Below are 60,948 nucleotides of genomic sequence, written 5' to 3' on the forward strand. Positions count from 1 at the left end.
TCTCCAGGGTGGTATCACAGTCAAACAGGAACAGATGAGGCGAAGCTACTATTAGAAAAAGCAGAGAGAGCATCACGTTGGAGCTTAAACTATCAGATTCTGCAGAGTGGAAGAATAGAGATAGAATGAAGCAAAATGGTGAAATAGGGGTCCCTATGTCCTCCAGAAGTCTAAGCCTATAGCAGCATAACTACAGAGATGGATCAGGAAATAGGACCTCTTAAGCCTAATTGCCTGTTTTCATGCTAACTTATTAATCAGAATAGAATTTGTAAGTATAAACATATTTACCTGAATCTAAACATACATCTACAAGTTATGTATCTAGCTAACTAAATTAACATAGAATTCTTGTTGAAATACAAGCTATTTATAAATTATGTCTTACTGCAATATAATGTTTTATTGTCTAATGTCTGTAAAAAATAATAAATCCACAAAGTCCTATAAGAATTCAACTTGAAAGTAGTTTGACATTTCTGTGCTTCATAGATGTTAGTACTTGCTATGCATTCCAGTACCAGAACAAGTACTTCCTGAAAATGTACTGAGAGGGAAGAGGAGTAATATTAACATCCGTTTCACAGCAGTCATTGCTTTTTTTTTTGTTTCTATCAAAAAGCCAAAGTAAATAAACTAACAAAAATCTTTTTGCATTACAACGAAGGGTGAATTAAAGTTAAGAAAATATATTTATTCTTTTAGATTTCATGTTGATTTTGTGAAAACACATTACTGTGTAATACTTAGGGAGAATTTAATTGACCTTTTACCATCTGTTAAATACTTAAGTTTTTTTTTTTTTTTTGTGCAACTGGATACGATCCATCAAAGTCTGACAAGGAATGTTGAACTCATTGGGGGGAAAATGTTCAACAGTATTTTATTTCTTTATTAGGCCATTGCGGGATGCTGATAAGGACATTGGTGTATCAGATAACGATAATGACACACCTTTAGTGTTGTTGTAAAATTATTACATTAATAGGGAATCTAGTAAGACAAAAACCTAATAGACACAATTCCTAAATGTTAAAGGTATTGTGGAGGATTTCTAAACGATATACCCCCTCCACTTTAGAAAAAAATTCAGATGCACAACCCTGTACCCGCTCCTGAGAGAGAACGCCTGTTAAACGCGTGTGAGAGCATGCACAAGCTCATTTCTCCTCATGAACGCTCTGTTTAAAAGTTGCTGTTTGCATCGCTCATACAAGCTTACTTTCTAAAAGAAGGTTTGCAATTTTTCCACTCTGTCAAACTCGCCACCGGTAAGTGAAAATGGGGACGAGCACGTAGGACGGCCTTACGTAAACATATCACTAGAGTGATTGATAATCAGGAGGAACACTTATTTAGATGATCCACCTGGAAATATAACACCCTCCACTATACCTTTAACCACAACTTGAATAGAATATTCATACACTGTTAAACCTGATCTTTTAAGTTGGAAGAAAAACCTGAGAACATAAAAAAAAACAAAAAAAAAAACAGAATGTAACATTAGAACACTACATTGTTAGGAACCTGTGGAAGATGAATGGCTCTAAAACAACACAATGTAAAGCTTTATCATTTTACTTTGTACTGATTACTGTGTACTGAGGGGGGGAGTCCATGGCAACATGTGTCAAATGTTCAGTTAGTAGTCATGTAGCTGTGACATCACGCACTGTAGAGCTGTGCTGTTTACCCATATGTGTGAAATATGTGGACATTTGGCCGTTTTTGACTCATTTGTAAGATGGCCTTTGGCTGAACAGTGACTCAACGTTTATTTTACCTCCAAATATAATACAAAATAACTTGAAAAATATTTTACATTTTTGATATAATAGATATTTCCTCCTTAAATTACCTTTTAAATAATAACATAACACTAATGTGGTGGACAACATGTCAGCCTTAAAATTATATAACTTCAGAGTCTTTGGGGTATTATATGCAGAAATACAGGTGCTGGTCATAAAATTAGAATATCATGAAAAAGTAGATTGATTTCAGTAATTCCATTTAAAAAGTGAAACTTGTATATTATATTCATACATTACATACAAACTCATATATTTCAGATGTTTATTTTGTTTAATTTTGATGATTACAAATGACAACAAATGAAAATCTCAAATTCATCATATCAGAAAATTAGAATATTGTGAAAAGGTTCAAAATTGATGGCCCCTGGTACCGTACTCTAATCAGCTAATTAACTCAAACCACCTGCAAAAGCCTTTAAATGGTCTTTCAGTCTAGTTCTATAGGCTACACAATCATGGGGAAGACTGCTGACTTGACAGTTGTCCAAAAGACGACCATCGACACCTTGCACAAGGAGGGCAAGACACAAAAGGTCATCGCTAAAGAGGCTGGCTGTTCACAGAGCTCAGTGTCCAAGCACATTAATAGAGAGGCGAAGGGAAGGAAAAGATGTGGTCGAAAAAAGTGTACAAGCAAGAGAGATAACCGCACCCTGGAGAGGATTGTGAAACAAAACCCCTTCAAAAATGTGGGGGAGATTCACAAAGAGTGGACTGCAGCTGGAGTGAGTGCTTCAAGAACCACCACACACAGACGTATGAAAGACATGGGTTTCTGCTGTCGCATTCCTTGTGTCAAGCCACTCTTGAACCACAGACAGCGTCAGAAGCGTCTAAAGAGAAACAGGACTGGACTGCTGGTGAGTGGTCCAAAGTCATGTTCTCTGATGAAAGTAAATTTTGCATTTCCTTTGGAAATCAAGGTCCCAGAGTCTGGGGGAAAAGAAGAGAGGCACTTCATCCACGTTGCTTGAAGTCCAGTGTAAAGTTTCCACAGTCAGTGATGGTTTGGGGTGCCATGTCATCTGCTGGTGTTGGTCCATTGTGTTTTCTGAGGTCCAGGGTCAACGCAGCCACATACCAGGAAGTTTTAGAGCACTTCATGCTTCCTGCAGCTGACCAACTTTTTGGAGATGCAGATTTCATTTTCCAACAGGACTTGGCACCTGCACACAGTGCCAAAGCTACCAGTACCTGGTTGAAGGACCATGGTATCCCTGTTCTTAATTGGCCAGCAAACTCTCCTGACCTTAACCCCATAGAAAATCTATGGGGTATTGTGAAGAAGAAGATGCAATACACCAGACCCAACAATTCAGAAGAGCTAAAAGCCACTATTAGAGCAACCTGGGCTATCATAACACCTGAGCAGTGCCACAGACTGATCGACTCCATGCCACGCCGCATTGCTGCAGTAATACAGGCCAAAGGAGGCCCAACTAAATACTGAGTGCTGTACATGCTCATACTTTTCATGTTCATACTTTTCAGTTGGCCAACATTTCTATAAATCCTTTGTTTTTATTGGTCTTCAGTAATATTCTAATTTTCTGATATGATGAATTTGAGATTTTCATTTGTTGTCATTTGTAATCATCAAAATTAAACAAAATAAACATCTGAAATATATGAGTTTGTATGTAATGTATGAATATAATATACAAGTTTCACTTTTTAAATGGAATTACTGAAATCAATCTACTTTTTCATGATATTCTAATTTTATGACCAGCACCTGTATGTTGAACTCTTTTAGTCTTTTAATCGTTTTGCTCCCCAGGTATTGCAGCACAAACTGCAGCAGTTGTGTTCACTTCCTACACCAGCTAATTGCAGCAATACGCATACTCTACATTCAATGGTGGAGCTTTGGTTGGCATGGTAACCTGTGCATGCAGGATTCATGTGTGCACAAAAACTGGATCAGAGGTTAGGTGCTGAAACTAACCCCTTGATCTGATCGAGGACAGAATGTGTGATAGAACCGTGTAAATGCAAAGAAAACCAAAGGACATGCAAAAGCTGCTGATTCAATTGGAGATATTTGACCCACAATAACAACAGCAGAGAATAAGAAAAAAATTGTTTCAATATTTTTTATTAAAAAAACAAATCAGAAGCATGTTGGTACTTTAGCGTTAGTTTGGATACTGTCGGGGAGCATTTTGAAATGAGTTCACAGAGTCAGTAGAGCTGAGAAAGCAGACAAATTAAAGGGGATTAATGAATAATTTCTAGAGACAGACTGAGGTCAAAGTGGATGAAATGAGATACTATCAGGGTTAACTGGAGTACTTAGCCTCTTTCACCCCTATAATTTTCTCATATTACAAAGTTTGAAACAAGAGGTGTTCTTGGACATAAACCACTCAGAGGAATAAAAATTTCATGAAATTTTCATATATAAACAGTACATGACATAAATAAGGCACACTCTTCCAAGTAGCAGATATAAAATGAATGTTTGAAAATATGGTGGTTTAATTTATTAATATAAAAATGTAATTCAACCCATCCTGGGCTTCTCCAGCTCTCTTACTTTTTTCATTACAATCAAATTTTTTATGATAACTCTCTTTAAATCACTGTGAAATCATTTGGACAGACTCTGCAGCATAGCTCTAGAACAGCCATAGTAGAGCTTTTCCAGCATGACTGTCCTGCTTAAAGTCATTCAGCACCCTCTCAGTCACATTTTATTCTGGACTTTGACTAGACCACTCTAAAAAACTACATTATTTTATATTTTTATTGATATTCAGACGTGAACCTGAATTTTCTAATAAAATGTGTGCTGGAGATCTAAAACTATCGGGCCTAGAGAACAGAACTCCTCTTCCCTTCAGTTGTAGAAAGTCAGCGTCTATATGCAGCCACACTACTACCATGTTTTCTATCTAAAAATGCTGTTAGTTTATGCTAGATTTAAGGCAACACACTTTTGTCCCATCAGTTCATGGATCATTTAATTGTTCATATTTGATATTCAGGTTTGATGTAATCTTTTCATTTACCAACATGATTCTTCTGAGTTGAGGTTCATGTTTTGGGGCGACCCCAGCGAGGGCAGTGACCTGAATCTGATCGGGATGATGTGGAGGTAGCTAAACAAATTAGAATAATGAGCCTAATGTTGCAAGGAGGCCCTACGTCTTTGCAGACTCAAAGTTCATCAGAACAAAAAGTAATCAAAATACCAGTTGGGGCATGGAAAAAAGCTGTTAGCTATAATGATCTTTACAGTTTTTCTTTCTTTTTTCCTAAGCAATTGTTATTACATGTAATTACAAACAGATTTCAAACATGTATTAATTTATTTACCGTTTTAAAATAAATGTTTTGTGAGAGAGCAAACATGATCCACATAGAAACTGAAAATGGGACACTAGTGCGGAATTTTCTGGTCTATAAATTCACGTTTTTAGCTGTGTATGTTGTTTTTTAAACCCGTTTAGTTTTATTGGACATTTTGAGCATCAAATATAAATTCTGATAGAAAAAAAAATATTTACCTAACTTTCCCTTTAGTATTTTCTGCACGTTTTATTTTAACCAGCCCAATTCTTTTTTTTTATATTTGTATTTTTATGTGGTTTGCTTATCAATAATAAAAAGGTAAAAAAAAAAAAAAAGGTATGTATATTTGAGCTTGAATTTTACCCATGTTTAGAAGATGTATGCAGCAGAGGAGTTCTGGTGATGCCCTGCTTGAAAGCTTGAGTTGAGCCTCAGTTTGGTAAGAGAGGAATGAAAATGAACAATGAATTAAAGCTTACCTGGCTGCCTCACAGACAAGTTGGCCTTTTTTTTTTTTTTTGGCAGAAATGCATCAGAAGCCTGTCTGCTTCTTTGACAAACTCACAGCACTGCATTGTGCTCTTTATTTTTTCCCATTAACACCTCCGTCCCCCCACATACCTGCCCGCGTTCTCTTTCATAGCCTCTGGCTGCCTTCGCCCATCTTCCCACACAGAGCTGTAATTTATGGCCACAATGCATTCACATGTAGACTGATAACTGACTGGGAGCTGAGACCAACCATCCCTAATGTCAAATTAAAGATACATTTGCTCAGAAACAACAGTGATTTTGATCATTTAATGTCAGAATGAGGTTAATTAAAATATTTTAGTTGTAAAAGCTGAGAAAATTTGAGCTTTTCTTAAAAATTCATTAGAGCAGAAGCAAGTCTAACTATTATGTCACTGGATTTTTATGATATCTAATCATAAAAGGATCCTGTTATTATGAATAATATTTTATCCCTCTGCTTATAAACCTCCTTGTGCAACTCCTCTTCATCTGCAGTACATCTAAACACATAGTGTGAACAAAGCAGCCTTAAAATATCTTCTTTAGTCCAGCATGAAGCTCTCATTGATGCAGTGGATGTTTGTGCTCTGCAGATGCCTCATAGACTGCTAGATGACCAGTGGGTGGACTTAACACCGGCATAACAGGGAGGCACATGACTCAGGCTCCACAGTCGCATGAGGGATGTTAAGAAAAAAACAAAAAGAAATGTGGCATGCTTGTGTTATGATTGCACCAACTGGGTGTAAGGGCCATGATTTTGTGTGTAGGTTGAAGTATCTGTTTTGTATTGTTTGTGAGAATTCATTGTGGATGCGGTGTTGCATGACAATCTTTGCAGATGCAAAATATGACCCTCTACACTTGTGATTGATTTTGATTGAAGTTGCAAAATTCGCATTTGAGTTGTCAAAATTTCAAAGGACGCAATTCTGTTTTTGAAAAAGGGTGAAGGAAAGAAGCAGTGCTGCGGATCTGCATCAGAATTTTGAATGAATTCAGTTTCAATTCAATTCAGGTTATTTATACAGCACCAATTCATAACATATGTCACCTCAAAACACTTTACAGAGACAATTTAATCAAATCATTAATCAGATTTATTCAGTCAGATTGGATAAAGGTTTCTATCCAGGAAAACCAGCTGATTGCATTAAGTCATTGACTTGCAGGACATGCTCCACTTGGATGAGTTTGCCGAGACGATTTTTGCTTTCATTTGGTCATTGACTCTTCTGCAACCCCTCACACCAAGCATGCATGTAGTGACAGTGGATAGGAAAACTCCCTTTTAACAGGAAGAAAACCTCCAACACGGACGACTGGAGATTCAAGGAGACAGAAGCAGACATACAAAAGGTAATGTAAACTAGTTCCACAGATGGCGCTTTCTAGGAGAGAACCAGTTAGGCAGAAGAGCTCAGAGCCAATTTTATGTCAAAGAATAAAAGAGCACACATGCAGTTAGAGTAAAAGCGAAGCCTATAGCTATGTCGAGGAAAGAAACAGCCATGCACTTATCTTCACAGCACAGAATCTCTTCTGATACAAAGAGAATGGTGTTCTGAAAAATACTGTCAGAATAAGAATATTGCACAGCTGTTGTACAAATTTCCATAAATCTAAATGGGATTTAGATCATATGATTTGTAGCCTAAAATACAATAAATTAGACAGAAACACATGTCGCAACCAGTGATCTTTTCTTATAACCCCCTTTTTCCATACATCTGCGAGAATGTTACACAATCAATTACAGGAAGCTTCTTATCAGCCACATATGATGGCATAACTATTTACAACTGTACATTACAGAGCTTTGGAAGTGACAGACATGCATTGATTTCCCAGTAAACCTTCCTGAAATGTAACATGGTGTGGTGACATGCTGTTAAGATGCCTTTAAACCACAGAAGCAAAGACAGACAATGAGAAAATGAATGGAGCTGTTGGAAGCTGCAAGATTTGAGGCATAGGTGGAGGTTGAACCCCCAGCATGATATCAACCATCAACATACACCTTGAGTATCAAAATATGTTTTGGAGAATGAGATAAAACTTGAAAATGAATTATGAAAGCTTTCAATCCAGTCCAGCTGAGCTTGAGGAATCTGTAATGAAGAGAGGGAAATATTTCAGGCTTCAGATACAAAAAGCTGCAATCTTGCAGCTCTAATTGCTATTTTCTGCTTTTGAAATTACATACATTGACCACAAGAGGGCAACCAAACCTTTTATGTTTTACCTTTTATGTCCCTGATTGCAACCATCCACTAAATAACTCAAATGAACAATATGCATGATAGTAGTGGTGTATCTATGCTGTAGACATAAGCATTAAATAATAACTGACTGATGATGATTATAGCATAAATTGTTTAAATAAAACCTGAAAGCATATTACCAAACAAGTACAATGTACAATCTACATTTTGTCCTTAGAGAACAGAACACTTAAAGGTGATCTGGTTCATAAATGATCATGCCCGGTCTGCTTTGCTGCACCTGAGTGCAGTTTGTTCTAATGGTTTCCCCCAGATAGACAATGGCCCTGAAAGTTTGCATTGCATTACGGGAAGTTGCTGGAGCAGTCACCCCCCGCATGGTTTCACTCAGGTGTGGTATCGCTCATATGCTATTAGGCTCATTAACAGGGTCATTCTGAAGATTAGAAAGGTGGACCTCAGCAAGGAGGAATTTCATTGTAGCTGCAGGCGTAAAAATGCAGACATTAAGTTAGTCAGAGTGGCTATAAGCCCAGCAGAGTTCAATAAAGCATCACTTCCCTGGACAAAAGCACTTGGATCATTTTAAGACATAATATACACACACACACACACACATATATATATATATATATATATATATATATATATATATATGTAATTTGGCAGTCATCCTAACAGACTGAGGTGCAGGTCAAAGGTTGAATTGGTGCCTTTCATGGGCCGCAACACTTTTATGACCTTGTCTATATTGTCACAATAGCAAACACCATAAGAAGTTTGGCCCTGATTAAACCCTACTTTATTACTAACACTTGCATGAAGAACTGTGAATACATGCTGAGAGGTTCTGGAGTTGGCCTCCTACGTGTCCGGGGGGATGGGGCTTTGACCCAGAAGACCATATTTTTCCCTGACCTGCAGTTGCCATTCCTCACAAAAACCATCTTATCTAAGCCAAACCCTTTATGGACCATCACCTCGTAATCCGCTCCTTTACTGCCTTCGCTTTGAGCTGCTGTCAAGGGTAAGGTAATCAGCTTATCATGAAAATATGATTTATAAAACCTGCATATATAAGGGCATCTTGATGATTCAGAATGACTTGAGATCTTAAAAATAAAAATAAAAAATGCATTGGATGTCTGCAAAAAGGCATTGGAATCAATGACAAGCTTATGCATGATTATTTTGACGGAGTAGGGCTTTTTCTTTCCTTTACATTATATTCAGCATAATCCGGTCTTTCAGTTGGACAGGTAGAGGAATGGTCAGAAAGTCAGAAGGAGAATGTTTTTGCTTCAGTACTTTCTTGCCTTATCTCAAAATCATATCCCAGTACTCAAAGCATGTGACATTGGGCAATGGGGCAATAAAGCAAAGCGGTTCTTTATGAGACCAACTGTGAAACCTGAGCTCCTCCAACTGTGGCTGCAGAGGCATTCTGCACTCCTAAATGAAACCATTATAATCTTCAAATCAAGAATAATTGGATCATAAAAATAATAAATACAAATAGAGATTTTATTTCATTTAATTTTATCAGCCAATGCTTATTAGCTTTAAGTTATCTTTTCACTGTTTAATTGATCTAAATAAAAGAAAAAAGGCAAATAAAATAAATATGAAAACATTTTATTTTAGCAGGTGGGTCATGTATGTGTCAGAATATCTTAACGGTTTAGAAAGTTCAATTAGCTCCTCTTTAGGTTTTGTTCACCTTGATTCATATTATAATTTTTTTTTTTATAATTAAGCTTTTGTCAGAGTTCTTAAATTGGACTTTGACCATATATTCTTATTTTCACATTAAGTCAGCTGTAAAACAATCTGATCTTTACTAACTTAGCTTGATCTATTCAGTTGTGTATTAATGAGCAAATATGAGACATTGTTGTACTTAAGTTTAAATTACCTCAGTTTAGTTTATGGTTTAGATTGACTGTTTTTTCTCCATGTGGTTTAGCTAATTTGTTTTTATAAAAATATATAATACAAAATCACATCCTGACCAACGTTGTGCAAAAAAAATAAATAAAATAGGTTTAGAGACAGAGGAGATTTTAAGTTGTAATGAAATACATAAAAAGTGTTTCCCTCTGCTGCTGATAAGGCTGCAATACTTGAAGGGTAACTGGAGCAAATTCTGTCTTGCAACAAAGAGGCACAGGTCAGCGAGTTAAGTGATGGGGTTTAGATTGCTCTGACAGAGTTTTAAAGCCGTTATAAAAAGGACTTTTATGTGATTGCAGTTGGGTTTTGTTGGCCCTGACTCAAGGTTTGTGGAGAGCTTGGCTGATGAAGATCAGGGAGGTTGAGGGGATGAGGAAGTCACACAGGTAGGGGACACTGATCCAGGTGGTGGGACTGCTCAGTCACCATGTCTCAATCTCCAAACTAACCCTGCTTGACTGGCCGTGGGTAACAGCTAATGGCCCTCAATTACAGTTCCTCTGTCCTCCAGAAAGCAGCCAGTGTGGCGTGAACCATTAGAAAAAGTCTTCATCACAACTGGATAGCAACAGCTTTAATGTTTATGGTGGGATACATCTAAATTAGATGTACAGCAATAACTTTTGCAAGAATTTTTTTTTTGGGTGGGTTAACATTTAGAGAGATTAATTTCAATCTTGGGAACTTGAATGGAGGGATGAGAAGGAAAAAAGCAAAAGGAGAGATTCACGGGTGGAAAGGTCAACCTGATGTTTCAGTGGGATGCCAGAGAGGAACATTTTTTCCATCAGGATGCCTCGTGTGGTCAGGGTTAATGTGGTGTTCTTTGGACAGAGATGTGCGGATGAATTAATTTTAGGGATGAGCAGAGGAGCGTGGCGACGGCAGGCCAGAGTCCACAGGAGGTCTGGTGGTGGTTAGGAGGCCGTGGTGGAGGGGGGGACTTTAAACACTTATTTTGTGCCAGTCTTCTTAGTTTTACTCAACTATCATAGGAATCCTGATGAAAATAAGGAAACTGATTTATTTTTATTCTGTTACTTTAAATACATCTCTATCTGTCTCATAATGATCATAAACAACACATGAATCCCTCAATAAATTAACCGCTGTTTAGTCCCATTTAATAAAAAAAATATGGAATCTATTCTATAAACGCCTCAGAGAAAAAAAATTATTTGCGTTTTGAAATATAATTTTAATTGTGTATTTTTAATTAGCTGTAATTCTCCATTTTGAGTTATTGATTACTTTTTTGTTTTTACAAACTTAAAAAGTTTGCCCTCATATCAATAAGGCATGAGGAATAGGTACAACATAACTGAAATTAATACATCAGTTATAGATTATGCAACAATTGACATTTCTTTCTGATTATATCAATAACTCTTTAATCATATAATTTAAAGAGCCAACTTTATCTTCCTTCTTATATTTTAAATATATTCTGAAAATGCTACTGAGTAATTTTTTCATGTATCAGGAAACCAAGTATTTAAGTAATTTAAAATATAAGAGTTGTTGTTTTTATTATTAATATTATTATTGTTGTTGTTGCTGTTGTTTTTATTATTATAATTGTGTTTGTTGTAATTTTTAGTGTCTTATCAATTAAAAATAGTGCAGCATTGAATGAGCAATCTAGCCCCAAGATTGCTCATTCATTTTGAGACTTAATTTATTTAGATAACAATTAGTTATTTAATCACTTCTTAATAAAATTATTAGGAAAATATGCAGCACTAAGAAGACACGTTTACTGGAGCAAAAACAAAGTGTTATTTTCCTCAGTCAGATCTGGTCCTGCAGCTCAAAGCTTTTCACCTCCTTATATACAGAGACGACAAAAGTACTCTTTCCGTACTTGAGTAAAAGTACAGATACTTGTGTTAAAAAATACTCTGGTAAAAGTGGAAGTACTGATTAAACTTCTTTACTCAAGTAAAAGTAACAAAGTACAGGCTTGTAAATTTACTTAAAGTATAAAAGTAAAAGTAGAAACCACTTTTTTCATGCCGTTGCCTACATTTTAAATGGATGTCTGCCAATAGGACTAGATCTCCGTTGTGTTCATTTCAATCATCTCGTCGTCCATGCTACTATGCTAACGCCACCGCCACCAAGCTGCAATGATTTGCCGCCAATGAATACCGCCAAATCTGTCGATTCATCTTGTAGTGGTGCGTCAAATGCAACGTAGATTCCCATCCAATTAGACTGAATTTGGTATTGATGACGTGAAAAATAATAACGGTAACTCCACTGAAATGATTCAAAACTAAAGTAACGAGCCAATTTTTTAAAATGTAAGGAGTAGAAAGTACAGATAATTGTGTAAAAATGTAAGGAGTAGAAGTAAAAAGTTGCCAGAAAAATAAGTAGTAAAGTAAAGTAAAAATATCAGAAAAATCTACTTGAGTACAGTAACGAAGTATTTGTACTTCGTTACTTCCCATCTCTGCTTATATATCTGTACATATGAAAGATGCACAGCCGGAAATGACTCCTGCAAGCTTTATTTGAAACCAAATTAAAGCCAGAGATGTATTTCATTTAGTTTTTTGCTGATTTGTTAATACTATCATGGGGTTAAGTTATAACGTTGGTGAACAGAATAATTTACCTCTCTAAATTCAACTCAATAGTCACACTGCTCTGCATATTTTGACTCTAAATTGTGTCTTTACAAACAGCATTTATTTGTCCAGATTGAGTAAACAGAATTTTAATCTGATGCCTGTTTCAAAATGCAGGTTTAACAAAGTCAGACTCAAATCCTCCACTCTGAAACGGTTTAGCCTAATGTTGGAAACTGAGTTTTCTGTTTCATAAAAGCTGCTGTGAGTTAGTTTAATAAACTCTAAGTAGGGCTTCTCACAATTGAGCACATGCATAACAAGTATGAAAAGCCATTATCAGTGGAGCACCAATTTGACGAGTCACCCCTGACAACAGGCAACAGGAAGTGCCTATTTCACATCACTGGAATTACAGATTATAATGCAGAAATAATAAAAAAAAAAAGCTTGATACAATGTCTGCAGAATTATTTGTTGTCCTCTCTGACTCTGCCTCGTGTTTTAATATGCTCTATTAATATAATAATAATATAATTATTCTCTTATCAGTTCTTCAGTTTGCTGACACTGTTTTGTCTTGTTTTTTTTTTTGTTTTTGTTGTACTTGTTTACTGTTTTGCTGTATTTTTTTCCTCTTTTTTTGTCTTGTCCGTTTAACTCTGAAAATGCATAAATAAAAGAAAAAAAAAGAAAACAAAAAAAAAAAACAAATGGGAAAAAGAGTTATAGGATAGAGCATCTGCTGCAAAGCAGATGAAGATGATGTAGGAGACGATTGTTGCTTGAGTTAATGCATTGGTGTATATGAGTTTCTCTATGGCAAAATGTCACTATAGTAACAGAAATAGAGGTTGAGTAAACTCTCTTCACGAAAAGGAAAAGGGACTGAAATGTAAAAGAGTTTCCCTGATTTCAGTTTTTTAGGGAACCTACTACGTGATCCTGATGCTGGAAAGTGGTGGCCTGGTGTTTAGAGAGCAGAATTTGCTGCTGAGGCTGAAAGTTCCCTGGTTCACACTGGGATCCTGAACAAGACCCTTAGCCTGAAGAATGCATTGACAAATAAAGGGGATTATTCTAGTCTTCTCCTGCTTCCCATGTTTTTGCATTCTGGTCAGAAATCAAGATGATGACCCATCATAACCTGCTTCTGCAGTTATTGGTTAGAATAATAATAAAATATATATATATATATTTCCTATAAAAATCAAAAACCTACTTAACAAAAAATAACCAATGCTGAACGCGAATAGAGCAAAATGCAGGTGCAATGATGCAGATTTTCTGTAGAGACGAACAGAGAAATCTGCTGTTTCTCTGACGCCAGAGGTTTTTCAGCTTTAAAAGTACTAAGTAGTGACAGCATGGTTCTAAGCTCAAGAAATCAATCTAGTTAACAATAATAATTGGTTGACAACATGCATGCTGACTGCCCACCATCTTTGGTGTGGACACTGTGGTAGAGGGAAGCAAGGTTGCATTAAAGTATTTTTACTAGTAGTTTGGTGTTTAAAATGAAGTCAGGGCAATCACAGAAATACAAAAAGTTATGAAATAAACTGGATCTCTAAACCACAAATCTAGATTATAAATATATTTTTAATGGAGGCTGTGGGATAGTAAGCAAGAGTTTCAAGATAACAAGAAAGTTTTTCTCCATTATTATTTTAATCCCTCTGCCTTTTTAGGATCAAAAGTAGGATATAGCCTTTATGGAATATACCAGACATACTGTTAGTAAATGTTGACAGAAAATAAAGGATCTTTATTAATAAAAAGAAAATGTAAACAATAAAGGCCTGTTTAACAGTTCTTCTCCAACTGTGATCTCCAGATATCAAAATTCAGGCAGTAGCATAATGTGTGCAGTGCTACTGACAGATTTTGTGGACCTTTTCTAAAATTTATAGCAGTTATTATGAGTTGAATTGACCGTGAACCTTTCATTCCAAAAAAAATCTTTCCTCAATATGTTGTCACAAATTTAGTTAATTGACATTTTCATTCTAAAACTGTATTTTTCCTTTCTTTAATTTACTAAAATATTTTCTTCTCTTGTAAATACTGCATTAGGACTTTCCTCGTAATTTTTTTCCTGACATGTAGTTATTTTCTCAGCAACTGGACCTTTTTTGCTCATCATTTCACATATTACTAAAGCCAGCAAAACCATACAATTATAAATTTTACACCGGTTTATATGTTTGAATCCTTGGACCTTAACATTTACATTTTGCATCTTTTCTTTAGTAATCAACCAGATTAAAAATACTTCTCATGACATTAAATCTGCTAGAAAGGAGTCATATCCTCTGTCTTAGCAAAGAAGGAAACTGTTAAAGCTTTGAGTAATCACAGGGTAACAAGACCGAGAGCTATGGTTGACTGACTGTGAAGTTTATTCTCTTTACTCATGAAATAATAGATAACTTGGGTTTCACATAATGTGGCACGGATCCAGAGTCTTAATTGTTCAAAAGCTAACTTAAACAAGCAGAGTGGATTCAGAGGAGCTCCTGAGAAGCCGGCTGATGTCAAAGTTTATGTTTACAGTAAAAACAGGTTATTCACTCATGGAAACAGCAGAGTTTATCATTAAAATGTGACAGCTGTGGCTGCAGAGGATAGGGTGACTGTGGGACGATAGATGTTTCATAATTCTCAGGCTTAATCGAATTATACAAAAGGTAAAAAAAAAAGAAGACTTTGATGCAGAGTTACTGCATCAGTAGTTTTAGCTCTTCGATTCTGCTTCACTTTGCATGAGATGCGCCGCTCTCCTGACAAAGATCCCATTTAGCTCCCTCAGAGCGCAGCCACGCCAACATCGATCTATATATGAGGTAAAAGGAAATGTGCTGATTCCCCTCTCGCTTTGGTTACACATTAACTGTTAACAAAAAAGAAATAAAAAGAGCTTATAGACTTGGACAGATAACCTGCTACTGCGTGTGACAGACAAGGCAAATAAATTGCTGACAGAAAAAATAATCTTGACACTAAAGGTCATCGTTGCTACTGTCACATTTTTGTCGCTGTAGCGTTTATGGCAGATCTATGAGTGACCCACTGTAGAACAGAGAAAAGGTTTCCGTAAAGGTTTTATTATCCATCATAAGGAGGTGAAGATACGGGCATAATAGCCTTATAACTGCACACTTTCAACTGATGCAGACTTTGATTGAGCCTTTAGTCAAGCGTATGAGAATATAATAAAAAGATGTAACATATAATCAAGATATGTTACCAAGAAAAAACTCTATGTTACACAGAGACAATACTTGTTATACTTTATCAGGTGTAATGGATACAATGCTTTACACTTTGCTTTGCACTTAATTAGTGGAATAAAATTTTGTCTACTTTTATTTAGAGGTTTTCTTTTATCAAACCGTACAGATCAAGATGCAGTAATGTTCAAATTCATGCTCCATCCATTCATTCATTTTTCGTCACACTTTATCCCAGATGGAGTCGCAAGGGGTGCTGGTTCCTATCTCCAGCTGTCTACGGGCGAGAGGCGGGGTCCACCCTGGACAGGTCGTTCAGTCAATCACAGAGCAACACAGAGACAAACAGGACAAACAACCATTCACACACACACTCACATATAAGGAGAGTTTAGAGAAGCCAATCAACCTAACAGTCCTGTTAATTTGGACTCCGGGAGGAAGCCAGAGTACCCAGAGAGAACCCAACACATGTACAGAAAGAACATGCAAGCTCATGCAGTATTACCCCCGGCCAGGAATCGAACCCAGAACCTTCTTGTGGCAAGGCAGCAGTGCCCACTGCGTCACCGAGCAGCCCATATTCATACTTATTAAAATTCAACTGTACCAACTCAGTAATAGCTCTACTCGCTACTTTTAGCATCTGACTGGTTACAATTCCAACGGTACATTGTTGTGCTGAAAACACAAAATCTAAGCACTGACACACTATTGAGGGGAATCTTTGGTTGCTCATATTGCACAGCATAAATATAATAACTAATTTCCTCAGCTATTAACTTGTTGTACCCTTACTTTTTTGTATATAGCCATCTAGAGTCTACTAAATGTAACAATAAATAAAAAAAAACAATTAAAAATTATGAATAAATAATGAAATGTGATTTAAAAGTATATATATTTAAAAATAGATTGAAAACTTCATAATTGAATGTGTATTTTAACGGGGTCCCACTTGGCGAAGGTCTGCAACAAAACCTCAAACATGGAAATTAAAGTTTTCTGCATTTTGAGAGATTTTAAGAGATCCTAAATACACAAAAAATATAAAGAAAAAAACCTTTTGGGTTGAAATCAGAGGTGGGTAGAAAACCCAAAAATTGTACTCAAGTAAGAGTATAACTACTTTGACATTATTTTACTCAAGTAAAAAAGTAATCATCCTAGAAATGACTCAAGTAAAAGTAAAAAAAATATTCAATAGAAAGGCTACTTGAGTACTGAATAACCTTTGGATAAAAACATCAGATTTAATGCTTATTATTCTGACACAGACTTTACGTGCAAGTTCTTGCATTTTAAAGACTTAGATGCCTAAATACAAATAAATTTCCATGAATATAGAGGAACAAATTTGTGCTGAAGAAATATTTTCATCCTTTTTTTTTTTTTTTTTTTACATAAAACCTATAAAAACCAACCCTTGCAAAGAGAATTGTATATATGTTAGGACACGGCAATGAACCTCCACTGGTAATATCTACTGTTTACTGTTTGTTTATCTGATTTTGGAACAGTTGAAATTAATCACAGAGGACAGAGTACAAGAGATTTTACTTGAGTAGTAATAGCGATACTTTACAAGAATGTTACTCAAGTAAAAGTAAGAAGTAGGGCACAGTAAACGTACTACTAAAAGTACTTTTTTTTTAAATCGTTACTCAAGCAAATGTAACTCAGTAAATGTAACAAATTGCCACCCACCTCTGATTGAGTGCATGCTGACATAGCAACACTGAGCCACGTTCACTTGTTTCATTTTTACTTTCACCTAATTGGAATGTCTTATTACACCAGATATATATTAACTGCACTGCATAAGATGATATATTACCTTTTCTTCTTACTGTCAGACATTCATTCGAAATAAATAGTTAATGTTTTGAGTTGGATAGGACAACTAAAATGGTTTATATTGGTAAATACCAGAAAATAAAGAGATATATTTTTTCAATTTGTATGTTTTACTTCTAACTCAGATTGTTCAGTCAGAACATCCATTTGCACCCAAGCTTTAATTCCTGGCTGATATTCAGAGGTCTTTCTTCAGTATGTTCAAATAATGTACTCATGTACTAATAAACTCAATGTTCCTCATGACATAATCTGTTCTGTTTAGACGTCAAGCTGCCGCACCTGTAAAGTTTCAATGGGTTTTCACGGTTGAAAGCTTCCTCCTTGTCCCTCCAAATGTATAATGAAAACTGTCCCTCAGAACAACTGTCAGTATCGGTGATCACTTAATTTTCATTTCCATCAAACAACAGAACATAAGTCTAAAAATTAAGATCTTTCCTTCTTTTTTCCCCCCAAACTATTTAATAGTCTTTTGTGTTGTTCTTGTCAAAGAGAAAAGGTCTGTTTCCCTCCTGAATATTATATTGACTGGACATTCCAATGGTGTTTATAGTATAGAACAGTATATTATGTATGAGCATTAAACCTTCAGGCCTGCTGAGGTACGGCTCAAGTCTGTACCAGACGTACAGACGGGCTGCTTGATATACATCCACAGGTGTGTCCTGATCTCATTCTAATGTTGTTATGTAACTTATAAGAACATTAAACAGTCATGATTTTATAATGTTTGAAGTATTTTAATGTAAACATAAAACTTTACAGAAAAGTTAAAAAAAATGTTTTTTTAAGTGTTCTGGTATTTAGAAAATACGTAGTTGATAATTTAGTTCAGCTTTCTGACTAACCTTAAAATAGGGTCATAATTTGATTAATTGCCCACTACGAGAAAAAAAGTTATGTGGCCTTTTACAGAATTACTGATTAAGTATGTGTATTTGTATATTGTGATAAATATATATGTATATATGTGTGTGTTTTTTAAGTTTTTGTTACACCGGCTCCAACAGAGGAGAGCTTGTTCTGACGGGTTTCAGTCAGAATATTCCACCCCTCATGGCCACTAATGGCAGCTGTGCATGCTCTTGCATTAATTAGGTAACTGTGAACCAGCCGTTTAATTGCAGTGGAAGCCGAGCAGGTAATTACCTTTAAATCTCTTGAATGAACGCACAAGAAAAGAAAACAAACAAAAGAAAAAAGAAGCATGCATCCATGTCGGAAGTTTTTATATTTTTTGTGTTCCTGCAAAATAGATCTATACATTACATCTAAATATGCCTAAGGAAAAACATCAATAAACATTTGTTGCTTTAAGTTGTTAGTAATATAGAAATATATAGTCCTTTGCAAAGACATTCACTCCTTTTAAACATTTGGAGATTTCTATGTGATGTCCAACTCCAAAATAGTTTAAAAAATGTCTTTTAATAAGCATAGGAAAAGTTTGACATGCATTTGTTATACTCCTAAATACAAGCCAGTGTAATTAGAAGCCTCCAAAAGTCTCCTAACCACTCTAATAAACCTAACAGAGTATAGTAGCTTACATGGTATTGTAGATCCAGCTTTAGGGGCTGGCTGGAGAAAATGTTTAAACACAGCATCATTAAGACCAAGGAACACAGCAGATAGATTGAGGAGGTTTGATAGGTTTAGATTCGGGTTAGGTTCTAAAATCTAATCTCACAGAGCCATGCTCAATCCATCATCTGAGAGAGTATGGTGCGACTGAAAACTTAGAAAGAAATCTGTCATTGAGAGAAAACCACAAACAGTTTAGACACAGCAAACATGGATAAAAGTTATCAGCTGGACATCGACTTGATGTAAAGAAGAAAATCTGATGAATGAACAACATAACACTGGAGCAGAGGCTCAACCTTCCAGGACAGCAAAACTAGACACACAGGCAGAGCCACAGTAGACTGAGTAGTCTAAAGTATATTCATGCGTTCAAAATGCTGAGTCTAAAGATCCAATCCTGTCAATGCTACCTCTATTTACGGGTTTTGTAATTTTTTAATTTCTAGAAATATGAAGCTGGTGGAGACCAAAATTGCTGCTGTGTGTGCTGTAAAATGGAGGTTACTTCTTTGACATACTTTGTTAAAGGTAAAATATGCCATTTTTTGTATTACATTAAAACCTGATAATGAATAATTATTTAATTGCTGAGAATTGAGAATACTAAAGCTGTTTTTGAGTTTTTTTTCTGGTTTACCTCACTTTGCTCTATGAATGTTAACAGATTGCTATAAAATAAAGTAATCTGTTTTATTTATTGTCTGACAAACCGGACCCAACAGTTTGCATAGCTCTGATTTAGTTTAGGTGCATAAATTACACCAGATGAACCAAGACTTTCCTTCCAAAGCTCGGCACAATGCTGTCATGCGGATGTTAACGACGGCAGATTAAATAACTGATAACAGCATTCCTGCCTCATTTCAAATGCTCTGCAGAATAAAGAGATGTCTTATCACACCATTGTTGGCCACAAACTCTTCCTTGTAGGCGTGTGTTTGACTTCTCGCTGACTGAGTGCAGAGCAGCTAACGGCTTGGATCTGATTTCTTCATGTTCTTTTCCTTGGAGATTTATAGCACCCTGACACACCTTAGATGGAGCTGGCTCAGTTTGTCTGATCTAAAAAAAAAAAAAGGTTAGAGGTGAGGCTGTGCCAGGATGTGTTCTGCTGTATTTTTTATTATTTGTTGTAGTAACAGACAGTCAATAAATTGTAATAAAATCTTGTTTTATACATATTTAAAACAATTTAAGCTGATCAATAGAAAGTATGAAGAAGTTTTTGCAGCAGGTATGCATTAGAAAGAGTTTACCAAGTACCGACGTCCTACCTGAGGGACGTATTTGGAGCTGTTTGCTAAGTCGTTCACTAGGTGACAGCAGTGGGTACAATCAGAAGATTAAATTCTGCACCTGAGCTTTTGCTCCAAAAACAAAAGCAGTCCTATGTGTCTAAACCCACAGCTCAGAACTATGCAAAATGAACCACTGGTAGAGAACTGGACCGGCGTTGAAACTCACAGGCTGTTCTCAGAGTCATGCAAATCTGCCCTAAGTTAATGGATCTAACAGTCATAATGGCTAACTTACCAACACATACGTTTTCTCTGTGGAGGTCTGATAGAAGGAACATCTTCATGTTTTGCACAAATTATTTGGCTACAGCTGGAACCATCTGTTTGAAATCATCCATTTCTTTGTTTGTCTTCTGGAGCGCTTGAGCAGCTCTTCTTTCACCGGTTGTCTGGATGAAGTCTAATTGACTAAATATGGTTTTCCAGCTACAGTAATATGAGGGTTTTAATGTCTTTGACATAATAATAACTCAAACACAACCTCAACTTAATTGTAATTTATTGTTTTTTAATGTGATAAAGCAACATTAGGTAGATTATAGTATAAAAGGGATGCCAGTGTTTCCAACATTTTGTACAACAGAAAATCTCAAGTAATAATAATAACTGAACTTTACTGACCTCACAGAAATTTTCCTCTGCATTTTATCCCATCCCCTTGGGGAGCAGTGCGCTGCTGTTGTCCGGTCCCTGGGGAGCAATCAGGGTTAAGGGCCTTGCTCAGGAATTCAGAGTGGAGGCTGTGGCGATCGAACCAGTTACTTGCAACCTTCTCAGAGCACAATACTCTGCTCTAACCCACTAGGTCAACACTAGCTCCAGTGTGATGAGCATTCAAAATTCTTTTATCTTGACTCTTGGCTGTGTCTGAATGTCCACCCTAATAACTATTTAGGGCACTATATGGTGGTTACACCATTCTATACGAGTGTCCAAGTGTCTAGAGGATCTCACTCTCTCTCATTTCGGTATATATCTGCTCATCTATTTACCATGGATGGCTGTGTTCAAATGTACGGGATAATCACTATATAGGGCACTTTGTAGTGGTTACGCTATTTTAAATGAGTATCTGAACATCTAGTGAATAAAAGAGCAGTGGACTCGAAATTTCCCACAACGCACCTTGAAAAGTAGTGATCATAGGCTGTGTCTGAACATCTGCCCCTAACCCCTAGATCCCTCGATCCCTGTATAGAGCGGGGACTATATAGTGGACTTTATACTGAACTCAGTTAACTGACTGTTCTGTCAGAACACAGAACTTTTTACACAGAATTCAGGCAGACTGAAGTCATTTATAATGGCTTGTATTGATAGTTTGTCAAATCTGCAATAAAGCAGCTAGGACAAAAACGTCTGGAATCCAGCCGGATGATTTTCCACAGCACAGAGAGTTCCAGGAACCGAAGCCAAGAAAGCTGCAGAACTGGCTGACAAGCAGATGCCAGCAGAAGAGGGAGAGCACAAGGTTCCAGAAGGGGAAGCCAAAGCCAGTATCGATGAGGTAAACAGAAGTCCAGGTCAGAAGATCAGAGATCCGAGACCGGTGAAGAGCCAGGGGTTGTAAGCAGGCATAATCCAGCAGGAGTCTGAAGACAGGCAAACAGATCAGAACAGGGGGAGGCAGACTCAGAGGTCCCAGGGCAGAAACTAGAGAATTCTCACCTATGAATAATCTGGCACTGATGACTCGGGGCAAGCAGCTTAGAAAGAGGCAGGAGCAGGTGGATGAGATGAACAGTAATGAGAAAACTGGGCGGAGCTAGGCATGTTAATGGAATGAACCATCAACCCAGTCATCAGTTCTAAGATCATGTTCGGACAGATGATCACTAATTTTCACTCCCCCTTGATCACGTAACCCACCATAACGGTGCAGTGCCTGTGCCATCTTTGTTATTAGTCGCCACTGACGGGTAGTGACAACGGGCCGCTGTGACAGCATATCCCATAATGCTTTGCGAGGAGAACTCTCTGTGCAAAGCATTTCGGGATGATGGTTGATCGCTATTTTTCAAGGTGCATTGTGGGAAATTTCGAGTCCACTGCTCTTTTATTCACTAGATGTTCAGATACTCATTTAAAATAGCGTGACAAATACATAGTGCCCTATACACTCACCGGCCACTTTATTAGGTACACCCGTCCAACTGCTCGTTAACACTTAATTTCTAAGCAGCCAATCACATGGCGGCAACTCAGTGCATTTAGGCATGTAGACATGGTCAAGACAATCTCCTGCAGTTCAAACCGAGCATCAGTATGGGGAAGAAAGGTGATTTGAGTGACTTTGAACGTGGCATGATTGTTGGTGCCAGAAGGGCTGGTCTGAGTATTTCAGAAACTGCTGATCTACTGGGATTTTCACGCACAACCATCTCTAGGGTTTACAGAGAATGGTCCGAAAAAGAAAAAACATCCAGTGAGCGGCAGTTCTGTGGGCGGAAATGCCTTGTTGATGCCAGAGGTCAGAGGAAAATGGCCAGACTGGTTGGAGCTGATAGAAGGGCAACAGTGACTCAAATAACCACCCGTTGCAACCAAGGTGGGCAGAAGAGCATCTCTTAACGCACAGTACGTCGAACTTTGAGGCAGATGGGCTACAGCAGCAGAAGATCACACTGGGTGCCACTCCTTTCAGCTAAGAACAGGAAACTACAATTTGCACAAGCTCATCGAAATTGGACAACAGAAGATTGGAAAAACGTTGCCTGGTCTGATGAGTCTCGATTTCTGCTGCGACATTCGGATGGTAGGGTCAGAATTTAGCGTCTACAACATGAAAACATGGATCCATCCTGCCTTGTATCAACGGTTCAGGCTGGTGGTGGTGGTGTCATGGTGTGGGGAATATTTTCTTGGCATTCTTTGGGCCCCTTGGTGCCAATTGAGCATCGTTGCAACGCCACAGCCTACCTGAGTATTGTTGCTGACCATGTCCATCCCTTTATGACCACAATGTACCTAACTTCTGATGGCTACTTTCAGCAGGATAATGCGCCATGTCATAAAGCTGGAATCATCTCAGACTGGTTTCTTGAACATGACAATGAGTTCACTGTACTCAAATGGCCTCCACAGTCACCAGATCTCAATCCAATAGAGCATCTTTGGGATGTGGTGGAACGGGAGATTCGCATCATGGATGTGCAGCCGACAAATCTGCAGCAACTGTGTGATGCCATCATGTCAATATGGACCAAGCTCCCTGAGGAATGCTTCCAGCACCTTGTTGAATCTATGCCACGAAGAATTGAGGCAGTTCTGAAAGCTAAAGGGGGTCCAACCCGTTACTAGCATGGGGTACCTAATAAAGTGGCCGGTGAGTGTATAGTGATTATTGCGGACATTCGGACACAGCCATCCATGGTCAATAGATGAGCAGATATATCCCAGAATGAGAGAGAGTGAGAGCGCTCCTCACAAAGCATTATTAGATTTGCTGTCACAGCAACAAATAAATAAGATGTCCCAGGCACCATGCAAGGAGGTAGAGTCACGTCACCAACGGGAAGTGAGAAGTATTGATCATCTGTCCGACAGTCAGTTAACTGAGTTCACTATAAAGTTCACTATATAGTCCCTGCTCTATAAAGTGATTGAGTGGTTTAGGGGTTAGGCTGAATGTTTGGACACAGCCTATTTTTAAGGTTATTTTAAGTAAGGTAGGTGTCTCATTAATTTATTCCGCAGTGAAAAATAATTGGGTGTTAAGAATTCAGAGTTAGCTATTTCATTCTATAATGAGTGTAAATCTGTTCAAGTGTTTGAGTTAATAATCAGTGTAAACTTTGACAGCCATGGAGTGTAACTTTTACTCTATATGGCGTCAATTACCTGGCAGTCTCTGAGAGGTCTTCTTGATTTTGACACCAATATGAGCAAAATTAACTTTAAAAAATTGACACTGACTGTAAAGTAAATTTAACACTAATTTGGAATGGGACCTAATGTTACCTGAAACAGAGTTATATTCAACTCTGTAGGTGTTAAAGTAACATTTGGTTTTACAGGATTGGTCTAAAAATTTTGCTCCATTCATCTTTCCATTAACTACAACTCACTTAAACATGCATGCTGAGAAAAAAACATCCCCACAGTATGATGACAACTCCACCATGTTTGACCATGTTGGGCTGTTTTAATTTCACTGCGTCCATTGCATCACACATGTAGGCCAAAAAAATAAAAAATAAAGTTTTCATCTTTTCTTACTGATGTTTGCAATTACCTCTAGATGGCACAGACAGCAGCTCCTCCAAAGCTGCCATGACCCAATTGGTGGGCTCTCTTTCATTATTTTCTCTTAGCTCATTGGTTTAGGTGGGTTGATATGTCTTAATATTCAAAGAAACCTTCTCCCGGACCTCACAGCAGTGTTTGGTCTCCAGGACCCTGTTTGTTTACTGATGTTATCTAATAAGCCACCTAGGCCTTCACAGAACAGCTGCATTTACACTAAAGCAAGACTTTTGGTGGGACTGGATTTGTATTTAGGGGTTTAAGGTGCAAGGGCTTAGAAAAAAAGACACTTCACTCATATACATTTTTATTTCTTATAAACTAGGACAAACCACTGACTTCTACCCCACTTAAAATGTTACCCAAATTTCTGTTGGTCTACCACATAGAAAGCCAGTGAAATTCTTTTTTTTGGCTTTCATATGATTCATGTTTCCACGTGAGTCTTGTCCAAAGCAATGCATCTCAAGCAGCCGGCTGTCTTTTTCTTTTAGAGTTGTCTATAGTTAAGTTCTGTCCCAATGATGACCAGTCTTGTTGTGTTTTCACCCGACTCTATGGAGATAGCCTTCTGCCCGCATGTGTACATGACAAAGTGGCTGTTGCTTCAATTCCTGAGTCAATATTGACCTCCAGGCAAGAGGGGAGAAGTAGGAGCAGCAGCTGGCTGGACGACAGCATCAGCAGCAACACAAGCACAGGTAGGCGTCATCATCAGGAATACTGGGAACAGCCAATAGAATGACAGTCATTTATCGTTTGGACAAGACTTGAAGGTTTAAAAACATTTTGAAGTAGATGAAATTCAGGGCAGATATCAGAACTTTAAATTATCAATCATTTAAATAATCGATATGAGCACATGGTGGACCCCATCAATGACAGAGTACCTGATTTTGTTACTATCCTTCTAGGCCAAAATGGGTCCACTTCAGGTAAACTTAGGGTAGATTGATGGATTGATATAATGTCTGCCTGGCCTTCAAACTGGCTTTCTATAAAAGATGGTTTTAATAAACTGACCAATGAATAAAAATGCATTTCCAACAAATGAAAACAAAAAAAAGGAAAAATATGTAACATGAACAATTTTAATATTTTACATAGCTTCACCATAGTTTGTCATCACATAACTCATAGAGTTATGTGATGACAAACTATGTTATTATTTGAGCTATTTGGAATTTAACCAAATCCATGACGTTGACCAAAGTATTTTTACAATTGTGGTAATGAGCAAAAATTCCACACACCAATACGCGGATATGTTGGTATATTTTGATTAAATGGGGTCCCTAAGGTAGCGTAGTTCTGTGGTGTGAAAGAAGAAGCTGAGATCAAACCAACAATCTAATGATCAAAAGGCAACCCTTCCAGTGAACCACAGCAACCTCTAACATTCAATATATAAACCAAGAACCATTTTAGCTATTTTTCAGCTCATTACCTACTCATACTGGGTGTAGATGTTGGCTTGGTGGTATACTCCTATTACTATGTTTTTGTTCAGCTCACTTTATGTTTCTTTATCAGAGGTCACAGATGTTATCCTTTGAGAAGCCTATGAATTCTTTCATTTGGGAACCTTGGCCTTCCCCTCACATATGGATTTTCCTAGGGTGAGTGTAGATTGTTTTTTAATTCTGTCTATCTGGTAATCAGCAGTAAATTAATGGATCTGCATTTTTTCAGAACCCATCTAATTTCACAATTTTCCTTTAGGATAACAGATTAGCTACAAAACAGAAAATGTGTCTATAATTAACATGAACACTGAAAACATCACATCACATCACAGTCTGTCTTAATGCATTTATCATAGAGTGATGTGAAATGTTAGCCGCATATTGAACAGAGCACCCAGTGCAAAAGCCAGAGAATAAAACCCTAAATCACATTTGTGACATGAAAAAAATCCTGACTTGGTATGACTTATCAGCTGTTTTTTTCACTGCAACACCATACTTAAAAAGTGCCGCAGATAAGAGACCTTAAGACGTAACCAAACAGCAGTGAGCCTGAGACGAGTTTGCTGAGTCGTGACTAACTGCAAAAACCTCAAAGGTGCTCTGATCCGATTCAACAGAAGAAAAGAAAAGAGAAAAGCTCAATCCCTGACTACACACACGCCTTCTGGAGCCTTTCCAACAAACACAACACAGAGACTTTCTATTCTAACAAGGAAAGACACACATAAATTCAATTCAGTTTATAAAGTGCCAATTCACAACACGTCATCTCAAGGCACTTTACAGTGCCAATACTATAAGATTGGTTGGGAAAACCAGTTGATTGTATCCAGTCGTTGACTTGCAAGACATGCTCCCCCTGGTTGAGCTTGGGGCGACCATTTTCACTTGTATTTTGTTGTTGACTCTTCAGCAATCCCTGACACTGTGCATGCTTGTAATGACAGTGGAGAGGGATATCTCCCTTCTGACAGAAAGAAACTTCAAGCAGAACCAGGTATGAGCGCTGATCTGCCAAGGCCAACTGGGACTAAAGGAGATAGAAGCAGACATACAAAAAGAAGCAGATATACAAAAGGAAACTGTTAACTATCTACGCATGTGGCCCCATCCACACAGCCAGGCTGACGAGCTCCAAGCCAATTCTTCTAGCCATAGTAAAAAAAATGTGCCTACTCTGGAAAAAGACCAAGCTCCAACAGCTACAAACAGAGATGTTGATGGGAGCAGCGCAGCTAAAATTTCAAACCAGGATGGAGTCACAGCTGTATAGGAACAGACCAGAGCTACAACGATGAGAGAAAGCAGGGAGAACTTAAAGTTATGAGTGGAAAATGACAAACACTGCAGAATGGGAGAATAGATATAGAATTAAGCAAGATGAGGAAAAGTGGTCCCTATGTGATCCAGCACCCTAAACGTATAGTAGCACAAATACAAAAAATAGCTCATGACAATTACCTGTTTGGATGAGGTATGAGAAAGATAGAACCACAGAAGGGCCAAAGTCTGTCAGGTTATGTGGAGGTTTGTGATGACCCAAATGCAGAGGTTAGGAGGCAGAGGTGAGTACTGTAGATTTGATTACACGTCCAAGGCAATAGAGGCAAAAATACAAAATACTGAGAACCAAAAAATCTAGTAACATCAGGGTGAACACTCATGGGGAGCAAGGAGATGATGGAGCAACAAAACAATAACAACAAGGAACCAACAAACAGTGACTGAACATGAGGTGTTTAAATGGGAGACTGAACAAGACCAGGCTTATCAGCAGGTGGGAGCAGGTGTGGACAGATGGATCTAGAAGGGAGCTACGGAAAAAGACTGACACAAGAGGGCAGCAGAGGGCAAATGATAACAAGAAAACTTAAACAGAACCAAAAACCAAAAGGATTTGGCTGTTAACGCTCTACCTCCGCCTTCTCTACTCACCTGGTGACTAAGCAAATATCAATCTGTTTTTAACCATAAGCTTTATCAAAAAGCAAAGTTTTAAGCCTAGTCTGAAAAGGAATTATAGTATTAAAAAGAAATATAGGATAGAATATAGGATATTAATAAGGGGAAATATGCTGCTGTTGCTTTATGAAGGGTAATTTTATACAGCAGTAAACTGTTTTTCCAGACTTGATATGATTCCTGTAGGCATGTAGAGTGCCATTTTCATTCCAGTTTCCTAGCATTTTATTTACCCAGGGGGGCAGCTTTCTATTTGTAAAGTTTTTCTTTTTCAAAGATGCTATATTGTCAAAGGCAATACACAGGGAACTAGTAACCCCATCAACAAAATTGTAAATTTGTGAAGGGAATAAATTAAATGGCTGCCATCTGCAGTATTGTTCAGTGATACAAAGGAGAGAGAAAGTGGAACAGATTCTTAAAATGTATAATTGCATTATCTGATAATGCCTAAACTGAAATTTTCTTGTTGGGGAGGAGAACTCTGTTAAAGTAATCCTGAAGGTTATCAAAAAGTGGTCAGAGGTGACAGAGTTTTGAGGAAATGCTGTAATTTCTTCACATTCAATGCCATATGTCAGCACAAGGTCTAAAGTATGAAGATGAGAATGTGCGGGACTATACACATTTTGAACAAAGCCAATAGCATCTAAGATAGCATTAAATGCTGCACTTTAACTCAATTATCACCTTTAATGTAAGCATTGATGTTAAAATCAGCCACTATAATGACCTTGTTCAAATTGTTCAAAATAATTGTAACTGGCTTTGGACTAATCAGTTAGTCAAACTGAAAGATTGGTGCTACTCCCGCTCCTTGCACAGAATTTCTGGGTCTGTGAAAATTTAAATAACTACAGGAAGTTGCCTCATTTATTCTCAAATAGTCATTTTCCCTTAGCCAAGTTTCTGTAAGGCAACTTAAATCAACTTGATCATCACAAATCAAGGGATTTTTTTTTAAGCTGAGATCGTATGTTAAATAAACCACATTCACGTTTTTTCACTTTTTCCCCAATTTTGACCTCTATTAATTCTAATTAGATTATCATGACTTACACCTTTAGGATTCGATTCTAATCAATTAAATTTTTTGTCATGCGCAAGACACTTTCAGTAATGAAGTGGTAACAGTGCAGAAGCTGCAGAGAGGTGTATTAAACTATGACTCTGCTTCCTGGTCTGCACCCTGGGCTGTCAGGGTTTTGGAGGACTAATAGATTTGGCCAGATTCCTAGAAAGAAGAGGTGCACAATCCAAAGTGTGATGGATGCCATCTCTCCAAATCAGACCAGTCTTTCCCCCAAAAATGCCATTTATCAATGAAGCCCCCATCGTTTTCAGGACACCACCTATACAATTAGTGTTTGAATAATGAAATGTGGCTAAACATGTCACCATTGGTCAGATCAGGGTGGGGACCAGAGAAAATGACAGAGTTCGACATTGTTTTGGTAAACTTAAACACCGAAGCAACACTAATGATAGTGACCTCTGATTGCCTTAACCGGATGTCATACCACCAGCGTGAATAACAATCTTACCATATTTAAATATGCCGTCTTTATCACAGGTAATGATGACTCAGTCAATGTGTCAAACCTCCGTATGCAAGCTAACAGACTACAGGTCATGTTTATGAACTGGGAGGAGTGGAAGGATGCCAGCGTCTTTGACACTTTCCTCTTCCTTATCTACAGATTAAACCGTGTGTGTTTCTCCTACATGTCAACCGTCTCTCTCTCTGGATTGTGGGTGTGGTGATGAAATCTTACTGCACTGATACAGATCAAAGCTGCTGCTTCTCCCGATGAAGAGAAACTGTGATGTAATCAGCCTGACCTCTGATGGAGTTATATGGTATATACTGTACAGGGATAATGAGGTGTCATTAGCATGAGAAAGGTAGAATTTGCTCAATGGATGGTTGATGAGCTGGGATGCAGTCTATTGAATAAAGGATGAGCCATCTTGTGGATTATGCCTTGTGTTTTGTCTTTAGATTTTATTTGCTTTGGACATGTAGCACAGAAAGGAAAAGCTTTAAATATTTTTTAAGAAAGATTTGCAATAAGAACAATGTTCTTTTAGCAGCAGCTATAGCCATTCATTTAAAGATCTGAGAAATATTAATATAAGTTTTGATATTAGAGTAAAGGCTTTAATTATTCTCAAAATGTACATATATTTTTCCCATGTCTGACATGTTTTCATTCAAAATGTGGCATGTCCTTATGCCTAGAACTAATCCCCATTATTCCATTTAAAAAAAAATTAAACAGTTAATTATACCCTTTTCTACATTGTAGCTCTAAGAAACTGCTAAGTTTTCATTTAGAGCAGAGGACAGAGATATGAAGGATGGAGCCTCTGTTTGACTCAGAGATAAGGGACAGAATGAGGCAGAATAAAATCATTTTCTCTCTGTCTTTGTCACACAGAGCATATTTTACTTTACCATATCGCATAAGTAACCCCAAACTCAGAAATTGTGTCAGTGAGTAAACTTTCACTTTTGGCTCAGGGTGGGGGGTTATTGACAGTTACTAAGGACAGGTAGGAAGAGGAAGGTTTGTTAATTAGATATCAGGCCTACATTTTTTTTTCATAACAAAGAAACTTACACTGAAAAAATAAAATTACATAAACGTTTAGCATTTGAGTCAAGCTTGGGGATCAGTTCACCAAAGCTCAGCTACAGCTTATGTCTCTTAAAGCACCATTTATCCACACATTAGCCTCCACTGACAGCAAGAGAGAATAGAATAGGTTGTTTTTAGTGAAGCCTTCAAGCATCAGGATTAGATGCAAAGGAATCTGCTCCTTCTGCATAGCCAGAAAGGAAAGCAGACAAAAACATAAAGCAAAGTTTCCAAACAATGTATGAGCAAAATGGATAAGAAAGTGCCACAGGTGTTCTGTTGAGACCTTGGACTTCGACAGGGGTTTCTCTATGTTTTTTTTTTGGTAACCTACGAGAATGTTCTCATCTACTGGAATCTCATATCATGTTAGTGTAGATACCAAAATATCACTTAAGAAGCTGTATGCACACTTCAGCCAATCCTATTTAATCGGTGAAACGTTGTTCAAATAGGGTCGGGGGGCAAAAAAACTCCAGAGTATCTGACCCATCAAAAAAATAGCATCATGGCAATGCTGGTTTTGCATGATGATTTAAAATTTAAAAATGCAGTCACAGCACATGAATTTCACCATGAAGCTTTGTATTGTCCTGGAGCTTGGGCTTTCTCTGTCTATCTTTTCCAACTATTAAAAAGCTAAAGAAACCTGGCTCTGGAAAATCAGTCAAATTCATAACTTTAGTTCTGTGTCTTTCAAAGATCTTAAATGGTAGAAATAATCAAAGAAAATTAAGTTTAATGTTCAGCTTTTACCATAGAGTTTTTATACATTTATAATGGCAATTTAGATAGAATAAGAATAAAAATGAAAAATTATATTTGCCTTTTTAAATCAGGAATTGGTTTTATTAGAAAGTTTGCTTTCCCGCAGGTCATTTTCATTCATCTTACAAAAGAGTATTAGAAGATGAAGGCCATCTGACTATAGATTCCTGTTAAGGACTTTTGACTTGAACCTAATGTGTTTGTCCTGAACTATCTGAAACTTCACCTGTGACTGTTTTTCGGGAAAGTTTCAACACTAATAAAAATCTCTAAATAAAAGGAAGATGGGTTTTGAGTTTTAAACTCTTTATCTAATCAGACTTGTGTCTCTGTGTTTTAGATGATCAGACAGCGAGCAGTTGTCTAAGGTGAGGGGAGGAGCGGTCGGCGGGTTCAGATAGGGGGTAAGGTCCGGATAAGTCAGTGGAACGGTACAGGGCCATTGGTTTCCTGAAGCTCGCACACACACATGAAGCCCTTGCCCTCTTTCTTCCAGCCTCTTTCCAAATGTTCCGGTTCTTGCACTGAGCGGGCCAAAGAACGAGAGGTCCCATAAGGTCAGAAAAGACACTGAAGTTAGCCCAGAGCAATCTGGGCCCACAGCAACACTCACAGCACGTCCCTGATGCTGGACTACAATACACAGCATAGGGCATAGTGGACTTAATGTGAAAACAAACTGTTCATTTACAGAATAAAAACTCTCACCAAAACATAAAATGATTTACAGTTTTACTATTTTTTTTCTAACTTTGCCTAAATCTTAGTGTTCAACTTGTAAGATTTTAAAACTCCCTGAACAAGGAATGCTTCAGGTATAAGTCACCACACCTTCAAAAGTCAAACAAACCACACAGTTATTGTAATTCCCCCATATAACCGTCCTTCAGAAGGCAGCCATTTCCACTCGTCTTCTGTGGACTTTTAAAACCTTAGCCTGGACACTTATTTATCAGACTAAACTAAACATTTATTAAGATTTTACTTTGTTGGTTGTTGTAATGATGATAACTCATGCTCATACCTGTTAGTCTATAAACGTGTTTGGATTGTAAACTACATACAGAAGGACTGATCCTTTTTCATTTTTTTTTCTCTGCAAAAGAACTCAGAGAAATTTAGGGTTGCTGAAAAAGCATTGGATAACCTTAGTGTTTAAACCTTGCCACAAGTCCTGGATTGCCTTGTGGTCTGGACTTTGACTTGGCCATCCCAAAACCTCACCAACATTACAGCTGTACTTATAAGCTTATGGTCTTTCTCCTGTTTGAGGTACACAGAATATATGGCTCTATTAATCTTTGCATCTAGTCTATAGCCTGGTTTACCAGACTGACCTCTTCCATGTGTATTCAATACAGAGCTTATCAGTCTAGGCAGACTTAGACTCTCAGACATAAACTTACCAGATCAATCATAGTGTGGCAGGTAGAGTGGCAGAATTACCCATAATGCAGCAGAGCTTTTCTGTAATCATAACAGCCAAGATGGTTTCTGCTACAGCTCAATGTTTAAATAATGCTCTTTTTAATATGCCCTGAATGAACTGCATAAATAATTAAAACCTCAACAACTGGCTTTTTTAATGATCTTCCTTTTTACAAAAGATATTTTTCCTCACATGTGTCGTCATTTGACCGGTTCTAACCTGCTTCCCGCCTTTGAGATCAGGCTCTACCTGCTGCTTTTCAAACTGATATACTGCCTTTACAGTGTAAGAGTCTGGCTGGCCTGGCTGTTAAATCTAACCATCTCTCCTGGAGGAACCAAAGCAAATACATGGACACAGCACGATGCAGCCACTACCATTTTTCACTCCAGAGGTAAGTTATTATGCAGTTTGCACCCAGTTATTCTACACATTGCCCTCCTTAAGCTCTGCTGCTCCCCCAGAGTTACCAAGCCCCTTAACCAACCTCTGAGGTTTTGTAACACAGCTGTATATCAACTTGGATTGAATAAAACAAAGGTTGGACTCTATTTACTAATAAGGTGATTCCAAATGTTATTGGTTTCACTGGATTATATTTAAGGGTGTCAGAGTAAAGATTAATGAAATTCACTCCACACAAATCTCAGAAACAATGCTTTACTTTCTTTCTACCCCACATTTATTCACTGCTTTTACTTGGCATTTCACATTGCTCTAAAATGCATTACGCAGTATGGCTGCAGGTGCAACAGGTGGACTAAAAGGAAACAGGTTGACCATCCGGGGTCTGGGACCCCATCCCCTGGTTGCTCAACCTGTGTGAAACCCTGATGGATAGAGCGTGTCCCTCGCCGCACTTCACTGCACACCGGCTTCTTTCACAACAGGTGCTCTGTACTGGATCAAAATGTTTTCTGCTGCCTGTTATTATTTGTTGTTAATGGTTGACAGATTTTAAACCGAGACATGAGAAAGTGGCAGAAAAACTTAACGCCACAGTGTGGGTTTCATTTACAGCATCAGTTATGATCAGTCACTCTATCCAAATTGCCTCCGTTACATAAAACTAAACAATGACTTTAACCAAATGTTAAAAATGTTGTCAGATGATGAATTGCTTTATTATTTAGTTATTCACAAAATTAATCAGTCTCTTGAGACCCCTAAAAGCCAACCCTTGAGTCGTTAAGGTATCTACCGAGATGGCAGAGCTGCAGACAGCCTGTAATTGATCTGTTTCCACTGAGTTATTAAACTTCTGCCGCTCAACACAGCAGAGCGAAGGGCACCTGAGGTGTGTGGATCATGACGGAAACATCATACAACAATATGGTAGCCGGTGATAAGCAGGCCTGTAATCTGTGTAATGACACAGCAGCTGCAGGTGAGAGAAACAACCGTGAAGTCACACAGAACAAAACGTTCCATTAATAAAACATCACTGTAATAAAACAATTAAAATTCCTCCAGATGACTTGATTCTTCCTGCTGCTGAATCCTTAAAGATGTGTTTTTTCTCTCTTACTCTTTTTCTCTTCTAAAAACATGATGGCAAATTGGGTTATTCTAAAACCTTTCTGTTGTATTTTAGCCCAGGGAATCTCATACGGTCTCTCTGCATCATTATGGCTAATAAGTATAAACTAATCCTGCATATTACTAATGATCAACCACATTGATACTACACTAAAAGACTGTCTGACCAATAAATGGCTCAGCATCTTGTTGTAAACTGTTGTTTTCACAGAGGAGGTCTACAGCTTCTGAGTTTATATTTAATGAATTTACTGAACAGGATTGATTACATTTAGAACCATATTGCCAACCAGGTATTGCACCACATTGCATCACAAATTAAGTTATTTCAGATATATATATATATATATATATACCTGCTGAATGGTTTCCTCAGCTGCAGTTGGACCTCAATCTAGTTCTCTTTAGCAGAATTATTTTATCTTTTTATCTTTTAGCCTTATATTTTCACCCATGAGGCTTCAGCTTCATTATGTTTAATATTGTACTGAATTCTTTGATTAAATAATTACATCTTAATCATAAAAATATTTAAGATATATGATCTGAATGTGGAAAAGCTATCACAGTTCATGATCAAATGCAACAAAAATAATTGGTAATTTGATCATAATAATAATAATTATAATAAATTAAGGACTTATAATGTATAAATCAATCTATAAAAAAACACACAAAAATTACATTATTTTAAACAATGGCCACTATTAAAAAGTAAATCCTAAAAAGAAATAAAATGCAAGAGAACTTCAATATTGCAAATTTTCTTTAAAAAAGTAAACTTCAGTTTTAATGCAAGAAATAAAATCAAAGCATGCAGTTTTGTATATTTTTTTTATCGTTAAGATGGAATTGAAAACGTACATTTTAAACACAAAATAAATTTCATTTAAGGCTCAAACAGATTTTTCCCAACTCTCTCATCGAATGACGAAATATGCAATTTATAATTATTATTATTTTTATTATATATATATAAATAATATATATTGAAATTAAATAAATAGAAAAAAAGAAAATGTGCGCCGGCTTCTAATCTATACTGGCCTCGTTCTGCTCTTATCATTTAGGATTATAAAGGCGATTGTTTTGCTGCTGAGACTGACTGGAAGATATCCTTATATTGCCTATAAATAACCCGGCGGAGGATCCTTTCTGGGTCAGTGCAAATGCATGAATGTGGAAAAATAAGGTGAAAAATTAAGGTAAATCTTCCAATAGAACAAACGCGTTAATATCACCTAAAAAGTTTGAAATAATTGAGTTTATTAAATCCAATGTGACTGATAAACATAGCCTATATATCGGATGTAAGGACATGTTTATAATAAACTTTTAGTCTAAAAGTCTGAACAGTGGCCTCTTATGTGGAATAAAACCGTGAATATGCGCAGTTCGCTCTTTCTTTATGGCATAGAGGCTACAACAGGGTCCGAAGTCCATGAAAGTTTTTCTGATAAGAAGAGCCAATAAAAGCAGCAGAGCGGCAGTGTAAATACGTCTACCTCTGCCCGGAGCGGCCCTTATTCCACACATTTACATCAGCCGGCCCACTCATTACCATGTTTTATATCCTCCTGCGCGCAGAAAGCGTCATGGCAAAGCGGCTCCATCCTCCCCTCCTACAGGGAAGTCAGTGAACTTTCGGAGCAGGTGTCGCGCACAGAAACTCCCCCCAAAAATCCTGGAACTTTATTTATTTTAAACTTATTATTCGATTTTAATCAGAATTCATTTGACCATCCCGTGCTTATGTCGTGTTTTTAATGTTCTCCAAAATGGTTTCAAAGCTGACGTCCCTGCAGCAGGAGCTCCTGAGCGCCCTGCTGGACTCAGGAGTCACCAAAGATGTTCTGATCCAGGCGCTGGACGACATGGACCCCAGCCCGCCGCCGCCGCAGGGCTTCGGGGTGAAGATGGAGAACATGTCCATGTCGCCGGATAAAATGAACGGCGCCGACTCGGACTCCAAGCCCGTCTTCCACACGCTGACCAACGGACACGTCAAGGGAAAGCTGTCCGGGGACGAGGGCTCCGAGGACGGGGACGACTACGACACGCCGCCGATCCTGAAGGAGCTGCAGTCGCTGAACACGGAGGAGGCCGCGGAGCAGCGCGCGGAGGTGGACCGCATGCTGGCGTGAGTTTCCCCGCTTTTTAAACATTATTTCTAAAAAGGAATCGAAAGGAATGACATTTAATAATAATAAAAATCTCATAGGTTAGATCTGATAGTTTTTAAACTTTAAATGTGACACAAAAACACATTTCTTTCATTGTTTACAAATTTAAATAACCGCGCCACGCTTCTTTTTTTGGTTACTAATTATCCAAATAGATTATTTCTTTACCTTTAGAAAATATCAGCTGAACTTAGATCTATTTATAATTAACCAAAGCTACTCCACCTCTCAGTGATAAAAAGCCGGCAACTGGAGAAAGCAACCACTTTAAATAATAATAATAATAACAACAACAGTCATAATAATAATAATAATAAAATATTGCTCTTTTAAATTGCTCTTTAATTTTATTTTAAAAAACGAATATTATTTTAAATGTTAAAAATAGCAAATTTATCTCCAAGAACCAAAATAAAACCCCGATTCAATAAGTCTACTAATTTTATGGAAAAAAAAGAAAGAAAAGAAAAACAAACATTCGCAGTTAAAGAAAGTAATAAAATGGTAAAAATTACGTGTGCACCAGATAGCAAAAAAAAAAAAAAAAAAAAAAAAAAAAGTATTAAACAAGGAGTTGGATGCTTTAAAAAGCTTGATCAAATAAATGTAACCCATTTTAAACAAATAAATCCTCAATAATCACCTCTGGCTTGTGTAATATTTGATGATATGATCCTTCTATACATAAAGTTTTACAAATGGGCATTAATTAGAATTTATTATAATAATAATAATAATCTAACTGCCGGGTAGCTGAATCCTAATTGAACTATTTGATAGATTTCATTCCTGTATTGATTTAATTAAATATAGTTTTATAGCTATTTGAAAACGAACTGGAAATATTTGCTCTGTAAAATGCCTCTAGATGACATTTTCTTTGCTAATTACTACAACATAATAAATCTTGTTTAAAATTCACAACTAAACCACGTGTAGTTAAGTTATTATTAATTTTATTCTATAAATCATCAACTGGAAGACACACAGTGGCGTGTGATTAAAGTGAATGGAGATCTGGTTATTCATTGTCAAAAGTTATAAACTAACATCTCCCCACTTAACCCGCTACACTTTAAACGCAGGCCTCCACATTCTCCAAAACAAACAGTGGAGAGCAGATCTGCTTCATAATTGCTGATGTCCGTCTGTCTGCGGCGGTTACTGTTTGATTATGGAGTCACTGTTTTATATCTATAGAGAGAAAGAAAAAGCTGAGCTAATGCAGCTTTAATGTGAAATGTTCAAGTGTTCATCTCAGTTTCCTTATTCAATACTATACAATACGAATTAAACTATATTATTAAGAACTGAAGTTCATTTTTGCTTCATGTTAAATCCAGAAAGCTTGACCAATATAAAGTAAATCAGAATTATTACAAAATTATGCTTGAATTTGAAATTCATTATTAGAATTTGTTAATTTAATTAAATAGTTGTATTTAAGTTCTGTTAAAATATAGATTTAAGTGTTAAATTTTTGTATAGATATAGTACTCAGAATCCATGTTTTTCAACCTCTGCAAATCCACTTGAACTAACCTTTGAAAATATTTACAGCCATTGGAATGTGTGCTTCAGTTATAAACTGACTCATAATGGCTACAAATCCAATCTCATGTTCCTACAAAATAAGGAAACTGGGTTTTGCAGTGCTCAGAGTAGAAAAGTTTTTGCAGGTAGATTTTTGGCTAAACAAAAGCAAAATGCTGTATTTATTTCCTGCTCTGCTTGTCTTTTACCTTTTTTTTTTTTTTCTTGAATGAAGTTTGTTTTTTGTTCATCAGAGAGGACCCATGGCGAGCTGCTCGTATGATCAAAGGTTATATGCAGCAACACAACATCCCCCAACGGGAAGTGGTGGACATAACGGGGCTGAACCAGTCTCACCTCTCCCAGCACCTCAACAAAGGCACGCCCATGAAAACTCAGAAGCGAGCTGCTCTCTACACCTGGTACGTCAGGAAGCAGCGGGAAATTCTTCGACGTAAGTTAATATTTGAGTTTCTCACAGCTTCGACCTTCGTATCGAATAATAATAATAATAATATGCAGCTGACAAGCAGCGTGCAGCTTTTATTTGGGTGTACACATGTGAACTGCATTAATCCTGTTGCAGTGCAATGAGCTGGGCTGGCTGAGGTTTCACTGTCTGTGGCTAAACTCTCCATTCCTTCTTTGGTATGGGGAGGTATTACATTCTTACTGATCACTTGAAGTACTTACAAAACTGGTTACAGAAAAAGATTCACAGCAAAAACGATCTAGAAATAACTTAAAATGTCTTAAATTAAGTGGATTTACCCTTAATTTGAGTAGATAAATAAGATTAATTGCCAATGGGTAAAGATTTTTACACTTAAAATAAGGTAATTAGATAATATGCACTTGAAAAAAGACAATTAAATCGTTTTTTTTCCTTTTTTTAAAATATAAATTGTCTTGCTCCATTTGCAAAATGTCCCACCTCAATTCAAGAAAAATGCATTTATTTTAAGAAAAAATGACTTATGTAGATTTCGATTTTTTTACAGTGTTGAAACAAGATTGAAGAACATGATTTGTTTTATTAGATAGAAAAATTATTCCTACTGCATCAAAAGAATCAGCAGCTTTAATGACACGTGGCTTTGCCAACGTTAATGAGATGGATGATTGTCCTCCTTTGGGGTTTATAGCCTGGATTAGCCACCTAAACAGCAGTAACAGCAACATGTAGGGGAGGGGCAGCTCATGCTTTACCATAAAATAGAACTTATTTGGTAAAAGTGAGCAAAACACTTTAATGACTACTGCTAAGGACATCATCATTTATTTTAATACAAACAAATAGAAAAAAATACTCCTACCATGCCAGTTGTTACAAGCACATTCTTATCCATTACTCTTTTTTTTACTTTAATTTAAAAGAAACAAAGCAGAGATAGAAGAAAAAAAAAAAACAGAGTCAGTGAAAACAGTGTGGAACCAATCGGATATCTCTGTGACCCAAAAGCACCTTTTTATTCTTTTTAAAGTAAAGCTCTCCCATCAACCAGTTGTTGAATTTTTAACTATATAAAGAGCTCTTTTGGGACATAATAAAGGGCATCAATAAAAACCTCACTCCAATGCACATGCAATCTTGACTGTTATGGTTACAGAAAAGTGTTGTTGCATGGGCCCGCCTCCTGCTCTGTGATTGGTCAGCCCTACCAGCTCAGTCTGGCTCACCAGACTACCTCCAAACACCAAGGGCCCAGCTCATTGTGCTTTCCTTGTTTGTGGAGTAAATGTGACTGTAGTCATATTTAAATATGGAGACTAATGTGCAAGAATGTGAAATATTCTTTTTTGCAAAAAAGAATAGCATTAGGGGATATTAGCAGGTTACTTAGCTGGACTACATAATGTCTGCAGTGTTTAATATAGCTTCCCGTCTGTAGTTTTAACCATTTCCTGACTGAATGATGCTTCTGCTTTCAATGCCATGATATACTGTCATTGTTTTTGAACCCAGAAGTATGTTTGAACAGACGGGTGTGTCTGTTATTAAGCTGCCATTAAATTAACAAAGCACATTTCAGTCAGCTAACTAACAGTGAGCAACAACAAGTGGAGAAGGCTCTGCATTTCTTTACACTCCAAACAGCTGGCAACAAAAGGCTGGTTACTGAGTCATTTTCTCCTGTTCATCATTAAAATGAGATTAAATTGTAGAAATAATATTAAAAAACATAATTTTTTTTTTTTTACTCTTTTTAGAACACTAGTTTACACTGATAACAATAGCCTACCAGGCCCATTCCCACTTTGTACAGTCGGGTATTAAATAAACAGCTCTTTAGATTATGTTTTTAAAACATCAATACTATTTTTGCAACTATTCAAATCCCATCTTTAAAGCTGAGCTCAAATTAGGAAGTATTTCAGGCAGTAATTACATTTTTATTATCTTACACAATAAAAAAAAAGAAAAAAATATACAGTTACATTAAACAAACTACACTTTAAAAGTGGTATTTTTGTGATTAAAACAAGATTTTAGTTAATTTCATTGCAATATTTTATGTTACTGTAGTGAACTTGACTTTTCTTAGTTTAGTTGTTGGAAAAAAGGTCAGACATGTGGGTTGGGATGGGGGTACAGTTTGGGAACCGCAGCTCAGGTGCATTAAAGAGATTCAAGCTTTAGATAAACACTGTTAATACAGCATCTCTAAGAATTTCCTTGGTGTTGGGACAGCAGATTTTTTTTCAGACTCCTCTGATTTTCCTACTCTCTTCCTGTCCCATCTGGTTGAAATAAGGCGCCTTCACTTTTTCCTGGGTTACAGTAAAGGCAATTTAAGCTCTGTGAGTATTTCTTGGCACATAAGGACATAGTGTCATGCTATGAAATGTAACTGCATGCCACATAATATTCCTATGAAAGTAATGCAGCTTTAAAATTGCAGTCATTCTGTACAAGTAGATTGAAAGAACGTTAAAAGAGAACATCAATGCTGCTGCTAATTGGAGGGTCCTTTGTTATTTTTATAACTCAAAGTATCACCTTTGTGTAATCTGATAAAGGCACCTAGATCCTGCTTCAAGTATTGGTTTTAATTTATTTTTATACAAACACAGGGCATTTTTTGAATTTCTTATGAGATTCTCATATTTTAGCATTTCTAGGATGTATCTAATTTTTTAAAGGGATTTCTTGTTATTTTTGCAGAGTTTAACCAGGCAGCACAAGCTTCTGTCGGCAGTTTGTCTGACAAAGGCAGCCAGGATCCAGCCTTTTTCTACCCTGAGTACAACACGTCAGGTCCAGGCATGGGTCAGTCTAACGAGGAGGTCGGCAGTGAGCCCCTTAGTAAAAAGATGAGGCGGAACCGTTTCAAATGGGGTCCTGCGTCCCAGCAAATCCTGTACCAGGCCTACGAGCGGCAGAAAAATCCCAGCAAGGAAGAGAGGGAGGCTCTGGTGGAGGAGTGCAACAGGTAGAAGAAAAACACAACTACTGGGACTCTGCAACAACTGCTGAACAGTTTTAATATCTTCTACCTCTTCCCTTTTAATGCAGAGCTGAGTGTCTTCAGAGAGGTGTCTCCCCCTCCAAAGCTCAAGGACTCGGCTCTAATCTGGTCACCGAAGTGAGAGTTTATAACTGGTTTGCCAACAGACGCAAGGAGGAAGCTTTCAGGCAAAAGTTGGCCATGGATGCCATCCATGCCCCCTCGCATGGCATCAACCCTCTGCTGTCGCACAGCTCACCTCATCATCCCCAGACCAGCGCTTCACCTCCAAGTAAGAGACAGAATCCTCTACTTATTCACTGAATAAACCAGCTTAAAGTCACGCATGACTGTAAAGTTGGAGGAAAAAACAGTTCTCAAAAGTTTTGCAAATAAACATGCCTTGCATGTGTGTTTTTTATCATACCCCTTCAAGGAAAACCTGTGACATCAGTTGTGTCAAGCCCTTAAAGGTTTCTTTGAACATCTTTGTAAAGAAACATCATCATTGGGACTAATTGTCACAGCAAAAATGTCAGGGATACATTTAAAATAAGCAGTCAGGAGTATCTCTGATATGATTTCCAACAAAGTTAAAAAACAAGCCACTGGACTTTGTTTTCCAAGTTTGGACATTTTTCGCTTCCTGGATGGGAATCGAATGGAAGCAAAACATCTTCAAACTTGGAAAACAAAGTCCAGTGGTTTGTTTGTTTTTTAACTTTTTTTTTTAACTTTGTTGGAATTCCCATGACCTGGATGACTGAGAATCTTCACCAGCACATCTCTGATGGGAGTATCAACTGATTACCAATTGGCTTATTTCGAAAAGCAGCAAGAAGAAAATTATAAGAATGCTAGATTAAGCAGATTAAGGAAGGGGCTTTCCTCAGATAAGACCAACTATAAGAAAACTGTAGGAAAACAAACTCTGCATATCATCCTGCACACACCACCGCCACTGTGACACCAGCATGGTGGAGGCAGCATCATGCTTTGGGGATACTCTCTTTCAGTTGGAATCATGAAGTCAATGCTTGATGAAGTTAAATACAGACAGTTTTTCAAACCTGTTAAGAGTCTGCACATGACAAGACAGAGTGAGAAAAATCATCCTTTTTCTTACAGTTCAGTTGATTTAGCACAAGATTCATCAAAGTTGGTAATCATAAAGTGAATGCTCCGCATTCATCCACATGCCATTTTGGTTTCAGTTTCCCTTAGAGTGAAACTATGTTAGAAAAAAAAGGTTCCTGAGGTAGAATTGATGTGATCAGAGAGGCAGAGAAAGAGAGGCCTGGATGATCAATGAGTGTGAGTGAGTGAGCTGAGCAAATGCCATTGTTATTCTGATCTTTGAAAACACACTGAGAACAATCCACATTGTACCTGCAATCTCCACTCCAAAGTGAGCATGGAGAGGCATGACACAAAGGGCAGCAATCCTGTGACAGGCCAGGGTCAGGCCAGGGTCAGGCAGGAGTGGGTAAGGGAGGGGGTGGACGAACATATCCAGAACACCTCGACGTATTTTCCTGGTTTCCAAAGTTTCTCCTTTTCCTCAAAGGTTGCTAATTAGAGTTCTCTAAACGGGAAGATGCTGCCTGTCCATTTCACCCGCTCTGACCATTTCACCCTAACCTGGTGTTTGCATTCGGAGTAATTAGTATTGACCCAGTCCAGCTTTACGGTATAAAACTACTCTGATAGGGCCGCACAGAGCTTTAAGCTAGCGCACCATCACTCAACCTCCATAAAAGTGCGATTTGAGAGATGCACTCAGAGCCCATTGTTGTCCCCTCATGTTCGAACACGAGGCCACCTTTGAAGGGAAAACAAACTGTTTGCCTTGGCTTGCTCTTTTACCTTTGGATAAACTGGTCCCACTTGTGGATTGTCTGTTTGCGCTAGGCTTTTTTTTTTTTTTCTTGTTGTGGCTCACCTGAACACCTGACCAGGCAATGACCTCAGGCTGCGGCGCAGTGGAAGGGGTCTGTACAGCAGAAGGGGAAAGGTTGGCGTAAGATACACACATCCAAAAAAAAAGAAAAAGAGTCTCAGCTGGCTGCTTACAAGGCGTCCCGCTGGCATCCTGCCGTCAGCATCAGCTGTTTTTCAGCGTCAGCTCTGAACTGACAATAACGTCCCAGCAGGTCGCCTCATTGCGTTGCCAGGGCATGGCCTGTATTATGCATGCTTAATGGACAATTAAAATCCTTTGCTGCTGCATCTCCCAGGCCTTTGATAAGGGGATCCTTGACTTCAACTCTCTATGCTCGGCCTCAGCAGGTGCTTCCATTGTGTTTGGTGTATTAGAGGACTGCAGTGACTGTAACACAGGTTCATTTGTCTCAGCCGGGCCTCCCCCAGCATAGCTGTTGAGGCTAGCCCCAGACTCTGAGCAGCAGGAGCTGTCCAAGGAGGTATTGGCTCCTTTCTTGCCAGACAGGACTGATCACCGCTTCTTCTTTGCCAGGAGAGAAAGCAAGACTCATCTGACTCTGGGAGTTTTTATTGATTCTGCTTTGCTCCACTGATCAGTCAGTCACAATTTTACTGGTGTGCTTTTATTTTTTCTATTGTAGCGACTGAAGTTCGGGACACTTTAGGTATTATTTAGATTACTTGTTTGATTTCCAGATAACATCTAAGGTTTGAATCATTTTTATTTTTCAAATTTTGCTTATATTAGTCAGATTTTCATATGTGTTCATCTGGGAGGCTATGAAGTTATCAGCCAACATTTCAACTCTACCCTTCCAGAAAGTGTAAAGAGGTCACAAACAGTCTCTTAAACCACTTCTAAGGAAACCAAAGATTATTTATACCTAAGCAGTTTTCCACCAAATTCGTGCACCAAAGGAGGAGCGCAGGTCAGTGCCGTCACCATTTGCTCTACTTGACATGCAGTGATTCCCAGCTCCCAGTTTGGATTTTTCACACCTGTTAGGTCCCCTTAGTTTCCTTTTTTTTTGTCTATTTGTTCTTGGGGGGAAAATAACTCAAAGGCTAGTGAAAAAAATTAATGCAAAGTAAATTTTCCAGGTATAAAAAACAGCTTTTCCACCACCTTACATTTATTTTTTCATTCATAAATCCTTTTTGTCTTTTTTTTACCTTCGGGATGATTTATACCCGGTGGGGCCCCTTTGGAAGATTTGAATTGAAAATGTAGGCTTATTTGTTGTGTCTTCAAATAAAAAAAAAAAACATCCTAAAGGAAAGTAGGAATTGATTAGTGGTCCATTTTTGTGTATGGGAAGATTTTTTCTGCCCGGTTCTCCTTGCCATCATTTCACAAGCTGGATGCATTGTGTAATTCCCTGTGCTCTTGAGGACATTATTTGGGTCCATTAAGTAAAAACATCTTGATGGAAAGTATTAGTTAATGTTTGTTCCTGTTTTGAGTATTAAAAAAGCTGTAAGCATTCTATTTTACAGTCATGGCATCAGTTAGTTCTTGCCTTTGAATTGTTTCATAGCTGTCGGTTCCTCTTAAGACCATTTTGTTGGTGTTGGGTTTGAAATAGGGCTGAGCAATTTTACCAAAAATCAAAGTTGCAGTTATTTTCAACCAATACTGTGATTGCAATTCTATGGAAATTCCCCTCTGTATTAACCACAAGCAGGTAGATATTTCCCTCCAGGGTTTCAATGTTTTCATGACCTTGAAAACTTGCATGTCCAGAGTTGTTGTTGCACGACTTTCCGCATTGTGTGAGAAAGTGCTTACTTCCACTGCCACACGTGAACCGATGTGCTACCTGCAGCTCTCGCTTCCCTTCTTTGTGGGGGGGGAATGGACTTTAAGAGTAGTACTGCCACCTAAAGGGCTGGAGGGAGAAAGTCGGCGTCTTAAGTCAGTGACTTGTTATATGTAACATGGTCAAAATAGACTGTCTCTGTGATTGAAAATCGCGTTTTGTTAAAATTGTATTGCAAATGTAATTAATTTCCCAGGCCTCGTTTGGAATATTCTCTTCCCCAACCATAATCAGTGTATTCCTTACCATAACCTTAACTTAAATTTAATTTGCACCATACCTCTAAACTAACGCTCTAAGTTTAAAAATGGGGTCCACCACAGTAGGACCATCCCATGGTCCGCTGTTTGTCCTCAGAAGGTAAGTAATTATACAAGAAATAGTCCTAAGTAGGTCACAGAAACAAGTACATACAGATCCACACATATATGTATGGACCACAGAGGAGTGGGTGGCCTAGTGGTTAGGGCATAGAGCCCTACTCCAACAGACTGCTCCTGCTCTGCCGCACAATGGCAGCCCACTGCTCCCCAAGGGGAAGGTTTAAATGCAGAGAGTGAATTTTGTTGCTCTGTACTTGTGACAGTGTAATGACAATAAAAGCTAGGATAAATCTTTGAAACTTTATGATTTGGTCGCATGTTCTAAGCTGGTTTACGGCTTTTGTTTTAAGTATCACTGTCTCATTTTCGGTTGTGATTTTATCATGAAACTAAAGCTGTCCTCTGGAAGATTCATGTATTGTTTAGCTTGCTAGAAAACCAGCAGACTCAGAAGTTCCAGATAAGTTACAGTAGTGAGCGAGTGAGTGGGGGACATTATATGTGGGCTGCAAAGGTTTTGCTTTCACCTCAGGCTAGCTGAAAACACAGATGCACACTCAGGAAAGATTGCCCAGCTCTGCACTTTCCTCTGCCTGCTCTCCCAGAGAGCCACAAAGAGGAGCCTGGATACGTCCTGCAAAGACCCAGGTGGTCTGTCGTATGCGGCGACTCTTCAATGGCCACTGCCTGGGGTTGGGGAGGCAGGCTTTGATATCACACAGGTCCCACAGAGAGCGTGGGCCTTTTAAACCTGCCAAAGACCCTTAGCTGACACTCCCCTGCAAAGATTCTCGCCCGCCTCTTGCTCTCAAAGAGCAAGCTGTAGTTGTTGGGGTTTTTTTTGTTGTTCTTTTTTCAACCTCCACAAAGGCATATTTCAGCTTTCATTTAACCCTCACAGATGCTCAGTACCCTCAAAATAGGTCTAGCATTTTTAGAAAACTACCAACTTTTAATTTAACTTGTGAAAACTGTGCTAACTCAATCTGAGGTTCCCTGCTGCTTCAATTCCTGCCAAATCCAAAGAACCAAAGCTGCCCTGAATAGCATCCTTTACTCCCTCTGGAACTTAAAGAGGTCGCCCAGCACAGAGATAACTGACTTTTTATGAGTCCTCCTCCATTGTGTCGCAATGGGGGTCATGAGTCCAATGGACTGCTTTATTGTTCTGCGGCGGTGTTTACAAGGCACAGCGGGCTGTTGTAGGGGTTGATAGTGGGTCTCTGGAGACAATATGAAGTCTGTCGCCTAAACAAAATGGAGGACATGTACTTCAGGCTGTGAAATATGGAGCTGTAGCTTTGCCATATCTATAGTCAAATTAACAGCTGGACATTAACAATGAGAAGCTTGGTATAAATGTGTTTACTCTTACTCTGATAGTGAAATGAAATGTTCGATGCCCTCATTACCGTATTCCTTTTTAATAAGAAAGAGATTCAGGATTTAACATGAAGGCCTAAAGCAGGAAGGATCTTAGCTATCTCAAACTACACTAGATTTACCAGTTTTTATCGGCTGAAGCTGCCCTAAATTCTGTACTTTAGCGACAGAAAGGATTTAATTAATCATAGAAAAGTAAAGCTAATGTTTAATCTCTGTTTGCATTAATGTAAAAGAATGAAATTGTTTTCTTTTTTTATTTCCCCCCCCAACCTTACATTCATATTATATTGTTTTTTGGCTCCAGAGAGACAAATTGTACCAAATGCCATTTATTCAAGCTTTCTATTTCCGCTTTGTTCAGGCTTGTAGTTCATGACGGTTACATTTATTTTCATAAGAGCAATTGAGAGAGTAGTCATAAAAAAACAAACAAGGGAACTAAACGATGCAGGAGAGGTTGACGTTGGCGCTTGCTTGCCAAACTTCAACATTAATCACAACCCATTGTGCATTCTAGCTTTAAGTCTTCAGCTTGATTTGTTGTTAATAAACTGAAGATTTATTTAAGAGGTTTCTCCAGTGAGGATAAGGAAGAACCGAGAAAGATTGTCTAACAAACCATCATCCTGCTTAAGAATTTGAAAGCTCTGTTTTAAGCTCCCTCTGCCTGAAATAAAAAGAAACAATGACTTTTAACAAAAAATAAATTTTTTGGTAAAAAACTAAAATTCTGGAAGCATGTAGACAGACGGACACCAAGTGGAGTACATCCTGTTCCAGTTTCCAGCAGCATTCATTAGGAAATCAATGCCTCCCTCATTGCTCACCTTTCCTTGTCAGCGCCTCTCCCTGTTTTCTATTCTATCTCAAAACCGGCTGTATATCAATATACCTGCTGTCATGTCAGACCGACTTTGGCTGGACGATGCAGCTGTCACACCTGGGTCAGGGACGGGGGGGCATCTGAGTGCAAACAGAGTCTGTCTCTGGATTGTCACTGAGGGAGGGGACGCTCTACCTGTCCGTGTGAGACTGAGACCACAGGATAAGAATGTGTTTGACATTGCTTGTAATTGTGTAATGTTTACTCTGTTGGTATCAGAGGGGGCCTGCATCAGCAAACAGGCATTAGATTGTCAGTTCTGTGTGTGTGTCGGTGTGTGTGTGTGTTGGGGGGTGCAGAGGCGTTGGCATTGCATTCTTTGTAGACACAACTAGAATTCCGGTTTTGGATTTATTGATGGTGTTACACTAATCCACCCCTTAATAAATTGTATGAAATAAATTCTACTTTTTTTCTTCTATTTTGCTGTAATAACCCCAACATCTTCCAAGCAAAACTTGTAAAGGTTTATAATCATCAAAACATTTCCAAGTTTTGGCAATTACACATTTTTTTGTTATTTTTTATGAGGTTAGTAAAATCTTATTTTGCTTTAAAACTTCTCTACCAACCGTGTCCAGACTAAAAATGTTGCTCAATACTGTGATGCAAATTAAATCAAGCTCGGTTAGCCTATGATTCTACTTTGTTCTGATCCACTTCAATCTGTGTAGGCTTGGCTCTATATTCAGGGTCATTGTCCCGTGGGAAGGTGAACCTCTGTCCCACTGTTTTTTTCCTGCAGCCTCTTACAGTCTTCTTTTTCCCGGATTACATCATAATTCAGCATCATTTGTCTTTTCATACACCACCTCTGCTTTCCTATGTTCTAAAAGCATGATATGACCTTCACCTTGTTAAACTGTGTTCACGGAGTGATCAGGTCTGTGTGTTAGTCTCTAACATATAGAGGGTATCTTTTAAAGGTCAAAAGGGTTCATCTGATCAGGATGAATTTTTTTGACATTATCGTGGTCTCAGCATGACTTGTAAAACATTGAAAATCCAACTGGATGAATTTCTTCCAACAATGTCATCCTTTCTTTTACGAAACCCAGAATGGAGAAATGTATCAATTAATAGTTGCCATAGCAACACCTTTTTGAACTTTACTCTCATGGCTGCTCCTCCAGAGTCATCCCTGTCCTGTGTTTCTTGCTCTACATGATGCCGCTTATTCCCTAATGTTTCCCAAAAACTCTCTAAGGCCTGTTAAGAAAACCTGAAATTAAATTATGCACGATTGGAAGGGGAGGTCTTTCCTCATTTGGAAGACTCCTGCAAGCAATTAATCGTTTAGCGAATTGGAGCAAATACGAAAGCATGTCATTCGATTATGTCTTATTGCACCCAATAAAACAAATTTTTATATGTTTTTGGTTTTTATATTGACAAAACAGTGAAAAACAAAAACCTCCAAACTTTAAGGTGAATGTCAGTATTTCCTCCAACGCTGGTGAACCTTCGCGCTGACGTAATGAGTCACGTCGTCAGCAGCATTTGTGTGCTTATCAGAAAGTCTGATGGAAGTTGTGCTCTTGGAAGTGCGTGCACACAGGGAATGGCCTTGGCTGAGCTGCGCAGATAGCAGTAGTGGACAGGTCAGTGAGAGAGTGTGTTTGTTTGCTTTGACTCCCCATCGGAGTCAAAGAGCAGCAGAACCTGGCTGTGGGTCTAAACCTGTGTCCTTAATCACATGATCAGTGCATCATGCAAGTTACTTGATGGGTGTCTTTTTCTTTCTTGGTCAGTGCGTTACAGCCAAGGGCCTGGCGAAGTGTCCTCCTCCACCGCCATCAGTCACCACAGCAACAACAGCCAGTCGGTGCTCCAGCAGGTGTCCCCGGGAGGACTGGACCACAGCCACAGCCTGCTCTCACCTGATGCCAAGATGGTGAGTAATCATACCTGGACCTCAGTGGTCTTAAATTAGATAAGACATGGCGTAGATTTAGCATAAACCCCTTAAAGGCTTCTCTTATGGAGCCTCCGCCAACAATCGGCACATTGTGCAGCTCTGTTTGAGCTCAGATGGGCGGCTGTGTTTTAGCAGACAGCCTTCACCCGAGCAGGCAGGCATGTCCATCGCTATGCCAACAAACCTCACAATGAAGCCGTCTGTTCTTATTGATTAAATGCTATTTTATAAAGAGGAGCTGAAGGTGCCAGAATGACGCCACTATTCCATCATGTCCCTCAGTCTTGTTGCATCTCTAGTTCTTTAACCCTTTATAGGGCAAGTTACCGTTTTTGATCATTTGCATTCCCCTTAGAAATGGAGCCCCCCTGTCCCTCAGTGAGGTCTAGAAGCATAAGATCTATATCCAGCCATTAAGCAAAGATAGCATTACTTGGCTATGCATTTTGTTTTGGCATTTGAGCAATTACATGATATATTTCCTACTGTAAATTAAGTTGGAAAAAAGAATAACAAGGCAAAAAGCTAATTGGAAAGTTTGAAAGTAAAGCTAAAGGGTTAATAAGCCTCTAATGTTATGTTGTTCCTAAAAAAAATCATTTCTTTCACTCTCAGAGTGTTTTTCATGAATTTCTTATAGAAGCACTTTTGTTATTTTTCGTAATATGTTTGGGCAAGTTGGCGTTTCTTGTTATTACATTGGCATTCATTTTTGCCATGAAAATATCCATATTTTTTTAATGTTACAAAGATAATAAGGTCTTGTCCTGGATTCAAATAACACACTACAAAAATGATCTAAAAATTAGTGAAATGTCTTAAAATAAGTGTATTTACCCTTAATTTGAGTAGGTAAATAAGAAAATCTCCCAGTGGAAGGATCATTTTTATCCTTAATATAAAATTATTTGATATTATGCACTTGAAATAGGAGACTGCACTTTTTCCCTTATTTTAAATGTAAATTTTCTTATTCCATTTGCAAAGTGTCTCACTTACCTGATCACTCCAAGAAAAAATGCACTTATTTTGAGAGAAAATTACTTAACTTAGATATTTAAAGTCTTTCACTGAGTGCCCTATAAATGGTTAAACCTTCTCAATGCCATGGCTTTTTAATCACATCTATTCAAAGAAAAGACATTTGAAACCATCTCTATCATAAATAAACTTTGTTCATGGGGAGCTGCACTTTCTTGTAAATCTTTTCCAGCAGTTTCTTTAAATATAGGCTGCTTCCTTCCGAGAGTGTTTTTAACGATGAAAAGACTGGTGCCTTATAAACAATATCTGAGAGTATGAGATGGTATCCTCAATTTTCAGGTGGTTTTGCTTAGTTTATCAGTCTGACTAGCTGCTTCAGCACTTTTACTTTAATATGAGTAAAGGCGGCCATTCCTTTACTTTCTACACCATGATTGTTGATGTTTTAAACAACCAGTAATATTACTGAATAACTTCATTTACTGTTTTGCAAGCCAGAGAAAAGAATTACAGCTTTTTGAATTCTTGATGTGTCCTAAATTATATCTATTATTCTGATCGAAAAAAAAAAAATCCAAAAAACTGGTTTGTTTCAACAAAGTAAAAATAAATGATATAGGAGGGCTTTTGGAATTTGATGGAGGGAAAACTCAATGCTAATTCAGTAATTCCTGCACTTCATGTCATCACCTTTGGAAGACTTTAAGCCACTGGATAAATCAGATGGAAATATATAAGGCATCTGGATGCACCTTAAAGTGTCATGATATTGGAAAGTATCCCAAATCAGTCTTAAAGAAAGATAAAAAAAAATCTGAGAGATACGTCATCCTTTATTTTTGGGTTATATTCACTGTCATTTTCATGTATTGAATAAAAAAAAAAAATCTCTACATGTCTAAAGAATGTTTGAAAGATATTTATTCGATAAGTAAAACAATTTCAACCTTCACAGCCAAACATTTTATCTGAACCATTAAATCGTTGGGCTCTGTTTGAACTCATCTAACTTCCCTGTCAGGACACTTCCGCCTTTCTTAGTGGTTTTATGTGAAATGAGGTTTGACATTGTAATGCTACATTTCTTTTTCTTAGTTGTTTTTTTTTTTAGCCTCCGTATTCAAATGAGGCTCCAATTAGCTCTTACTATGAACCCGCTGTAGCTGTTTAAACCGTTTGCGACTCAACAACTGACTCCTTTTATGTGTTTCTTTTAATTCTCCTTTCCTTTCACGTTATCGTGGTGTGTTACAGTATGTACGTTACACACAAGGGAAATGTTAGACAAAAGAATCTGAACTGAGTCAACATTTGGGTCTGCTGTTTGTTTAGCAGGCAACATCTGTTTCACTTTGGACATGAATTTACACAGTAGATACTCCGCCTTTCATAACTCAGTGCTATATTCAGCTGCAAGTAAATAACACAGCAATAAAGTTTTGCTTTATTTCCCCTGTCTTCCTCTTTAGATTTCAGGCTCAGGCGGAGGACTTCCTCCGGTCAGCACACTGACAAACATCCACAGTTCCCATCACAGTCACCAGCAGACACAGAACCTAATTATGCCTCTGTCTGGAGTCATGGCTATAGCACAGAGTAAGTCTGATTTGACCTCCATAGAAACACTGGTTTGGTCTATGGGTTCCTCCCTTTAAGTAACATGTTGGTGTGGTTCTTTCAGGTTTAAATACGTCACAGTCTCAGACGGTGCCAGTGATCAACAGTGTGGCAGGGAGTCTCGCAGCTCTCCAGCCAGTGCAGTTTTCCCAGCAGCTCCACAGCCCCCACCAGCAGAGCTTGATGCAGCAATCTCCCAGCCACATGAGCCAGCAGCCGTTCATGGCCACAGTTTCTCACTCACACAGTAAGTAAATCTACTTTCCTCCTGTTTAATGCCATCCATCCATCCATCCATCCATCCATCCATCCATCCATCCATCCATCCATCCATCCATCCATCCATCCATCCATCCATCCATCCATCCATCCATCCATCCATCCATCCATCCATCCATCCATCCATCCATAATGTATTTGGTTAATGGTTAAATTACCTAATTATCCATTTTTATTCCATTCAGCCCTCGCAGTATTTACACTGACCCCCTCACTGGGAACCACTGCTTACTAGTAATTGAAGGCATCCAAACCACTAAGACAACAAAACAGCTATTTTTTAACCAATATCTTTGATCAAGCTTCTATTTCTTAAATTAAAAACTAAAATACTCTGTAAATGTTAGCACTCAAGCATAAATAAAATATAAACGTCTTATGTTGTTTATAAAAGCGGTACCCTATACTTCTAGAGATTTAATATCTAAAGCAGTTTTCAATTTATTAAGCCTACAAACCTACCTACCAAAACTTATTAAGCTGAAGCAATAAATAAATGGCTATCATTTACAGTATATTATTTTCAACTAATTGGATTGAGAAGCAAATGAAAGGATACACCTCCTTAACATGTAACATGGCCAATTTTTTTCCTTTTCAATTTTAAAAGGTATAATGTAGGATGTTCTTTTTCTGAGTGGATCATCAAAATAAGTGATCCTCCTAATTGTCAATCATTCTGGTGATATGTTTACGTAAGGCCGTCCTACGTGCTCGTCCCCATTTTCAATTACCAGTGGTGTGTCTGACCTGGTGGAAAAATTGCGAATCTTCTTTAGGAAAGTAAGCTTATATGAGCGATGCAAGCAGCAACTTTTAAACAGAGCGTGCATGAGGATAAATGTGCACGTGCACGCTCTCACACATGTTTAATAGGCTTTCGCTGTCGGAGCGGGTATAGCGTTGTGCATGTGCATTTTCTTTTTAAAATCGAAAGGGCGGGTCTTTTCAAAAATTCTTGAAAATCCTCCACTATACCTTTAAGAAAGATGGACAACTTTTAAAGGAACAGATGCATGAATAAATGTTAAAATGTAAGATTAAATACCTTTAAGGCCATCCTATTGCTTGATTTCAATACAGTTTAGATGATGAAACAGCTAAGGTTAGCCATTCAAACTGTGCCATATACAAGCAGAGGCTGCAGCAGATGCACATGATGATGATCCTTTATGTTTACTTTAGATGAAGAAATTGAAGAAAACAAGAGTGGTTTAAAAAACATTTTACATCATTTGGATGGTTTAAGTTTTCTTGGACAGAAATAAACTCACAGCTAATCTCTTTGTGATTAGAGTTTAGAAGATTGGTAACATATTGATTGGTTATAACGTATCAACAGAACCCCGCTGTTAGAAATATTTGAACCAATTTTTTTGTGTAAACAGGATGGACCCCAACATTATTAAACAAAATAGAAATAACCAAAATTATTGGTTATTTAGTGATTTATTATTAATCTCCTGTTAATTGCATAGCTCTAACATATTGATTTGATAGAAAACTTTAAAGTTTATGTTCAATAAAGTGGTATTTTACACATTCCAGTTGTTAAAAGTGATATCTTTTCTTGCAGTGTACTCCCACAAACAAGAGCCCCCTCAATATTCTCACCCATCACGTTTCCCCCCCGCCATGGTGGTCACAGACGCCAACAGCATCAGCACCCTCAGCTCCATGTCCTCTAGCAAGACGGTGAGTCCCCGGATTGTCTCTCAGACCACAGTTAGATCCACCTTCTGATCTCTCTCATAGTGATTATTTGCGGGTATTTGCATGAGAATCATAGTAACATTTGCTGCACATCCTTAGTTTAATTCCTTGAAAATCATCCCTACGTACTCTGAAGCACACGCCGGCAGAGTGAAGCAGACACAGGCAGGTAGAAAGAGTGTGTGTCTCATGATTTGTCTGTTGACTTGTTTAATTCCTTGTCATGTTAGGACGCTCCTGTAAACAAGATGGTGCAACTCGGGGGTCTCTCCTGGGTAAATACTTTACTTTATCAGTTCAGCCATGCAGCTTTAATGAGTGAAATCCAACTCAAACCCAATCATTCAGGTCAGGAGTAGCTGTGCACACTAACTCCTTCGCTTCATGCTGGGGCTGATGTTCAAACAGTGTCAGGCAAACAGACTAGAAGGATGCATGGATAGGACACTCCTCACGATTCCTATTTCCTCTAAAACAGCCGTCCAATCAGTCACATGCTCTCTCAACCTGAACCCCTCTTGATTAATGCTCCCACTTTTCCACTTTCATCTTCCTGGTGAGAGTCACCTCTGCGACCAGGAAATGAGACCTTTTAATCAAAGCTCTGCTGCTACTTTTCTCCATGCTACAGTGCGACAGCGGATGAAATGAACTAGAAGGGGGGGTGAAGCTTTTTTTTTTTCCTTGTTCCTTTGGGTAATTACGCCTCTTCCTCTTTCCTACTTCTCCCTCCTACCCGTGATCGCTCTAGCCTGAAATGTTGTCCATGGTGCATTCACATGCTCAATTTCCCACGCTGAGGCAGAGTCCTCGCACCTAACTCTAATTGTGACGGCAGCTGGGAGCGGGTTCTGTTTAGTACTCATAAGGTATCACCAGGTTAAAAAGGGTTTTTTTAATGTTGGAGGGAAAATCAACAGATTCGAGAACCATATAAATATAAAATCACTAGAAATGCAAAAGCTTTAAAAGAAGAGAAAAAAAATGTATATTCTCAAGACTCTTTCTATTATTCTGCTGCTTTATTTAAATCCCCAAAATAAGAAACTTGAATGTAATGTATGCCTTTATAATTTACTTTCAGAAATATATTTAACTATTAACTTCCACTTAAACAAATACAAAAAACTAAGGATTACAGACAAAGAGTAGGATGATACTTTATTTATAAATACAATTACGGAATAATCTCTCATTAACTTTATTCAACTCTAATCAAGCAACACACAGAAAGAATAAAAATAGAAATTAAATGTGACTAATATTTTTGAAAAGGAAATAAATACCCATAAGCCTGAATTAACTCTAACTAGTCCAGATATTTGTGATGCTTTTAAAATGGAAAAATTTAAATTAAAAAAAGTACCTCAGTTATTTTTTTTAAGGATTAATTTAGTTACCTTAAAATAAAAAAAAAAAAACATTACAATTTGATGTTTAAAAACGAGACATTTTCAGAAGACTAAGTAAAGGTTTGTTAAAGCAGAAATATAAATAGCTATAATTCTCAGCTTCCTTGAACATAATTTAATTTTGTAAAAATAGGTATTTTGTTTACAGTTTTATTTTAATACAGTAATGTGCAAAAAAGAGAAATAATAGTTGGTAAAATAAGAGAAAGAACTGTTTAGAAACTTTACTTCCTGATTGTTCAGCATTATTGCCTGGCATTTCACAAACTCGTCTATTTATTCAGCAATCATCACAAAAGCCAGGTATTTTGTTATCAGGGAGTCCTTTGGGCTAAACTTGTTTCTCATGAAACGGCCTGTGAGTTCTGGGCTTTATAGCACCCACTGTTTACCTGGAGCCCTCCATTTTACACGGGTCCACTGAGCGCTCACCTCTGCACAGACTGCGCCGTCTAATGACTCAGGTCTTGGCTGCAGGTCAGCTTTATCAGGTGAGGCTGTTTGCTGGCTGCGGGGTCGCTCCAGGGTCAGCTGTCTCCACGGAGAGGCAGGTGAAAAGCAAATCCCTCAAACAGTCCTGAAGGGGGGAGAGAGAGTGGATACAGGCTTTTCAGAGTCAGGAGAAGAGGAATGGGGAATGTATTTGGTCAGGTGTGGTAGGCCGAGGTGGAAGGGTTTTTTAAAGTAAAAGAAATTCTGTATTTACATGAAAAAGAAATAGATCTGAATTGCTACTTTCTCCTGAAAAACATGTAAATTGAAAGAACTTCTGTAGAACAATTATCAGAAAAAGCTACTTTTACATGGTTTCCCTGTACTGTTTTTTTTTTATTGTACGCCACATTATTTTTTATACAATATAGTCAACTTTAAGGACAAATCAATATTTATCTATTCAAATCTTTTTAAATGCATAAATAAAAAAACGCTGGGTACTAAATCAGAGCACTACTACAGGTACTGCCTGTAGTAGTGAGATAAATCTGGGTCTCATTGAGGTATTTTCACACTTATTTTATGCACCTGTGAATCACACTCTAGCAGACTCAGAAAGATCAGCATGGATTCATCTTTTTCCAGTTTTCAAAACTACGTCTAAGAAAAATAGGCTTGTTCCTTGCAGCCTAAACAGGAAAACACAAACTGTTAATGGAAACTCCCTAAAAGCTGATTAACTATGAAAAAATTATGTTTCACCATCTTATATTACATTTCTTTATGGGAACTTTTATGAGTGGAAATCAGTTAAGTCAGTATGGTGAACGTTAACTTGACTCTAGGGCTTTTTACACATATTCAACTAATAACTAATCTCTTCAATGTGATGTATCCTGTAAAATTATTGCACTACTCATGATAAGTACGTAATAAGTATCTCACTTGTTTCTGCTGCCATCTAGTGGAGATAATTTGATACAGCAGAATTAGTTCAAACTATTTTAGCCTTAGTCATAATTTTTTTTACAGTTCTGTTATATATATTTAAGGCTTACTTGTAGTAATATTAGATAATAATTGAGATTTTATATTTTTATTAAAATGTATGCATTATTAGAGTTTCTAAAACAGAAAAAGGAGTGGAGTAAAATCACAAGGTTTTAAGTTTCTCAGTAAACACTGTCAGGAATAAATCAAGTGTGCATAAACCTAAAAGCCTACTGAACTGAAATATCAATTTACTTAATAAAATACCCTAATTGTGCTTATTGAATATATGCATCTGCATATCTGTGTTTTCTGTAGCAGGTTTTACTGTCCCTGACGCCTCTTCTTTTCTTTTCCAGTGTCCGCTTCAAGCTTGGTGAGAGCTTCCAACCGACTTCCCCGCTGCTCGGCAACCGGAGCACATTTCTTCACCCCCTCGCTGAGGTTAACATGATAACTCTTAATGGCCTGCCGCGTGCTGGACGACGAGTTAGTCAACAAACATGGATGAGCGGCGGCTGAGCAGGCGAGGCTGTGGAAGGGAGACATTGGGGACAGAGTCTGGATCCACCTCTGCAGCGCATGAATGATCAACAAGGATGTTTATGATTCAAACTTAAATCTTTAAAAAAAACAGTGTTCAGTTGAAAAAGGAAAAAAAAAGTCATCTTCTGTCGTCACACAAAGGAACAAAAGCACCAGAAAAAAAAACTCTGTTGACCTTAAAAAAAAGGACTGGATGACTTAAACTGGGAAAATGAAGACATTGAAAAAGAGAGGACTGGGGACACGTTGTCTGCACTCAAGTGACCCTCCTGACAATCACAACCACTATTGATCTTCTGCATACGTTTCTTTCTGGTCTTTAAAGGAGTCTTCCATGTTTTTCTTTCACACTAGGTTTACTCTATCAGCATTACTGCAAATTATTGCTTTGAGTCATTCATTGTGTATACTGTGATTTGAAAAGACTTTGACAATCTTAAAAGGGACTATGCAATGCTTTGTATAACTGGATTCTGCACAAAACTCCACACACTTGAGGCTGGAAGGAAATATGCACTATATAGCTGATGTATATTCTTAAAAAATAACAACAAAAAAAGTCCAGATTTGCCTGTGTGACAAATATACCAAAGTGATTTTTGCCTCAGTCTGGAGAGCACTGACTCACCCTCTATGCTTTCAATGGGGCCCTTCCCTTCCATGGAAACCTCTGGCTCTTGTTTGCACACAAGCTCAGGTGAATTTCAGGAATGGGACTCACCCTTCACCAGCCCTTTATCTTCTACCCTTTATCACCCACTTCCTGCCAGCACCGTAAAATAGGACAAATATTGTTAATAACTCCTTGTCGTGAATCACGGCTCAACATTAAAGAGCCCTCCCTGCTGCCGCATGGAATAAAAATATTGACAGGTATTCAGAAAGCAAGCAAACATTAAAGAGGGGACGGGTGTTGTGACAGCTGTGGCTTAAAAATCATGTAGGAATGCTGGAAAATCTGGGAGTCTGGACCAATCCGCCCACGATGACAGTATTACAGTTCGCTCAGACAGAAAACATTTTGCTCCAGAGCCAAGTTTAGCCCTCACCTTCGATTTTCCCTTTTCGCTACGAATCGACTCATCACATCTAGACTCATCCAGCCTCCTGCTCATTAATAGGTCATCATGTAGTCGTTATTGTGACTGTTATTGGCATATCTGATCAGAGGGCACTTGTACCTGTGTGACCAGACATGATTTCTCTCTTTTTTTTCCTCCTCCTAATGTATTATTTTTGTACAAAATTGAAATCAATCATAAATCATTATTTATACTTACTGAGAAAATATTGGTATTTCAAGTAAAAAGTTTTTTTTTCTAAAAATAATACATGTGTGGTTATTATTATAATACATTTGCTCAACTGACGTTAAAAGTGACTGAATTCTCATTATGTTTATTATATTTTCATAAAAATGTACACAGCATAAATGTTGGGAGACAAGGGATTATATTTGAAAGAGAAAGCGGCCATCACATTTACTGATCTATATTAGCTCACACTGAAGATATTAATTAAGTCATCTAGGTATATCTATTCATAGGATTTTGTCCTTGCATGAAAGATATAATCAAAACAGCAGCTTATGGAGGGTGGGATCTTTTTCCAATCTCTCCAACTCTTTCCTCACTGATGCTGTTTTCTCTTCACATCATGCCTCAGGTTTTCAGGAGGATTCAGGTCTCAGGGCTGATGTGGTTATGGGAGAAGTCTTAACCATTCCTTTGCTTGGCCATATGGCTTTGATCACTTTAAAGAGAAATAACATATTTTTATTTTTTTTTCTAGCAGAGACAATAGTTATTCCAAAAACCTAATAAAGCCATTTTCTCTAACAGAACTCATAGGATGTTTAGAAGAGGAATAAGACATACAGCACACAGATCCTCCACCATGCTTAACAGTGGATCTAATTTGCACTTCTGCATATTGACCTTTTGTTTTAGCCTGCCATAAATCAGCCTTATTTAAATGATACGGATGTTAATCTTTCCCTAACCTGGAGAAATGGGCCTTTGTGGAAATGCCAAGATATAGCATAAGTCAGTGTTTATATAAAGTTTTTCAACACTGTAGCTGACTTTGAAATATTATGATACAACACAGTAAATGTTGCAGTGTTAAAGTAACACTCAAGAGTACATTTGGTCCCACTGAATTAGTGTGGGACCAAATGTACTCTCAAAGTGTTACTTTAACACTGCAACATTTACTGTGAAATTAAGACAGCTTTATTTATTTTTTTTCTGGACTGATATTACTAATGGTGACAATATTTGTGGCACTGGTCATTTTTCCAAAATAAATTTTTTTTTTTTTTGGAGCACCCTGTATTTCACTCCATCCATCTTTCCAAATCAGACTATGTTTTCTGTCTGTTAAAGGAACTGATCCATGGGGAGGTTAGTTTACCTCTACATAGGGTTTTGCATTTAAACTAAAATGTATGATTATTTGATAAGAGCAATAATTTCTAATTGTTTGCTGAGCCTAATAGCAAATGTCAATAACTGCTTTGATTTATGCCTCTTAAATTTTTGTATGTACTGAGTGCTAAACTGCTGGTTGTCCTTCCACCTGAACGGTGAATCTCTGAAGCTATTATTGAAAATGCGTTTATTGTACTTTGGATTTGCAGTGGCTGCGGCTAGTGCATTTATAACTGGAACCCCTGAAAAAAGGAAACACAGGTTAGTGACCATAGAAATCTAATGGAGGAAGATTATAAACGTGAGTCACTAACCTGTTTTATCAGTTCAGTCCATCACCAGAGAACGAGGTAGGATCATTGCCGCCCAGACTGTCCATGATGCTGCAGCCCTGGAGAATGTGCAGGAGTCCAAAACCAGGTCAGGGAAAGAGATCAGAACAGCAAGGGTCAGAGGTCCAGAAGTCTGAAGCTAGGTCAGAACAGGAACAGGCTGGTTCAGAGGTTCAGGAGTCCAAAGACAGTTCAGGCAACCCGTGGCCCAGTGATTGAGATGCAGAATGGGTTGGGATTAGGAAATCAGAAACTGTATAGTACACCAAAAACCACTCTCTCCAGTGAGATCAGACATGAACAGGCACCAGGAACACTAGGAACGCTAAAACCACTCTCACCACTGGCCA

The 60,948-nt window shown here is 37.9% G+C and overlaps 1 protein-coding gene across 1 annotated transcript; it reads left to right on the forward strand.

Moving 5' to 3' along the window:
* The first annotated feature begins 35,925 nt into the window (after nt 1-35,925).
* hnf1ba (HNF1 homeobox Ba) lies at nt 35,926-58,393 on the forward strand. The gene is made up of 10 exons (XM_038303399.1): nt 35,926-36,559; nt 38,390-38,589; nt 41,302-41,569; nt 41,653-41,876; nt 49,692-49,834; nt 52,312-52,438; nt 52,524-52,706; nt 54,315-54,433; nt 54,682-54,726; nt 57,648-58,393. Exons 1-10 carry the CDS (start codon nt 36,186-36,188, stop codon nt 57,666-57,668), a joined length of 1,704 nt encoding a protein of 567 aa, XP_038159327.1. The 5' UTR covers nt 35,926-36,185; the 3' UTR covers nt 57,669-58,393.
* Nucleotides 58,394-60,948: the final 2,555 nt, after the last annotated feature.

The sequence above is a fragment of the Cyprinodon tularosa genome, unplaced genomic scaffold (assembly GCF_016077235.1).
Source record: "Cyprinodon tularosa strain WSP-4 unplaced genomic scaffold, ASM1607723v1 ctg51, whole genome shotgun sequence".
NCBI lineage: Eukaryota > Metazoa > Chordata > Actinopteri > Cyprinodontiformes > Cyprinodontidae > Cyprinodon > Cyprinodon tularosa.

Coding starts and splice junctions, on each gene's coding strand:
- hnf1ba (XM_038303399.1), top strand. CDS start 36,186: ATGTTCTCCAAAATGGTTTCAAAGCTGACGTCCCTGCAGCAGGAGCTC. Junction 38,590..41,301: donor GCAGCGGGAAATTCTTCGAC/GTAAGTTAATAT, acceptor TTATTTTTGCAG/AGTTTAACCAGGCAGCACAA. Junction 52,439..52,523: donor AGTCATGGCTATAGCACAGA/GTAAGTCTGATT, acceptor TGGTTCTTTCAG/GTTTAAATACGTCACAGTCT.